At 35.9% G+C, this 72089-nt stretch overlaps 1 protein-coding gene and 1 non-coding gene across 2 annotated transcripts; one reads left to right on the top strand and one right to left on the bottom strand.

Moving 5' to 3' along the window:
* Positions 1 to 9226: 9226 nt before the first annotated feature.
* LOC135209369 (uncharacterized) lies at positions 9227 to 11323 on the bottom strand. Its single transcript, XM_064242066.1, has one exon. It carries the CDS (start codon positions 11321 to 11323, stop codon positions 9227 to 9229), a length of 2097 nt encoding a protein of 698 aa, XP_064098136.1.
* Positions 11324 to 50062: 38739 nt separating this feature from the next.
* On the top strand, positions 50063 to 50135 carry Trnav-cac (transfer RNA valine (anticodon CAC)). Its single transcript has one exon. It is a non-coding gene; the product is annotated as a tRNA-Val (tRNA).
* Positions 50136 to 72089: the final 21954 nt, after the last annotated feature.

Raw genomic sequence — 72089 nt, 5'->3', positions numbered from 1 at the left:
ATGGCTCCTGTGCAAGGTCCCAATGGCAGTTTTAGCCTCGAGTTTTTTTTGTTATATGAGTCAAAAATCGAATCTCTATGACTCGACTTAACTTAAAAAAAAATACGGCTGGATTGCAAGGAATAACATGTCTGTAAAAAATTTCATTAGGTTAACATACTTAACATTCATATAAACAAATTAACAAAAATATGTCTCAATGCGCTGACCTGGATCCCTCACTATTTCAAATTTTAGCAAAGAATGAAAGTAAACCACAGCAAGTACATATAGTTAATAATAACGCAGTAGGGATAACTTGTTTTAATAGTAATCGCTCAATTCATAATAGTTCCAGTCATTCTTACGTTCGTTGCTTTATACGTAACCAACAGCAACATAATGCTAAAACACACAAAACGTTGTCGATGATAATAGAGAAGAATCCTCATTATTATAAAAAGAAACAGGTAAACAGTAAATCTGCTAAAAATCAGAAACAAACAAATCGTGCTTCAGCAAACTTGGTTACTGTGTCATCTAGTAAAACGGTCAGGGTCATTCAAAATCTGCCGAGTGTTGAAAGCAAAGCACATTCCACATAAGCGACTCTAGTGGAGGGGGGAGAGTGATGTCGGATCATTCATGCCAAACACCTTTTTGAATTAAAAAGGAATTTTCCTATGAGTCACACGACCGTATCAAGTAATCAGAGCAGGTTGCTGTAGTTTTAATATAAAAAAAGTTATTATAAGTAGTGGTGGATTAAGCCCAACTGTATGTGCCGTAAAATTAGAATATCATCCATTTACATTGTTTTTATTCCATTAGTCCACATAATATCCTGTATCTACGGACTCACGGTTGTTGTTCGAACTTCCCTATTGAGAAGTTCAGAGTATGGTTCAGTAATTGGCAATAAAGAGTTAATTGTCGTAGTGTAACGCAGATTCAGTACAGGGCGGATAAGGTGTATGCTTACAGATACTTTTACAGTTATAAAAACCATTTATCTGTATCTAGTGTAATTGTAGGATATCCATCTATGGGTATACAAAACATTATCTTACCTCCTGCCAAATAAGGCGTGTTTATCAAAGGGAAATTCTATAAATCTTCTAACACATTAACATCCGTTTTGGACAAAAAGAGACAGTTAATCAAATAATAACTTATATAGAGGAACCAATCACTTGTCTCATAAATCGTGACAGAATTCTCTCACAACCGCAGTCGCAGTTTGCACGCAAAATCTTGAGACGCATGCACCCTCGAATGTCTTAGTGCGTGTAAAAAGACTTTGCTGGCATCTGAAAATTTTAATCCCTTCCCGACACTCTGAAATATAACGGGTTCCGCGAACAAAGCACTATACACTGTTGACCCACAGCAACAAGTTAATATTGAAGTCTGCAACCATCCGAACACCAATCTAGTGATCAAAAAAACCTATATATATCGTGGATATGGAAGTTATAAATATCGCATTTTTTACTGTTGCTAAATTTAATCATGCCCAACCAGTTATACTCTATCTAAAGTAAAATCAGTTAAGTCATTCAAGCAGAGGGGATTCAGCAGAAATTTTTTTATCTTTTATCTGAATACCAGGATGTTTCTCCACTAGCGAGTGATCTCTGAGGAAAACGGATGTCATTGAACAAAAAATACAGTCGAAGGACAAACATAAAGCTATATACGTACTTTCGTATAGACTCCCAATTAAATTTCAAAATGAGATAAATGGCGAAGTTGAAAAAATGTTAGTCATAGGAGTCATTAGGAAATCAAATACCCATATAATTTTTCCCTTAACACATCATGCCTAAAAAAGATCGGTCTTGGCGTATTGGCGTAGATTTCTGTCGCTTAAACGAGGAAACGATTCCCGATCATTTTCCAGTGCCATGTACCAACGATATCTTATCTTTGTTAGGTCAGAATAAATTTTTCACCAGCTTAGACTTACTTAAAAGCTTTCATCAGATACCATTAGCTATGTGAGTGTACCTCATACACCGCTTTCAGCTCACTCAGGGGACATTATCAATTTTTACGTGTGCCTTTCGGTTATGTTGCGCCCCAATTACATCACCAGAATGATTAATATAGTGTTTGGAGATCTTTTAGGGGATACCCTACATGCCGATATGGTTGGTCTTGTAATCTTTTTTAATACCTTAGAAGTACATCCGCATAAGCTAGAGCTAGTGCTACAGAGACTAAGACAAAATAATCTCAGAGTAAAATATCTAAATGTGAGTTTTAAAAACCGAACATGTTTATTTAGGTTTTATGTGTCTAGTCAAGGTCTTAAAGTGGTCCATGGTAAGGTGTTGGCTATTCGTAACTTGCCGGTACCTATTAACGTAAAGGGGGATAAAGCACTTTTGCGCTGTAGTGGGTATTACTATTGTAAGTAAATATGTAACTCTTCAATCATAGCAGCTCCTTTAACAGATCTTACGAAAAAGGGCGTAGATTTATTATGGTCTGAAAAGCATGAACAGGCGTTCAATATCTTAAAAGTGGAATTATGCAATTCACCTATCTTAAAATTCCCTGATTTAAATAAGGAATTTTTTTTATTGCAACAGATGCCTCAGACCAAGGGGTAAAAGGGGTACTACTTCAGCAATATGACAAACAGTTCTTTCCTATAGCTTTTTATTCACGTAAACTAAAGCCCTCTGACACTAAATATGCAGTAACAGACAAGGAAGGGCTATGGAATCGTTAACTCACTAGTACATTTTAAGTTCATAATCTACGGCTATCCTGTTAAAGTCCTTACTGACCATAAGTCCCTTACCGAGTTTTTCAAGGCTTTAATCACAGTCCCAAAGGAACTCGGTGGCATATGATCATTCAGGTCTTTGGAGCCCAGATAGGATATCTACCCGGGAAAGCAAATATCATAGCTGACGCATTATCCCACAATCCCGCACCATACTGCAAAGAACCATTAGTTGGCCTAAAAGATATAGAAACATCCGTGCCTATTGTTAGAACCATATCTGAACAAGAAATTCATTAACCCAAGAGATCGAGAACATTGAAGACCTGGGTTGAAGCGCTGAACTGTTACAAACTGAACAAAACAAGGGTCAGCAGCTAAGTAAAACAATAAATGCTTCGAACGGAAATCCTAAAGCAAAAGTATATTTAAAGTATGTGTAGCAGAATTATGTAATCAAAGGTAATATTATATGTAGGTCCGTGATGAGGAAAACCCGAGGAACACAGCAGGAGACTAACGACCAGGTAGTAGTAATAATATCTTTCATACCAATCGTCCTAAACTGGTTGCATTCCAATTCATTACACGGTCATCCAGGGTTCTCTATTATGTCACAGAAAGCCAAATCACTATTTTACTGGCCTACAATGCTTACAGATATAAAAAGCACATAACTAATTGTCACATGTGTCATGAAAACAGGGGACACACTAAGACACCTGTCACTTTAGGGGCCTATCCCGTGTCAAATCAATCCTTTGAAAGAGTACACGTAGACTTATTAACAGGGTTTTACGAGTCTGACAGAGGAAATAAACATCTCTTAGTGTTAATAGTTGCCTTGACACGTTATATAGAATTAATAGCACTAAAAGACAAACACTGCAATTGAGTGCGCTAGGAATATTTATGAGTGCTACATCAGTAAACACGGAATTCAACATATGGTAATCTCTGACTCGGGTGGTGTAAATCAATAATAATTTCCCTTAACTCATGTGAATTCCTCTGCATTAAGAAAATCAATACCATATTTTATCACCCAGAGTCAATCGGTTGGGTAGAACGGATAAATAAGAAAGTTTCAATGTCCTACGAGTTACACCCTGGGCATTGGATCTGGACTGGATTATAGCGGTTCTCGCGGTTTTAAATACTTTTATCATTCATATCATGTATCTATAGAAATGATACCGCAAGTAGCCTTATACGGTACGCCCGCTAGAACGCTTTTCCACATATTCAGGCCAACCATTAATTTATCAAATATAAAGAAGTATCGATAAAAGTACGAGTCAATATGATATACTCCGTAAGAAGTTGGAAGGGTTACAATTATAATGAAAAGGAATCGCGATAAAATCAATGAATAAAACGTAACCATATGCAGTAGGTGTTTATAAAATATCCAAATATATATGCGTAAAGGTTTGAACTCTAACTTAACGCCTAAGTTTAGTAGCCCATTCAGTATTCTAGGGTATTAACGACAAATAAGCTAAAAGTTCAAACACATATCAAACCTACTGGCATACTGTCTGTTCTGATGGTTTATATTCGTAGTCAATTAAAAAAAAAAAAAAAAAAAAAAACTTAAAGTAAGAAAGTCTAGAAGTGAAAATGTATACCTATGTGAATAATCCTGTATGGATCTTACAGGGTAAATAATATATATAAAATTTGTATGGAAACCTTTTCCATTAGTTTTGAATAAGGAATATCTAATTTAACATAAGCAATTACATATATTTTACAATCTTGCAGGTTTCCAACATGAAACTATTATTATATTGTTCAATTTTGGTATTGTTTTTTCAGACATTCTTCTCGTGTGGGTGGAGTATTCAAACAAAAAATATCCAATTCATACATGGCTTTCATTTGAAAGTACTAAAGTCGTATTTATATAAGTGAGTAACGTAACTCTTAAAGCTGGCTTGCTGCCAGATGATGAGGTGCCTAACGCGTTTTGCTGAATCCTCATTGTTCCTTTTAACCCCGATAATCCGCTTGCACAGGCTTCATCTGTAGTTGTGTGTTGCCTTGTGCTTGCAAAACAAGCCAACTGGAGTGGAATGCTTAGCACCAACTTCTTATGGGCAACGCAGGTCGTTAGGTACAAGTGTCTTATCCGCGGTGATCAATGCAAGTTTAGTTAAAGAATTGCAATAGTTTTAAAATTAATTAACAAAATAAGCGAATAGAATTTCTATAACATCAAAATGAATTAATTTTTTTTCTGAACTTCATAGACAATTAGTCAATAAATTACCCTATGGCATTGGTAAACGGGCATTTTAGAAGTATCAGATCATGGATATGAAATATTTACTTGCAACACTAGCATATTACACTTCAAGTAGATCACATTCGTGGGAAAATGTCACATTTTCTTGAAAAACTCAGTTTATATAGTTACATAGTGGGTTCTTTCGTAGCATCACCTGCCTATTAAATTCTTTACATTAACCTGAGAGGATGCACACAAGAAACTTGGACATGAACCTTTTGTTAGGGGCACATAGGATCAGATTTGATCACAGTTTAATTTAACTAAAAAGTAGCACTGACCTTAATTGACATCTTTGGTCAATACTGAACGTAGCATCAACCTTGAATGACAGTTTGCAACATTATCCTTTTAATTGACAGCTTGAATTAATACCAAAAGTAGCATTGACTGATTGCCAGCTTGAGTTAATTGAATCGACACTTATTTTGAATACTGGTTTCATAGTTCATGTAGTAGTGAACCTCTAGACAGCAGACATCTTCTCTCTGCATCCTTGACCAGCACAATGAAAATGGGGTTAATGGTGACCATTGGTATAATCCAGCATCAACTGACAATTAAGTTAAAGTTTTCCCTATCATCATCATCAACAGTTGCGCTAAAATTCACGTCTGACTGAGGCTAATGGTTTCATTGTCTGCCCAAAAGTAGACCCTAAGAAGATTAGACGTATAAAAGATATTAGTGACTAGTCACATGGACAAGTTAATTTATTGTAGTAATACTTACAGTGTAACACCCCTTTATCAAATATCGTCAAAGGTAAAGGAAGCAGATTATTATGTAAAATAAAAAACAATAACAAAATTTTCTAATAAATTATTGTTTTTTAATAACGTTTATCCTTATTTGTTTTTTGTTCAATTTCTATTTATTTCATTTGTACTTTCTTGCTGTGAATACAGATTTTGTTTAGGAGGTTCAACAGTCACGCAATTCCAGCACTGACAGCCAACACATCCTGAGATTTCACGCCTTTTGTATTCACGTAAATCTGTTTTCATGGAGGGAAGTTTCGCATAAACCGGATCTTAACTGCTCCTGCAATCACTATAATAGAATTCATATCTGTCAACTCATCCATAAGTAATAAATAAATGCTCAGAAACGTAGATGGCAGCATGTCGAGAATCTTCCTCTCCTTGGTCAAGTCGTTAGTTTAGTTCCACGGTCTCTCCCTCTCTCGATCAGGAATATTGGGAATATTCTTAAAAATAAATAAATAGTATATATATATATATATATTAAAGGAATAAAGGAAATTATTCCAAAAGGCATTAACTTAAAAAGAACTTAAGAGAAGGCACAGGAAAAGAACGGATAATGATTTTTTAAGAAGGATCACGTTACTCGACCCAAACGACCAGGTCTTTAGCTGTCAGGCATGTGGTTTACATCTCCCCCCAAAAAAAACCTCTGTCCATACCAGAGATTAGTGACCGACGAGGAGATTAATGGCCACCGAGCGATATCTCCCAGGCATCTTTGAGAAATTGGAACTGAACTCATTAATGCCTACACCAGCCTACTTCCCGTGATTAATCGGCATTCCCTTCGTGTGACAGGTCAGAGAGAGCCATCTGGCATATGTTAGAAAGGAATTCTATGATCCCTTGTTTAAAAGAGGGAAAGTGTTAAACTCGAGAGCTCCTCCCATTCCCAAAGGTAGACCTATGGATTTCGACGAATCAAGAAGCAGACCAGATAGTGGGACACCCCAGAAAATGTGTCTCAGCGAATGACCTACGAGATTGACCCAGGGATACACCCCCAAGAAGCCAAGGCATCAAGCAGGAGGCGTTTCCTAATTTAGTCTCTACGAATCACTATAGAAAATTTGACAGGAAGGCGGTTTTGTATAAAGTCTGTAGCCACTCAGACACAAGAAGTCTTTCAGAAGTTGCCACACCCAATCAAAATCCAAAAATCCTAAGGCGGTGCTAAGAAGATATCATCCTAATAAAAAGGCCAGACAGAGAGAGAGAAGACAGAAGGAGAAGGAGAAGAGAAAAGAAAAGGACAAAGGGGAATAGAGGGGAGAACTGCAGAGTGGCGCGGCAGTAAAACCAAGACCAAGAAAAGAACAGAAGTGAGGGAAGGTTCTGAAGTGTGGTGTGTGAAATAGAGTGACCATGACAATCAATACTCGGTAAATTTCCCTCGTGCCTAAAGACTCGTAATTGCAACAAGTGCCTTTCAAAGAAAAAAGTTTTATTAGTCCAAGAGCCCAGAAACTCATTGGTGGAAAATTTATAAGAACCCCTAGCAAAGAATGAACATATATAAGGACTCATCAATTTAATTTCTCCCAAAATTATAACCTTTAAATAATTCCAGAGTGAAAACATTCAGCAAAGGTAAGAAAATTTATATACTCCTATTTCCCCAATTTACAGCCTTCAAGTTGGTGCACGCTACCTTAGAGCTGTGTGTAGAGTAAGTACCGTCACACACACACACACACACACACACACACACACATTGTGGGAAATTTGTTTTGCTCAGTGGGAAGATCGAAGGAATATACTCTACAAAATTACAAGGGTAATTCCTTCCACTGAGTGTTCTCTAGTAGTATTTATAAATGGTATAAAACGGCTGTTAAGCACACAATTCTTCCGTGCGCCTAACGTGTTTTCAGACTTGTGCCAGAAAATCCAAAGGATTAATAATTGCTTGGTAAGCTTAAGTAGGTTAGTTAAATTCCGGTAAAAGTAATTCAGGTAAATGCAATTAATCTAAATAGGACTATGAATAAATCAAACCAAGGCCATAAAATTCCCAGGGTAGTTCAGTTTGGTCCCAGAATTCTATTAAGTTCCGACCCGGTTAAAGTAAAATTAAAGTAAACTAATCCCGATTAGTAATGCTAAGTAAACAGACAGACCTAATTTCGACTAAATTTATTACTACGCCCATATATTATAAGCCTTTGTAAAATTATTCAATCTGAGTCTATGCCTAATTAATTCTCACAAACTCCAATATTACAATAGCCTAACTATGTAAAAGGGCTTAAAATTTAGTCAAGGTAAAGAAAACAGTGTATTACGTCTTGAATAAGTAAGTTAAGTTAAATACGTAAGTTAAACGTTAAAAGACGAAACCGCTTCCTAACGAAAAGACCGTTGGCTCAAATCAGCCGTCCAATAATGGCGGTCTAGTCTTTGTGGAAAATTAGTATTTTGACCTACCTTCAAGTTAACCCAGTTTGGACACACACCTCTTAATTCACGTGTAAACTAAAAACAAATCCTATATATTTAATCAGCAAACCCAGCGACCTCTAATCGCATTCGTGGAAATAAATTGGTACGTTGATAAGAAATGTTATTCCACTTACCGAATTTTCCGTCGACGATCAGTGACGAAGGCTGTTAAAAGTTTTGGTTGCAGATAAGGATTTCGGATAGGATGAGGTTTTAGGATAGGTACAAAACAGGAAAGGAGATCCATACAAACCAATTATTTAAAAAGGGTTATGAATTTCTAAAACCCTACACTACGTAAATTAAACTTAAAGGGCGAAGTCGCCGACCTAGTTGTCGCCTTCTTCGCTCGCCGTCCGTTTGAACAAGGCCCAAAAAACCCGCGCCCGACCTAAGCCTACCCCTTGAAAAGGCCTATGTCAGGTCAATGGTTCTTATCACTCCCCAAATCAATTAAATAATTTCTTAAATAATTGAAGGGACAGTTAGTTAAAATCTATTTATTAAATCTATCTATCAAATATTTTAAATGCTAAGTAAAGTTAATCAAGTTATTCAAAATATAATATTAATTTTTCTGCAGAGCTTATACTAAAGACAATGGGGTATAGTTACTTTGTAGCTCTTAGCAGTGACTTCGTTAAAGGTTAGAAAATGTATATGTACAAATAAATTTACAACATCCTCCCAGGGGAGATAACACAAAACACACAGTTTTGTGTTAGGTTAAACAGCTTCATCATTAATCAACTGCTGTAAGAATCGCCTCGAGTTGGTGGCGGCTCTTCTCTTCGGTCTCTCTTCTGCTGGATAGCCTTCAGAATTTTGACTGTCTCCTAAATTTTTCTCCGCAGCTTCTACAGTATACATATCCTCTGGCTTAGAGACCTCCAGCGGGTAAAGTTTGTCAACTGACCTAGTTGTCTCTCCATTGCTGGTCTGTAGCTTCACAACTCTGACCAGTCCATCAGAGCTGGGCATCAGCTGAATGACCCTTGCCAATTTCTACATGCAACGAGGGGTGTCATTATGTACTAACACCACATCTCCTACTTTAATCTTGGTTTGGAACGGTTGAGTTGGATCTCCGTTGAAATAGTGTCTATCTCTCAGGGACTGCAAGTATTCCTTCTCCCACTGTTCTTGGAATGCATGTATTACCTGAGATACAAACTTGAATCTCTCATTACATTGTTTGTGGTCAAGCTCAAAATCTGGGTCATTCAGGTAGTCCCGGTCTATGGTAGTGGGTAACGAGTTTAACCGGTAGCCATACAACAGGTGAGAAGGGGTAAGGGCATCGACGGTATCTGGAGATGTAGCATCCACATATGTAAGAGGTCTATTGTTAATACGACGCTCTATCTCAGTGACAATGGTATTCAGTTCGTCAGAATTAATCCTCTTCTTGAATATAGCTTTCTTTAGTGCTGATTTCACACTGCCAACCATCCTCTCATAGAAGCCTCCTTGATGGGGTGCCCTAGGTGTGATGAATGTCCATTTACAATTTTCCTTAGTCAGTGTGGACTGTACGTCAGTGTCATCATACAAGGACTGAATCAAGGAAGAACCAGTTTTGAAGTTAGTGGCGTTGTCAGAAATCATTCGACGAGGGCAAGATCTTCGTGCAGTGAATTGCCTGAAGGAATTGAGAAAAGCAGTGCTGGTTAAGTCTTTTACCACTTCCAGGTGACAAGCTCGTGTTGAGGTACAAGTGAATACGACTATGTAAACCTTGTCTAGTTCTTTAGTGGCTGGATTGCAGATAAGAATTTGTCCAGTCAAATCTACTCCGGTCACCTCAAATGGCCGGAGACTATTCACTCTGCAAGCCAGTAGAGGTGGCGGAGGAGGCCTGCGCAATGCAGGTCCTTCCAGACGGTTACATAGGTGACACTTCGTTTTCATCTTCTTGACACACTGTCTCAGTCTTGGTATCCAGTATTCTTCTCTCACCTTGCAAATTGTGTCTTGAACGCCTGCATGAAGAACATTTTCATGTGCTTGAATGACTATAAGTCCAGTCAAGGGAGAATTTGGAGGTAAAAGCAGAGGAAATTTACTGCTATATGGAAGGTGGTCCGCATTTTGTAGTCTCCCAGTGCATCGCAAAAGTCCATTCCTATCCAGGAACAAGCCTAGGCTTTTAATTCTGGCTGGAATTTTGTGGGAATTCTTGTTAAGGTATGACAACTCCTCTGGGAAATACTGACTCTGTGTGAAGCCAATAAGAATTCGTAATGCTTCTGAGTTCTGTACTTCGACATTTTCAGAGTTTACGGGTCCAGAGTTCTTAGTTTTACGATTCCCAATGGTACGTTTAAGGAGCCTAGTGAACTTAATTACTAGCTTAGTGACATTTATAATTTTAGGAAGGGAAGCGAACCTACGGATCTCTATGGGACAAGTAGCTTCTTCACTGACAACTGTAGTTAAAACTTCTTCAGGTGTTTCAGGTGGGTAGCATGTAGATACATCTGCCTGCTCTGGCCACATCTCTGGGTTCGGGAGCCAACTTGGGCCATGGAACCAAATTTGACTTTTCTTAAACTGCCTCAGGGAAATTCCTCTAGAGACAAGGTCTGCTGGGTTTTCTTCACCAGGTACATAGAGGTACCTCACTTCAGTGACCTGACTTACCTCATTCACCCTGTTGCGGACATAGATGGTTTTAGATTTGTTGTTCTGAATCCAGTGTAGGGCAACTTCACTGTCAGACCATATGACAGTGTCAGTAATCTTGACACCATCGGTAGTGGAAACGGTTCTGAGGTAGTCAGCTATTTTGACTGCACTATAGTTGGCAGTCAGCTCAAGTTGTGGTATGCTTTTCTTTTTGAGAGGGGCGACTCTTGCTTTAGAGAAAACTAGGTTCGCACCTGCGTGTTGGTCCATCAAATAGGCTGCAGCCCCATAGGCCTTTTCACTAGCATCACAGAATACGTGAAGAGAGTAGTTGGTCCCTCTGTTGGCTGTGAAGCGTGGGAATTCCTGGTATGCTATGTTCTCGAGGTCTTTCTTGATCTTCGACCACTCTTCTTGAAGTTCTGGTGGCAAAACATCATCCCACCTTTTAGATAGTTTCCAGATCTTTTGCATAAGAACTTTGGCTCGTACAATTATGGGAGCAAACAATCCTAGAGGGTCAAATACTTTGAAAGGTTGCTCAAAAGTAGCCCGTTTGGTAAGCGGAGCTTCCTCAAAGGTAGGGGGTTTTATGCTTAAGTTGTGTCAGTCTTGTAGTTCCAATGAAGTCCTAGAACTTTGACAAGATCTGAGCCTTCTGTTGTTCCATCACCTTCTTGTTTTACCATTTCGTTGAAGGTTGGGTCATTACTGATCCATTCTCTTAAAGGCATTCCGGCATCTGACAGGACTTCCTTTGCAACCTTGTAAAGGCTGTAGAGGCTGACTGTTGTTGGTAAGGAACCAATTAAGTTGTCCACATAAAATTTGGTCATGAGGAAACTAACTTCAGGTGAAGGGGTAGGTTTCAAAGTGATGTTGCAAGGTTGACTGGAGTAAAAAAGGCGAGCAGGTGGCTCCAAAGAGAACTGATCTAAACCTATAGGCTTGAAGGTCCTTTTCATTGTTAAGATCTTTTAGCCAAATGAAACGTGTATAATCACGATCCCTAGGTTGGAGACCTACCCGTAAGAAGGCTTTGCTGATGTCTGCCGATACCCCAAATGGGTCGAGACGGAATTTCAACAACAAGTCGGTTAAATGACTAGTCAAGGATGGGCCAGAGTATAAGCAATCATTCAGGCTAGGGGCCTGCTTGTCCATCCGGGCACTTGCATCAAATACAATACGAATGGGCGTTGTAGTTGAATCCTTAATCACAGGTAAATGGGATAAATAATGGACATTTGTCCGGTTTTGGTCTTCTTCTGGCACTGTTTCAATGAAGCCGAGGAGACAGTTGTTCTTGATGATCTGGTCATAAATTCCAGATACTTATTAGTTTGTTTCAGCTTGTGAATAGTACTGTTCAGTCTTTTCCTCGAGAGTGCTAAGTTGGTAGGGAGTTGTTTCTTATCGACTTTCCAGGGGAGAGATACCTCATATCGTCCTTCAACCATATTGATGGAATTCTTGAATTCTTCCAGTACAAATTTATCCTCAGGTGACATATCTTGATCAACGATTCCGACTGATTCTAGGGTCCAAAGCTGTTGGATGGGGTCTTCAGCAAATTTGCTATCAGACATCTCAAGTGGTATCTCTAGAGCAGCTTTGGAAGGTTCATCAACTGCTAGTCTCATTACAGTTACAGAATGAGCACTGATAGGGGTGTCATTACTAGGCAGTTTACCAGCGACCAGATATCCTAAGGAGGACTCAATCAGGTTCACTCCGTTTGCTTGTGGAGAATGGATAAAGTCAAAGTAGTGATCTATGCCAACAAGCAGTTTCACCTGGTCAATCTGACTACTTGACAAGTTAGGACCAGCTAGGGTGACATTCTGGCTCTTCAGTTCAGACACTATCTTACAGAGTCCACGAGGCCTAGCGCTCTGAGGTAGTTTAGGTACGACAATAGCCTTTAAAGTTACAAGGCTGTCATCGTTTACCCTGACAGGTACAGTGACCGTACTATATTCTCTAGGTTCTTTGGTATCCCAGAACCCACTGATGCTCAGTTGGACAGGATTGTCTCGTACAAGTTTACACTCTTCCACTGCCTCTTGTGTGATGAAGGTGCGTTGCGCCCCAGAATCAAACAGTGATCTAAGTTCCTTGGTGTTGCCTGAGGGCGGACACACCACTTTCATTAAGGCGGTAGGGAGAATTCCACTTGTTTGTGACTTTAAGTCTTTGTCACTGTCATTGTCTCCACAATAGTTCACAGCAGAGACCTCAGTTGAGGAGTCAGGGCACAATGCTGAGTGGTGTAGTCCAGTTTTACATGACAGACATTTGTGGAACTTCACAAGACAGTCGGTTGTCTTATGGTTAGGTGAAGTGCATTTCACGCAACGATTTTGTGCGGTAAGTCTTGAAATGCGCTCTTGCGTGGTCTTGTAAATGTCACACTGGTAGGCTTTGTGTTCTTTTTGGTCTATCACAGAATACACAACTTTGAGTTCTAGCGGTCTTATTAGGCTGTCCTGGAGTGACAGAAATACTCAGATTCGTAACTTCGTTTTTCTTAGGGGTGTAAGAACTAACCTGAGTTTTGGTCTGATTACCTGGTCTATTGGAACTTTGGTTAGGCTTGGGTTTTCTATGGGAGTATTCCTTGCTCTTATCCCTGGGTTCAAAATCCAAGGAAGACAAGGTCAGGATTATCTTTCCTAGCCCCTCTCTAATATCTAGGAGTGAGGGGTAGTCCTGTCCACACTTGTTTTGGATTTGTTCTTTCACCTTGCCAGGTAGTTTTTGAAAAACTAGAGGTCCAAGCGTCCAGGTACAGTGATCCGAATTAGGTTTGTTTCTTTCTATGCCTCTAACATATTGTTCAAGTTTAGTCCAGAAGCCACGTAGTGAATCCAGGTCTGCAGAAGGTTTAGGCAGGCCTGCTAGTTGACAAATTAGAGATGAGATTATTTTCTCTGGATTAGCATAAGTTTTCTTCAACAGGTCAATGGCGTCTAAATAGTTTTCATTCGTGACAAGAATATTTCTAATCAGAGTTAGAGCTTCACCCTTCAAACATCCCTTCAGGTAATTAAATTTGTCAACAGCTCTCAAGTCTGGACGAGAGTGAACGTTAGACTCGAAAACATCCCAAAAAGGGGGCCATTCTCCATCGGTCCCTTCAAAGTCCGTAGTGATAAAGACGGCAACTTAACCTTATGCCATGGCCTAAACTCTGTTGCAATACTCCTCTGGGGTTTGGCTTCCATGCAAATGATTCTTAGTTTCTCCAAAACTTCAGTGCTCTCTGTGATGACTTGGTTGGCATGACGCCGCTTTGTAATGAGCTGTGTTCTATCAGGGTCTTGCTCAGAGAACCCTTCTTCTCCAAGTTGAACTAAGTACTTAAAGTTGAGTTCTTCATACTTCTTTATTTGAGACTCTAGCCTAAGACGATATGTCTCCAAGGTCGAGGACTCAACATCACTTGCCCTTTGAATCAAGTCCACAGCAGTTGTGCATAGATCCTTGCAGTTTTCCTCATAAAGTCGGAGGGAATATGCTAATTGTGTCGCAGACATTTTATGAGTTTAAAAGGTAACAAGACAAAAAAATCCTTGGACAACAACACAGGCCTTAAAACATCCCGCTGGGGATGCCAATCTTCCTTTGTGGGAAATTTGTTTCGCTCAGTGGGAAGATCGAAGGAATATACAAAATTACAAGGATAATTCCTTCCACTGAGTGTTCTCTAGTAGTAATTTAGTAAATGGTATAAAACGGGCTGTTAAGCACACAATTCTTCCGTGCGCCTAACGTGTTTTCAGACTTGTACCAGAAAATCCAAAGGATTAATAATTGCTTGGTAAGCTTAAGTAGGTTAGTTAAATTCCGGTAAAAGTAATTCAGGTAAATGCAATTAATCTAAATAGGACTATGAATAAATCAAACCAAGGCCATAAAATTCCCAGGGTAGTTCAGTTTGGTCCCAGAATTCTATTAAGTTCCGACCCGGTTAAAGTAAAATTAAAGTAAACTAATCCCGAATAGTAATGCTAAGTAAAACAGACAGACCTAATTTCGACTAAATTTATTACTACGCCCATAATTATATAAGCCTTTGTAAAATTATTCAATCTGAGTCTATGCCTAATTAATTCTCACAAACTCCAATATTACAATAGCCTAACTATGTAAAAGGGCTTAAAATTTAGTCAAGGTAAAGAAAACAGTGTATTATGTCTTGAATAAGTAAGTTAAGTTAAATACGTAAGTTAAACGTTAAAAGACGAAACCGCTTCCTAACGAAAAGACCGTTGGCTCAAATCAGCCGTCCAATAATGGCGGTCTAGTCTTTGTGGAAAATTAGTATTTTGACCTACCTTCAAGTTAACCCAGTTTGGACACACACCTCTTAATTCACGTGTAAACTAAAAACAAATCCTATATATTTAATCAGCAAACCCAGCGACCTCTAATCGCATTCGTGGAAATAAATTGGTACGTTGATAAGAAATGTTATTCCACTTACCGAATTTTCCTGTCGACCGATCAGTGACGAAGGCTGTTAAAAAGTTTTGGTTGCAGATAAGGATTTCGGATAGGATGAGGTTTTAGGATAGGTACAAAACAGGAAAGGAGATCACACAAACCAATTATTTAAAGGGTTATGAATTTCCTAAAACCCTACACTACGTAAATTAAACTTAAAGGGCGAAGTCGCCGACCTAGTTGTCGCCTTCTTCGCTCGCCGTCCGTTTGAACAAGGCCCAAAAAACCCGCGCCCGACCTAAGCCTACCCTTGAAAAGGCCTATGTCAGGTCAATGGTTCTTATCACTCCCCAAATCAATTAAATAATTTCTTAAATAATTTGAAGGGACAGTTAAATCTATTTATTAAATCTATCTATCAAATATTTTAAATGCTAAGTAAAGTTAATCAAGTTATTCAAAAATATAATATTAATTTTTCTGCAGAGCTTATACTAAAGAAAACGGGGTATAGTTACTTTGTAGCTCTTAGCAGTGACTTCGTTAAAGGTTAGAAAAGTATATGTACAAATAAATTTACAACACACACACACACACACACACACACATATATATCTAATAGTTATAATATATATAATCTTATATATAATTATATATAGCTATATTATATATCATATATATTCTATATATATATAATCATGAGATATATAATTAATATATATATATATCATATTATATATATATTATTATATGTATCCTATATATATCATATATATATATGTAAAATATATATATATATATAAATATCTATATATATATATATATATATATATATATATATATATATTACATATCCTATATATCTATATATAGTATATCTATACTATATATATCTATATATCTAGATATATATATATTCTATATAATATTATATATATATATATATATAATTATAATATAATATATATATAAATAAAGATATATATATTTATTATATATTCTATATATACTAGATTCAATATATATATATATATATATATGTATACAAAGATATATAATAATATATATATATATATTAATATATATTAAAAAAAAATAATATATATATATTAATCTTTACAGGCTGGGCTAAAATATACCGACTCAACCAAGAAGAGTTAGATTTTCGAGATACGGCCATTTCCGTTTCCAAGTATTTATTTATTAGTTATAAACGAGTTGACAGATAAGAATTCTATTATAGTGATTACAGGAGCAGTGAAGATCCGGTTTACACAGAACTTCCCTCCATGAAAAAAGATTTAGGTGAATACAAAAGATGTGAAATCTCAGGAAGTGTTGAGCATCAAGTACTGGAGTTGCTTAGCTGTTGAACCTCAACAAAATCTGTATTCACAGCAATAAATCACAACTATGTCCTAAGTGCGGTTAGGTTGGTTTCTTTGGTTACCATACTGTTCGCCCCCGGCTAGATAAGGCCACTCTCCCTAAGTCAGGTTAGGTTGGTTCTATTGGTTATGTCACAACGTTTGTTACCATACTGGGGGGTCCAGGGGGGCGAAGCCCACTGGCTAGGCAAGGCTACACTCCCAAAGTCAGGTTTAGGTCGGTTCTATTTGTTAGGTCACAACCTTTACCATACAGGGGGGTTCAGGTTAGAGTATGTGCCCTAACTCTGGTTTGGGGGGTTCGTTTGTAGGCTAACATGTTAAATGTAAATGTAGGTACGTAGTAGGATAGCCGAGTCCGTTTCCCGTTTGTAGAGTAGGGATTCAACATATTTAAAATAGGTAAGAAGTCCCAAATTTGGGTAAGTAGTAGGCTAGCGTAGCCCGCATCGCGATTGTAGAGGAAGGGGTCAACCTACTGCTAAATTGTTTTTTATTTTGCTCCCACAGACACCTATCAGTTTCCCACCCAAAAACCCCGGTTCCCAAGAGGGTCCCCCTTTACCGTTTCTATAAAGTTTTTTGGGCGTCACGTACTGGAGTTGCTTAGCTGTTGAACCTCCTAAACAAAATCTGTATTCACAACAAAAAAGCACAACTGAAACAGTAGAAATTAAAAACAACATAAATAAGGATAATCGTTGTTATAAAAGCAAATATTTAAAATATAATTTCGTATTGTTGTTTATTTAACATAACAATCTGCGTCCTTTACCTTTGACGATGTTCTGATGATCAGACTTAGAAAAGGAAACGACCAAATGTGAATTGATACATGAGTATTGAATATTCTTTTGATGTCTATTTTGTCTAGGGTTCATTACTAGACAAACAATGACAATATGTACCTAGGATATAGTCAAGAAGTAGTACTAGATGTTATTGTCAATGAATTCTAATTCATAATATTTATAGATATATGTCAAATGGAGTGTAGCAGCATGCTGCTATACCCACCTATAAAATTCAAAAGATTTCAGACAAAAATAACAATAAATACGTAAATAAAAAAATGAAAAGCAAATATTTTACATGAGAAGAATTTTGATCTAATTTATACAAGAGCAAATGCCAAGCTATAATAATTTATTACATTCCATTACGTAATGTTGTAAAGTATGTTTCCATAACCCACCGCATAATTTACACTTAGTCTTCATCATCAATGTATTCCCAAGAATATTTATATCCCAAACGTAACCTCATCATTAAAGTATCTAGTTTAGACAATGCCCTACCATATACAATATTGCTGTGTTCAGACACAAACAAATAGTGTCTCATGCTGACGTTACCATTGTTTAAAATTTTTCGAATTTCAGCCGCTTACCACAAAGACCTCTTGATTTTAACCCTTTCTTTTTTCTGCTTAGAGTTATTGTGGTTTCTATAGCAATATTATTTTTGTTTGTAGCATCCTTTGCCAAACTATCAGCCACCTCATTCAAATGAATACCAACGTGAGATGGTACCCAGAAAAACTTTTTCAAAATACCCTTGATCTTCTATTGCATATACAAGTTCTTTACACTTACTAATTCCCTGTCAACTGGATATCTAGAGTTAAGCGCAAGAAGGGCACTCTGGCAATCAACGAAAACAAACACGTCTTTCATCTTGTTTACTACTAAGGTTAACCCTTCATGAATGGCATGTAATTCAGCTGTAGTAGTAGAAGTTTTATCTTCTATTCTTTTTGACAGCGTCTCGTCATAACTCACATCATTTTCATAATATTCCCTTACAACCACCCCGCATCCAACCTTGATACCATTCACTGAACCATCACAGTACATATGTATACTATTAGCTTTAGGTAATGTGTTGATTTTAGACAAAATTAATTGTTTCAATTCGTATGTGTTGCACTCACTTTTTTTACAGTCAAGTTTACTAATGCTTACATTAATTCTGTAACACAACCACGGCTTCATTGAAACTACCTCTTGTAATTTTTGTGGTGAAATTATATCCTCCGATTGCTCAAAATGGTCCACAGCACATGATTTTCTTTAAAAAGGCAACAACGGTAGGAATTTTAGGCAGTGGAATTTTATTACAAACCAGAAATCAACTTGTGTTTACCTTAAATCTCGTTGGTAGTCGCCAAACGCAAACACGAGAACTAACCTAGCATTCTTATATAACTCCTATACACATTTGGCCAAACATGCAAATTAACTTATATATAAACAGTTTAATATATTTCAAATTTTTTTTTATTTTTTTTTTCAAAGTAGGGAAACATTGAATAGGCCTACGAATTTCATTAAGTAATATTTTCATTATAATGAAGTGTTAGTTGATGATTAATAGAAAAAGAACAATTGACAAATAGAGTTTTTTACTGACCTTTCTTTTATGTATGAAATGTTTAATATTGCCAAAGCCATCCAACTTTTATTATGATATTGGTTTTCTTAATAAAGAGCCATTTGGGAGCCGAAAGAGCCATTTAGGAGCCGGATCTCAAAACTGAAAGAGCCAAAAGATCCGGTTCCCTGAAAGGAGCCGAAAATCCCATCACTAGATCAAACACTTATAACTTTATGAGTATAACTTGGTAAAATTAAGATATTTTTACGGGTATCTTGGCAAAGATACAAGGTGGAAATAATAAACTTCAACTTTCCGTTGAAGGTAGAGAAATTTTTTTCCTCGCCATATTATATATATATATATATATATATATATATATATATATATATATATATATATATATATATATATATATATATATATATATATTTGGGAGATGTTTCCTTCAGTTACCCAAGAGAATGATCAACGTTTTCTCACTTTTTTTAGCAGTCATTTTCTGTGACGGTACTACCAAAATGGTTGTTAGTAAACAAAGCCTCATCTGACGAACGTTTGATTGATTTGTGGTTAGTAAAACTGACGTTACAACATCTAAGTTATTGAAGGCGTGTCATCTGAAGTCTAGCAATATAACACTTTGTCTTTTTGAACGGGAAGCTTCTCCTAAAGCACTGAAATCTATTGAAATGGAAATGTGAGTCAAGTTCAAAGTGGGCCAGATTCCGCGGATGAACTACCTATTTTTATCGGTCTTAAGACTTTCCTCTCGGGTTTGACAATGTCTGGTCCATCAAGAGATATTGCTGTACTTATCTATAGTTTAACTCTACTCGGTAGTAGTACTGATACTTGTGGTAGCTCAGACTCTGTCAAACCGGTAAGGAAAGAGTTGGAAAAATCTAGTTCATCTGCAGAGTCTAACCCTTGTTTTGAAGGTTATGATAATGCGGATACATGCGATCTATTATAATGTCATATTCTTCAGTAAATGAGGGACACTTTACGAACAGCTTTCGTTGGTCCGTCATAGAAAACGAATATGGCAAAGATGTTTCGAGAGAACTAGCTTAATTAAAAAATCTTATATGGGTAACTACAGAAAAATATTAACAGTGATTGTTATAAAGTGTACTAATGCAGGATGAAATTTTTGTTAAATTCTGGTAAAATTAAGTTAAATTTTATCAAATTCTGCATTTAATACTATAAAAGATGTAAATTTTGTATATTTTCTCTAATAAAGGTAAAAAAAAAATAAGTTTCTTGGGTGACTAAAGAAAAGTCTCACTCATTTTCGCATGATCGTGATAAAGGTGCATTTTCATAACCTTAAATTCACCTTTCACCTGAAAAGGAAATAAGTCACCCTGGAGTTTCGATAAATGAAAACAGACAGGGAGAATAGCGATTGATTTTTGTAACGAAGAAAAAAAGCTACACTCATATGGCTTACAAATATTTTTAACATCGATTTTATCATGTACTAGCTATACATTCAAAGCTATACATATTTAAGGATTTAAAATTGTCAGTATATATATATATATATATATATATATATATCCATATATATATATATATTATATATATATATATCATATCTGTACTAGCTATACTTCAAAGCTATACTATTTTAGGATTTAAATTGCTCAGCATATACTATATATTATATATATATAGATATATATATGTATATATATATTATATAATAGATCCTTTATATATAGATATATATATAAATGTATATTATATATAATATATATATAATCCTATATATATATATAAGGAACGTTGCCCCAGTAAAGTTTATTATTATTATTGTTATCATTATTATTGACCGCCTCACTTTGTCAAAACATTTTTTTAAGTACCGCAAACAATAAAAAAAAATAATTACAATACATAATTTTCATAACCAATCGGATAGTTATTTAGTAAGTATCTTTTTTAAATGGTTCTCTCTCTCTCTCTCTCTCTCTCTCTCTCTCTCTCTCTCTCTCTCTCTCTCTCTCTCTCTCTCTCAAGAAGGTGGCGCTCACCCTTTTGGTTTTAAATCGATAATAAAAAACCATCGAAAACGAACGTACCAAAAAAAAAAAAAAGCAGACTATTATCGTCACTTTTACGCTCCTTCAGAGAGAGAGAGATAACGTCCCCCGTTCGTTACGGCAGAAGTGGCCCGTGTAAGGACGTCATTGACAAAAGGTACTCACGCACCTATACTCAAGGTCCGTTTCCGAGTACCGAAATGATAATAATTCGACGTTACCAGGAACTCACCGAGACTTATTCAAGAAAGTTGCCTCCCTCCCCCTCCCCTCCTCACTCGGTGCCATGTGCAGAGGAAGGTCCCGGAGTGACTGGAACCACAAGAGGCTTTGTGCCAGATGCAATAACAGGAGTGTCAAGGCCGGTATCAATAGCAGGAATTAGTTATAGCTTTGTATCAGCAACAATAAGCTCGGCGATAAGGCCTTGAACGGCTGATTAAAGCTGTGGTAACAGCAGAAAAAAAAATGAGAAACGCGACAGACAACTAGAGAGAGAGGAAAAAATACGTTACCGAAGTAACAACATCAATAAAACCAATAAAACACCTGAGAAAAACGGCGGCAGACAGGAGCAGCAACAGAAGTAGATGGCACACCAACCCGTGCATCGGTTGATCATAGCAACACCGGCTATAGCCACGGCAACAGCAGCAGAAAAGAAGAGAAGCCCGTGAGGTCCCCATCATCTGTCAAAGACGCAAAAAAACCCAGAAAATCCGAAAAGTGGCGATGAAGGTGGCCCTAGCATTCTTGGTCCTCCTCCAGGCGGCTGCTTCTCTCTGGCCCTCAACTGGAGCCAACATCATCCAGCTGGGAGCTCTAGATTGGGACGACGTGGACTTGTCCACCCTGGCGTGCCCCGTGGAGAAGATCGAGGACACCCCACAGGGTCTGGCGCAGTTCAAGTGCATCGAGTGCCCCAGGTCTTGCACAGACGGTGCAGGGGACCTGGTGGGTACCTGCGTTCAGCTCGTCGATGAGGTCAGTGGGAGCCGGTGGCTCCGGGGCTGTGTGTGCAGTTTGGAGCGCAGTGGCCACCAGGACGTCGAGATGGATTCCTTTCTACAGTATTGAAGTGGGAGAAGCATTAAAGTAGATAAGACAGGTGTTTTGCATGTAAGTGGAGTAATTTCGTGGACTGAACATCTGTAGCATGATGCGATAGGTCTAATTTCTTCGTTCAAACGTCTGCTATGTAAAAAGAGACATACTGTAGGCCTATATACTTTCTCCTAGATGGAACGTCTGTTATGTAAAAGACATACTTTAGCCCTATATATTCTCCATGGAACGTTTATGTAAAAAGAGATACTTTAGGCCTATATATTCCCCCATGGTGGAACGTCTGTTATGTAAAAGACACATACTTTAGGCCTATATAACACTTACTTATATTCTCCATGGTGGAACGTCTGCTATGTAAACGACACATACTGTAGACCTATATACTCTGCTTGGTGAACATGTTGTAGACGCATCATTTGATTAATACACTTTCCATAAGTGCAACTCCTTCGGTAAAACGACATAAAGCAGATTACGCGGATGTAATTGAGCTGATACTCTAAGTGGTCGGCCACAGTTGCTGCTGCGTACGAAAACAACCGAAGTTACCGAACTGAATCCGTGAATGATAAGGCGAACTATAGCACCAGTTATGCATCATATCTGTGGGTGACTTATCTGCGTCAGTAGTAGTACGTTATCAGTGGTACTACTACCTTAGCGTTTATTTACACATTTTATTTATGCATTTATGCTTGTGTGTTTCTTTGGCCACAGTTAAATTATCGCTTTTTTATTTATTCAACTGCATTACCTTAGCGTTTGTTTATACACTTTATGCATTTAATGTGTGTATGTACATGTGTAGTGTGCGTTTTTGGCTACTAAAAGTTTTTTTAATCATTTATATGTGTGTGTACATATAAATAACTATGTACGTAATGCCCGTACTCAAGTATATATACACGTGTACGTGTGTCGTGCCATTCATCATATTTTTTATATAATAAAATGTAACGTGCCCAACAATTTTATATTTTGATAATAATATGGAAAAAAGAAACCTCTACATATCGTTTTCTTTGCCTTTTAAAGACGCTGGAGAGGGAGAGAGAGAGAGAGAGAGAGAGAGAGAGAGAGAGAGAGAGAGAGAGAGAGAGAGAGAGAGAGAGTATACGAACTTTAGCGTAATCTTAATTAGTATAATATATCTGCATTCTCTTATTTGGGTTACGAGAAAATGTAGAAAAAGTATGAATGATAATTTTGGTGTGCTGTCATTACGTATTGTTTCAGAAAGAGAGAGAGAGAGAGAGAGAGAGAGGACAATGGTCGTCTCTCCATATTTAAACAAGAAAATTCCTTTTAATATTCAAACAGAGAGAATCTTAGTTTATCGACAAAATGAAAGAGAGAGAGAGAGCCAAGTAGGTACCCGGCAAACTCTTGTTTTCATTACACCTGTTTGTTAAAGAAAGTATATTTTGTTTGTTTGTTTGTATGGTGTGTTTATGTTGCATGGAACCAGTGGTTATCAAGCAACGGGACCAACGGCTTTACGTGACTTCCGAAGCACGTCGAGAGAGTGAACTTCTATCACCAGAAATACACATCTCTGACACCTCAATGGAATGCCCGAGAATCAAGAAAGTATATTTTACTGCAGATCGTACTTTGCATTCGTCTTGCAGCGTGCAACGAAGCATTAATGCCCCTTGTGCCTAACCCCCAATGTCTGTTTCAAGGTATATGCAGTAGTTAAAGGTGAAATTTACATGCAGGCACTAGTTTCACTTTATTGTCAAAAATGTATAAAAAGCAGAGTAATTGAATAATTATATATATATATATATATATATATATATATATATATATATATAATATATATATATATTACAGTAAGAATTACTGATAAAAGAAGCAAACATCCACAACCCTCCTAATGCATAAATAAAACAAACAATAAACGACAAACACAAAGTAAAAAACAAAATAAGGGAAAAATAAGCAAATAAATTAATTAAATAAATGCAGAAAAAAAACAAAGTAAAAAAAATGAGTGGTGATTCGTCTTGGAATTTTGGTGATTTAATGTCTTTTTTTTATGTAACCAGTACTTCCAATGACGACATTACACCTGCGACAGCTGTTTTAGCAAACTAATTCCACCCGTTACACACATGTCCAAATGTTTGGCAGGTAAATTATCTACGGCAGGTGTTTTAACAATGGAATTGTGTCTGTTACATCTATGACAAATGCTTGGGAGAGAAATCATATCTGAAGCAGTGTTAACATAGATCATATCTGTAACAAGCCTTTTGACTATGACATTAGTCTGTTACAGATGCTTTAGCGTAAAAATTATATCTATCGTATCTAACTTCTACGATAAGTGCTCAAGAGAAAACCTGCATCTGTGGCATAACAAAGTTTTTATCCGAAGAAGAGCTGGCAGAGGAATCATCACATCTGTGTTCTGACTATGAGATGAGTTTTATAACATGATCTGGAAGATGAATTTTATCTATTACATTTCAGATTTGTCAGCAAAGTAATTATATTTGAGACAGATGTTCCATCAGAGAAATGTCATCCCAAAACACCTATCTATTCTTCTTCTTCTTCCACTTCCTTAACCACAGCAGAAAGGACTCCACCTCTATAACAGAAGTTTCACCAAGTAGAATATAGACCTGCAGTATGTGTCTTTTACAGAACAGATGTCTGCCCAAAGAAAGTAGGTCTATCGCTTTATACAATAGATGTTCCCGCTTCCTTCAATACTGCAGAAAGGAATCCACCTCGACGTCCTGGTGGCTTCTGAACGCCAAATTGAACACGCACCCCCGGAGCCACCGGGTTCCACTGACCTCGTCGACGAGCTGGACGCAGGTACCCACCAGGTCCCCTGCGCCATTTGTGCAAGACCCGGAGGACTCGACGCACTTGAACTGCGCCAGACCCTGTGGGGTGTCCTCGATCTTCTCCACGGGGCACGCCAGGGTGCACAGGTTCACGTCGTCCCAATCCAGAGCTCCCAGCTGGATGATGTTGGCTCCAGTTGAGGGCCAGAGAGAAGCAGCCGCCTGGAACACGACCAAGAATGCTAGGGCCACCTTCATAGCCACTTTTCGGATTTTCTGGGGTTTTTTTGCGTCTTTGACAGATGATGGGGACCTCACGGGCTTCTCTTCTGTTACTGTGGCTATAGCTGGCGTTGCTATGATTGATGTACGCGTTGCTATGCTGTTCCTGTCTTCCACTTGCTGCTGCTTCCGCTACTGTGTCTGCTACTGGTGCTTTTGATGTGGCTGCTGCTGCTGCTGCTGCTTTCAGAGTTATTTTCGCATTTTTCTTTACCTTGATCTATTTGCTTTCGTTTATGTCTGCTTTTTTTTCCCGTCGTCGCTGAAGCTTGCTGCTTTTCCTTATATTGCTGTCTGGTTCTTGCTGTTCTGGCTGCTAGACGAACGTCTTTTTTTTTCTTCTTCTTCTTCTTCCCCGAATGCTGTGTCCTGCTGCTCTTCCTGAACTTAACACAGCTGCTACTTTTCCTAATTTGGTTTTTATTCTACTTGTCGATACTGAAGAGGGCCTAAGATATGCGATTCATGGATACTCCCCCCTTTAGTCTGCTAGTCTATTGCTGGTTACAGATTCTTCTCATTTCATGGATCAGTCCAACGTTAGGTCCCAAACTGTTCCGAGTTTCTCAGGTCCGTCCAACGTTAGGTCCCAAATTCTCAAATTTCTCAGGTTCGTCCAACGTTAGGTCGCAAGAGTTTCTGGGATCCGTGAGGTCACACTCAGCTACTCCAGTCACAGGGACCAACAACCTTCTTGGTCTGTGTCGCAGAGTGTCCAGCCCACACTGATCTCCGATTGCAAATCCCTCAGGTTAATATATGATGTGTAAACATACTTTCGCACCAGGAAACGTTCTATGAGAACGTGGGCCGTTATCTCTCTCTCTGAAGATTACGCCCGGGCGATAATAATATTATTATTATTCGGCTCTCGCTTGTTTGTTTACAGAAGGGATTTCGTCGTAGCAAAGCAAAGCAAAGCAAGAGACTGCGTGCACGAACTTTCCTCCCGTTATGGAGGGGGAGGGGGAGGGGGCAGGGACGGTGCTGGGGGAGGAGGGAATCAGGCTGCCCTGGATGAGATCGAATTCTATACGTCTGGACGAAGTGATCGAATCCTTTGTCACACGAGTTGTATAATTAAGCGATCGAATCAGCCTGATAGAATCTACGTTGATTCTCTCTCTCTCTCTCTCTCTCTCTCTCTCTCTCTCTCTCTCTCTCTCTCTCTCTCTATGGAGGATCTGGTTTGAATGTGACGGTCTTCTAAGTCATTGTCCTTCTTTATATATGTGTGTGGATGAAATAGGGAATTCCCGGAGGTTGCCGAAATGCCATCACAAAGCCTTAGTCTGCTCCGGATGTCACAGAGAGAGAGAGAGAGAGAGAGAGAGAGAGAGCTATTAGCAGTGTCAAAAACTCTCAATGAATAGCCACACAATCTGTGGTCGAATGATTGTTGTTATAACCTGTTTTGGTTGTGCCTTTTTATTCTGATAAATTTCAGGTCTACTTTAAGCAAAATAATAATAATAATATTATTATTAATAATAATAATAATAACAACTAAGTCATCAATCTTTCCACCACTTACAGATAACAGCGCCCACTCGAGGGAATGTATCACTTTAACCTTCTAATACCCTTAATTATTATTATTATTATTATTATTATTATTATTATTATTATTATTATTATTATTATTCGCCTTCAGGATGATACCCGAACGCATATTTGTTGCCCGGACATGTGTTGACGAGGAAAGAGAGAATTCTGGTGCCCGGCAGGTCAGTTTTTTTTTTTTTTTTTTTTTTTTTTTTTTTTTTTTTTTTTTTTGGGGGGGGGGCGGTGGGAGAAAACCCTTAAAAGTGAAAAACACCGACAGTGTTGTGTAAGGATAGTTTTTTTTTTTTTTAGTCAACCCGGGTGAGTGTGTTTTTCGGGGGGGTGGGGGGGGGGGGACACGGGCGCCAGCAATAAAACTATCTAACTATTTTCGATTTTAATAGAATTACGGTTAATATACTATACTGCAAGTTTATACAGATAAGTTGGCTCTTTGTTGCGTCAATATGGCATACTTGTGTCACAATTTACATGGGCAAAAGACGAAGGGAATATCGGTCTACTTAAGCGTATCGGAAAACGGTCAGCTATCTTATGAGGCTATTGTGTTAATGGTGAAAGGTGAACTGGTGACCTTGGTATACAAGGGGAGTTGATGACCTGTTATGGGGTCACAGAAGAGGTGGAGGAATTATATGGCCTTGAGGACAAATTGGACCAAGGTCTAGATTCCAGACCTTGCACTGGACTGTGGAGTTGAGGCTTTCAGAGCAGTAAGGAATAATACGTAGAGAGAGAGAGAGAGAGAGAGAGCAAACACTTACTTACAATGGGTCCATGAGACCTGTAGTACTAATCTGCTCAGTAAAAACAAGGTAGAAATGAGAGATTTTGAAATAGTGTGACCATAGAACGTCACGATTCGCGGCTGGGAAAAATAAAAGAAACCCGAGATCTCTGAAGAATGAAATGGTTTAGCCATGTAGAGAGAACAGACGAGGGAGAATTGGTTAGAAACTTCTAGCCACTGAAGTAACGAGAACTGAATCAAAAAGTAATTATGGATCTTTTCCTCCCTTAAAAAACACTAATAAGTTAATAATAAAAAACTCTTTATTATCACTAGAGAATTAATATAATCCATGGGTGAAAGATACACTAAAATTCGTTAAATATAAATATTCCACGTTCACTGTTTCAAGCATGTCACTAATTCATCAAAATATAGCTCTATTGTGTCTCTCAAGTACTAAGGATGTCGCAAAGAGTCACGAAACAATTTCCTACGTGAGAGAGAGAGAGAGAGACTTAACCATTCACGTTGTTCTTAAAAGTTTTAAAACGTTTCGTGGGATCTCTCTGAAACACACCATGGGAACTCTATTTTCTTAGCTTCCCAGAGCAAGGAAGACAAAAGACGCACAAACACACTCTCTCTCTCTCTCTCTCTCTCTCTCTCTCTCTCTCTCTCTCTCTAGGGACCATACCTTCTCCAAGGTATAGCAAAAGGGTATATGTGTGTGTGACCTCCATCTTTGATCTTTCAAAAGTCAAATTTGAGTATTTTTGTTGTTTTAGATTTAGCTGGCCTATACCAGCACGGGCTCTTGCTCCTAGAGCAGCCCGCAAACAAATTTGAGTCAAGTTAAATGTTAAAGGACTCTCCCACTGGAATCTGGCAATTTGAATGGGTGTCCCAATTTCATGTAAACAGCTACAAAAACATTCAAGTGCCCAAAGACAAGTGACCTTGACATTTGAGGGTCAAGCTGTGAAAAACTTAATAATTGGGACATTGTCGGTGTAGTTCATCAGTGGTGTTAAGGTTGCCACAAATATTGAGCTACCCAGAAAATATTGTCGTGATCTTGACATTGAACTTCAAAGGCATTTCTGGCACAATCCATCAACACGAAAATGATGCCACTAATAGGCAGCCACCTCGAGTCTCTGACAGACAGACAGACAGACAGACGAACAAGGGAACACATAAGCAGCAAACTTCTCTCTCGCTCATTCCCGACTTGTTTGTTCTTTGACGAATAATAAAATGAATGATGTAACTATGTAGTACGTCTTTCATTAGTGTATGTATACGTTTCGTTCCCGCCGCCCACGAAATTGCGTTGCTTTTTCACACTTTGTTTGTCTGTACGTGTGTGTTAAGCAAGATAACTCACGAACGTGTGAACAGATTTTGATCAAACTTATTCGTAACATGAGAAGGTGATCAACTTTTCAAGGTAATTAGGAACAGAAATAGCAATTTTTTTTTTTTTTTTTTTTTTTTTTGGCAGAGGAAACCTTAACTCCTCCCAATAAATATATCAATTAAGACGTCCACAGACTTTGTCAACGACAGACAGATAAAATGTAAGACTCTCCTTCGTAGACAAACTTCTGCTTATCTTTAAAAAAGTAAAAAGCGAAAAAAAAAGGAATATACTATGTTTGACTACGTATGGCAAAGATAAAATTAATCAGCGCACGCACATTCCACCAGTGATAAGATTTGATTAATAAATGTCAGGTAGCGCAACGAGAGTTTCATTGTCAGTTTACTTTGCTATCCTATTTTCGAAGTCAATGATGACGTCACTGAGAAGAGCGAAGGTCCCACAATACTACCCAGGAGAACGCCACACCAGGCTTGCGATCTTATTGCCGATCATATATTATATGAAGTGTGCGAATTTTTGTCACTTTTACACGCTTGACATTTTCCATATTCACGAATATTGAGCTACAAATATCGTTTAAGCGCCTCGGTGATGTGATCGGCATGGTCTTGACCTGCCACCTCTGTGGCCTCAAGTTCGATTCTCGGGCATTCTATTGAGGGATTAGAGATGTTTATTTCTGGTGTATTTCTGGTAATAGAAGTTCACTCTCGACGTAGTTCGAAGGTCACGTAAAGCCGTTGGTCCCGTTGCTGAATAACCACCACTGGTTCCATGCAACGTAAAAACGCCATACAAACAAACAAATATCGTTCAATATCGAATTCACTACACCTTTGGAATAAACCTACACCTAAGGGGAATTAGAATAGGCAAGTGCTTCGTCCCTGGCTGGATTTGCACCAATGCCTATACTCTGTTTTTTTTTCATCTGTCCATCCGCCTGTGGTGTTTGCGCATGGTAACACTGCGTCCCGGGGTTTAAATAATATCCTATTTCGCATATTAACGGTGTAATTTGCATACAGTAAATTATTAAAACACTTTTCAGTTGCAAATATACACCCAGATATCCTTTTATTTACCTAAAACTTACACATAGCTTAACTATTTAAAGCCCGGGACGCAGTGTTACCATGCGAAACACCACAGGCGGGTGGACAGATGGAAAAAAAACAGAGTATAGTTATCCACAGCGATAGACAGAGACTAAGACCACTCTGGATCGCTGGGTGGTTCAAGTCACTGTCTGTTGTAGTTTCTGAACAAGGCGCGTGGTTCGAATCCCACCTGGGACGTAGCCCCCATCACTAAGGTGTCAGTTATTCCTAAGGGATTGTGAATTGTATTTCAAACGGTATTTGTGGCTTAATATTTATAATTAAGAATTTTTTTTATGTCCAAGAGACAATGGAAAGGGTTAATCAAATCAGTGACAGAAGTGTGATGACACCAATTTTGGTCCACAACCGAGAAGGACACGGGTTCGATCCCAATGACGGGGAGAGTACGGGAACAGTATGGGCGTTTTTGCCAAAAATTAGGTCATGCCTCTCTTAACATCAGCAGCAAATCATGTACATGGTCGTCAGTCGACTGTTGCGGGTTTTAGTTGAGAGAGAGAGAGAGAGCACACGGGATTAGTACTTCGTCAGACTGTAGAACATATTCTAATTAAAAACTGGACGGCCTCGATGAGGTAATAGAGAAAACAAAAGACTAGTCGGCGTAAACAATTACCTTCAAAACGGGAAGACCTTGACGAGGTATATACTCTTAAAAAAAAAAAAAAAAAAAAAAAAAAAAAAAAAACGAAAGCGATGAGAACCTCGTCAAATATAAATATTATAAATGCTGAAAGGAGGCCCTCGACGAAGTATCATCACGCCATACTATCTTTAAAAACGAGCACACCTCGACGAGGTAATCGAGAAAAACACGCAAGCGAGGAGTATACCTCGTCAAATATAAATATTATATATGTATAAAGGAGGCCTTCGACGACGTAAATTATCACCTCACGCCCTCTTCCATCACTAGACCTCTCAACACCAAAGCTAAAATTTAGCTGGTTAAGTTTAAAAAAATTAATAAAAAAAGTTAAAACTAAATTTTAGCTGGTCAAATTAAAAAAATTAAAGCTAAATTTTAGCTGGTCAAGTTAAAAAAATTAAATGACAAAAATTAAAGCTGAAATTTAACTAGTTATGTTAAAACATTAAACAAAAAAATTAAAGCTGAAATTTAGCTGGTCAAGTTAAAAAAATGAAATAAATAAAAACATTAAAGCTAAATTTTAGATGGTCAAGTGACAAAAATATAAATAAAAAATTAAAGCTAAAATTTGGCTGGTCAAGTTAAAAAAATTAAATAAATAAACAAAATTAAAGCTAAAATTTGGCTGGATAAAAAATTAAAGCTAAAATTTGGCTGGTCAAGTTAAAAAAATTAAATAAATAAACAAAATTAAAGCTAAAATTTGGCTGGTCAAGTTAAAAAAATTACATAAATAACAAAATTAAAGCTAAAATTTAGCTGGTCAAGTTAAAAAAAAATAAAATAAATAAAAAAGTTAAAGCTAAAATTTAGCTGGTCAGATTTGAAAATTGAATAAATAAATAAAAAGTTAAAGCTAAATTTTAGATGGTCAAGTGACAAAAATATAAATAAAAATTAAAGCTAAAATTTGGCTGGTCAAGTTAAAAAAAATTATATAAATAAATAAAATTCAAGCTAAAATTTGGCTGGTCAAGTAAAAAAAAATACATAAATAACAAAATTAAAGCTAAAATTTAGCTGGTCAAGTTAAAAAAAATGAATAAAAAAGTTAAAGATAAAATTTAGCTGGTCAGGTTTGAAAATTAAATAAATAAAAAAAGTTAAAGCTAAAATTCAGCAGAGTTAGAAAAATTAAATAAATAAAAAATTAAAGCAAAAAAAAATCCAATGAAAAAAATTAAAGCTAAAATTTAGCTGGTCAGGTTAAAAAAATTAAATAAATAAAAAAGTTAAAGCTAAAATTTAGGTGAGTTAAAAAAAATTAAAGAAATAAAAAAATAAAAAATAAAATTTGGCTGGTCAGGTTAAAAAAAATTAAATAAATAAAAAAGTTAAAGCTAAAATTTAGCAGTTAAAAAATTAAATGAAAAAATTTACGCTAAAATTTAGCTGGTCAGGTTAAAAAATTAAATAAATAAATAAAATTAAAGCTAAAATTTAGCTGGTCAGGTTAAAAAATTAAATAAATAAAAAAGTTAAAACTAAAATTTCGCAGTTAAAAAATTAAATAAATAAAAAAATCAATGCTAAAATTTAGCCGAGTTAAAAAAATTAAATGAATAAAAAAATTAAAGCTAAAATTTAGCAGTTAAAAAATTAAATAAATAAAAAATTAAAGCTAAAATTTAGCTGGTCAGGCTAAAAAAAATTAAATAAATAAAAAAGTTAAAGCTAAAATTTAGCAGTTAAAAAATTAAATAAAATAAAAAAGTTAAAGCTAAAATTTAGCTGAGTTAAAAATTAAAGAAATAAAAAAATAAAAGCTAAAATTTAGCTGAGTTAAAAAAATCAAAGAAATAAAAAATAAAAGCTAAAGTTTAGCTGGTCAGGTTAATAAAAAAACAAAAGCTAAAATTTAGCAGAGTTAAAAAATCAAATAAATAAAAAAATTAAAGCTAAAATTTAGCTGGCCAAGTTAAAAGAATAAATAAATAAAAAAGTTTTAAATAATTTTTGTCATTAACTTTCTCACGCCTCGAGAGTATTTCCTGTGTCCAATGTGAGTAATATTTTATTTTGCACTATTTTTTTTCGAATAGCTTCTTGGGGCGATTATATTTTTAGCTAGTTCGGGAACTTTGTAAGAACTCCGGAAGTTCTCTAGGGATTTAAGGAATGGTTAAATCTCTTGTTTCTTTTCTTACTTTTATATAAAATAAATACTTGTATAATATATACTGTATATATATATATATATATATATATATATATATATATATATATAATATATATATATATATATATATATATATATATATATATATGATATATATATATATATATATGAATAATCGAGAAAATGAAGTCGGAAGGATATCAAGGACAAAAAAAAAAAAAAAAAAAATCAAAAAAGGCAATAAATAAATTAACAAAATAAACAAATCAGGTTTAAACTACTATTTCTGCATTGTTTAAATCCATTGCAAGCAAATGGGCAGTACAGTTTGTGTAAATTGCATTGAAAAAACATTCGCCCGAGAGTCGGATTTCTTCTCTCTCTCTCTCTCTCTCGTCTATACTTAAGGGAATCAACCTGACTCTCTCACTCTTTTTACTGTCTGTACTTAAGTGAATTAAACCTCTCTCTCTCTCTCTCTCTCTCTCTCTCCTCTCTCTCTTTTGTCACCCTAAAGATCTGATCTTAAATGAGAAATGAAAACTAAATGCAGAGTTGAAGAGGTTGAACATCTTAATATGAAATCGAGTAGGGAGAAAAAAAACTTAGGTAATGCCTCCACACTTATTAGATATCTTTCCTACTTATGCAAACTCGATCTTGAAATGTCCTAAATGGAACATCTTGGACCTTGGCGGTTCTTGAGAAGTCTTATCTCAGTCACGTCACAGTTACGAACCGGTTACGATGCGGTTACGATGCTCTCACGAATCGCGCACGATTCCTGACTTTCGTGGAAGTATACAGTAGCATTACTTCTTCTGGTTTCCGATGTATACTTGATGTCTGTTAGGCTGGAGAGGGTATAATCATATTCCGATCTGAAAGTTAAACACACACACACACACACAATTAAGATATAAAAAAAAAGTTATATGTGGATTTTGACAAAAATTTAACCCTAGTTGGAACTTCTAAGTGGACAAATAATTGCATTTTGGAAATATAGGGTATGGAAGGGATGGAGAAGGGGGAGGGGGAGGGGGAGCGGGTTGGATTGCTAATCCCTGGGTGGAAGTTTGTATCGGACGAGAATAAAAGTTTTTCGACTAATATTTATTAAGGGCCTTACGATTTTTAAATTCAGTGCACAAGGAGAAAATATTCTCCTTGATAAGATTATTAATAAACAGTCTTTTGGAAGCTTGTATAATAATAATAAAATAATAATAATAATAATAATAATAATAATAATAATAATAATAATAAATTTCAACATTCTTAGGTTTTCATGCCCACTTCTGGCAATCAAAAAGAAAAACCTAAATTAACAAAAAACTTTTTTTTTTAAATTTTCCCAAGACCAGCTGATAAAAAAAAAAAAGTCCCCCAGAATAACATGAGCGACCGTAGAAAAAGGTTGAGTTATAAGCGGTAATAGCTTAATGCCAGCACTTTCATTAAGACCAATTCTTCGACTCGGCGGCCACTCCAAAGCGGAGTGCGCCTACGTTGAAGAAAGTAGCCACGGCGCATGCGCAGGACGACGACCCGACTGACCGTGGGAAAAGGGGATCTTGCTAAATCTTGCTAATGCTATGATTGCTTGAAATTGCTCATTGCTTCGCAGTGGTCATTGCTTTAAATTGCTCGTAGCAATTACCTAGCTATTTGCGAAGCAGTTGTTTTATTCTTTTTATATTTGCGAAAGGCTGAGATGACGAGGACAAGAATTCGTGAGAAATGAAATGAGAATTGAGGTAAGATGAGAATTACGTTTGTTTTTTTTTTTCGTTAAGTTTCCTTTCATTTAATACACAATTAAGCTTCGATAGATGCAACACGATTAAAGAATATTTCGTCTTTTTTTTTAAATTAAAATCATGAATTCGTTTCAGCAACATTATTACATGAAGCGTGTGTATATGATTATTATCATTATTATCATTATCATCATTATTATTAAAATGATTATTTTTATTATTACACCTAAGTACAATTTTCATATTTAATAATATTTTATCCACCGACATTAATTTCCTCTAATAGCAACATTTACAGTTTAATATTATCATCATTATCATATATCACCTAATACCAATTTCCTTAAAAGCGAGCAGTTCTCTCTCTCTCTCTCTCTCTCCTCTCTCTCTCTCTCTCTCTCTCTCTCTCTCTCTCTTTCCGGATCCGTCAATGCTTCGTTTCGTGTCCGGAAAGAGAGAGAGAGAGAGAGAGAGAGAATCAAGATTCACCAGTTAAATGATCTAGAAGACTGAGTCTCGGCTTGTCGTTAATGTGTCATATGAGAGAGAGAGAGAGAGAGAGAGAGAGAGAGAGAGAGAGAGAGAGAGAGAGATACAACAATAAAAGCTGTTAAATGAAAAAAAAACTATGAAGATTATGTCTCCATTATCACCATCACGACCACCTCCTCCCTCCCCCCTCCCGAATCATAACGCTATTGACAATTCGACTTGAAAATCCTCGCTTGGTGGGTGGGTAGTGATATACATGTGTGTGGTGGGGGGAGGGGGTTACTACTGAGAACCCCCTTACTTTTTCTGGAGGAGGGGGTTACTACTGAGGACCCCCTCCCCCCTTATGAAAATCTCAAAATCGCTCCATTTACTTCCTTTCCTCATATTTACTGCCTCTGTGACAGACGAGAAATCTATCTCAATTTAACCTTCGGTCGAGACGATTCTCGGTGTCGTCTTCTGTCAATTCGAGTTTTTTTTTTTTTTTTTTTTTTTTTTTTTTTTTTTTTTCTTTTTTTACCGGCGACGTCTCAAAATGGCGAGGAATAATTGCGTTGCGAGATGTCGGTTATTATTATTATTATTATTATTATTATTATTATTATTGCTGCTTCAGCAGTAACTTTCAATAAGACTTGTTTAAAAGAGGGTCTACTACCAAAGTGATTATTATTATTATTATTATTATTATTATTATTATTATTATTATTATTATTATATTAAGACTCAAGCGAATAACTAACATTTATTGGGATATCCAAGACGCGTATTGATATATTCGTTAAAGTATGAATATATATGCACACGTATATATATATACATATATATATATATATATATATATATATATATATATATATATACATAAGTATACATGTGTGTATGCATATGTATGATTTGTACCTGGTAATTAGTCGACTAATGTGTGTTGCTGCAGCAAATAAGGCATGTGGAGCGAGTTAAGTGATTTGTAATCTCAACTGCCAAATGATTGATGGTTTTATGTATATGATATAATATATATATATATATATATATATATATATATATATATATATATATATATATATATATATATATATATATATATATATATATATATATATATATATATATATATATATATATATATATATATATATATATATATATATATATATATATATATATATATATATATATAAATAACAAAACACCTGACTCACTCCATATGCAGAATGCTACCGAACATTTCAACCTGTGGCAACATACAGCTTCATAACACAGTCTCTCTCTCTCTCTCTCTCTCTCTCTATCTCTCTCTCTCCCTCTTGCTCTCTCTCTCTCTCTCTCCGGTCCCAAAATTTCGTAGAAGCTTCTATATTTCCTCCCATTTCTGTCAGCCTTCATTTGCATGCGCCTGTATGCTAAACAAGTTACTTGAAACCCTTATGGTGGAAATGCAAGTCTCCAGCAATTCTGAATTTGAGAGAGAGAGAGAGAGAGAGAGAGAGAGAGGAGAGAGAGAGAGAGACGAGAGAGAGAGAGAGAAGAGAGAGAAGAGAGAGAGGGAGAGAGGAGGTATTTAATGCAAACATTTCTGGTTTTTATTTTTTTTTTTTTTTTGGCTTTTTTTTTGGGTCATTTTCTCTGATGTCGGGATTGTTAGACTCTTAAAACTGTTACATTTTAATTAGGTATATTTGATGCAATATATTATATATATATATATATATATATATTATATATATATATATATATAGGTAGAACTATATATATATATATATATATATATATATATATATATATATATATATATATATATATATAGTTCTAAACTCTGTTGTACCTGATATATATATATACATTTATATTCATATAATATATATATATATACTATATATATATATATACATATATATATATATATATATATATATATTATATATATATATATATATATATATATTATACATATATATATATATATATATATTTCAAAAACTCTGTTATAACCTGATAGAAATATATATTGTATATTCATATGAAAGCAATATCACTCTCGAATACCTAACCTCTGGCGTATTATCCGGATCTCTCTCTCTCTTCTCTCTCTATCTCTCTCTCTATCTATCTCTCTCTCTCCTCTCTCTCTCTCTCTCTCCTTCAAATTCAGAATTGGTGGAGACTTGCATTTCTGAATTGTGCCTGGGACACTACAATCACCAGCGAGTATGCCCGGGTTCGACTCCCGAGCGGGGCAATACGATTTAAGACTCGGCCAGTTTAAAAACCCATTGCATATCTGTTGACCCAAATAACCAGTTAGCAACCTGGCGAGCTTGTCAGCTTTGATTAATTGAACTGAATACAAAATTTAGGCCAAAGGCCAAGTACTGGAACTTATGAAATCATTCAGCCATGAATAGGAAACTGACAGTAATAAGGTTTGAAAGGTGTTACAGGAGGAAAACCTCAAAGCAGTTGCACTACGAATCAATTGTTAGCAGGGGTTAAAAATAAGATGGAAGCGAGAGAATCTGAACGAAGGTACAGTAAAAAAGGACGCAAGGGGTTGCACCTAGGTGCCTCACGAAGGGACGCTGCAAAGAACCTTAAGTAATACCTACAGTGCACTGCATGAGGCACACTGACGGCATTATCCCTCAACGGAGAACAGTGAGGAAAGAACGTGGGACCCGTGACATCACCTTGCTGGATGCCAGAATGTTGAACAACGGTTCACGAAGCCAAGGTCTCGCGGGGAAGAAGACTTACGGGGGAACCACAACATTCACTGATTAAAAATCCCCCCCCCACCCCACACACTCCCCACCTTCTCTCTCTCTCTCTCTCTCTCTCTCTCTCTCTCTCTCTCTCTCTCTCTCGCCTTAATGAAAGTTGATATTCCCGTCCAGGAAGTGTAGCACAATTTCACCTCGCATCCTGAATCTTCCTGGAGGAGGAGGAGGAGGAGGAGGAGGTCCGTTAATATCTGCTCATTCTATTCGGTCATCTCCGAATCTCGTTTCCGCTTTGGCGACAGAGAGAGAGAGAGAGAGAGAGAGAGAGAGAGAGAGAGAGAGAGAGAGGAGAGAGAGAGAGAGGTCCCTCTTCAAGTTTCCGTTCAATATGTCTCTATTTTTTTTCCCCTTGATACTGAAACTCTTAAAGCCTCCAAGTGGGTTAAATGTGTGTTCATTGACTCGCTGACAATGAAAGTTGAATCTTTGATTTTTAATACTTGTATTTGACCTATGTTTAACCTCTGTCATTACCCGACTATAACTTGCGTCATCACTTTATATATAACCAAGTTATTACTGTCTGTTTCTATTGTAACTATATTTAATACACTTCTCTTACGGCACCGTAAAACGATTGTATTTTCCGTTCGCTGTATTACGTCAATCATAATTTTACAAATACCTTTCATAAACGAATAACGTAGCGTACTAATGTTTATATATATATATATATATATATATATATATATATATATATATATATATATATATAAATATATATATATATATATACTATATATATATATATATATATATATACATATATATATATATATATATATATATATATATATATATATATACTATATATATATATATATACTATATATATATATATAATATATATATATATATATATATATATATATATATATATACACTGCAAACTCGAGATCTCCGTTGCCCTGTTCTGCTCGACGGCACGAAAACGATACACGGTTTATTCTCAGCTTCATCCTGCCCCTCTATCCCCCTCACCCTGAAGAATACACACACACACACACACAGGGAATGCCCCAGCATATCATTTCGAAAGTCCATTCCTCTGTGTGTGGGGATTACCACCACAACTCCCCCTCCCCTACCCCCCCACCCCCCCTCCCCCTCACCACTCCCGCCGGATGACCGGAGAGGAAAGTTGTCGCTCTCCTCCGACGGGGAGGAAATCAACTTTGTTCACAGGGACTTCAGTGTTCTATTTCCGACGGGAGCCCTGCCTCTGCAGAAGGACGGATTGCCGGATGTTATTTGGATGTTGGAGACGTTCTCAGGAGAGGTTTTTGGATGTTGGAGACATCTCCAGAGATTTTTGGATGTTGGAAACATCTCAAGAGAGATGTATATACATGCTGAGAACATATCACAAACATGATGGAAACCACATCACAAACAATGCGGAAAACATCCCCCAAACATGTGGAAAATATTTCCCAAAAATGTGGACAACACATCACAAACATATGGACAACGCTAAACAGCATGTGGAAACCACCTTATAAACATGTGGAAATCATACCACAAACAAGCAGAAAACACAGACAAAAATCAGGAAAACACATCAAAAGTCAAACAAACCACGTTGGAAAACCACTATCAGGAAAACACATCACAAACACGTTGGAAAACCACATCACAAACACGTTGGAAAACCACATCAAAACATGTTGAAAACATCTCCCAAATATGTGGAAAACATCTCCAAATCATGTGGAAAACATCTTCCAAACATGTGGAAAACATCTCCCAAACAAGTGGAAAACATCTCCCAAACATGTGGAAAACATCTCCCAAACATGTGGAAAACATCTCCCAAACATGTGAAAAACATCTCCCAAACAAGTGGGAAAACATCTCCCAAACAAGTGGGAAAACATCTCCCAAACAAGTGGAAAACATCTCCCAAACAAGTGGGAAAACATCTCCCAAACAAGTGGAAAACATCTCCCAAACAAGTGGAAAACATCTCCCAAACAAGTGGGAAAACATCTCCAAACAAGTGGAAAACATCTCCCAAACAAGTGGGAAAACATCTCCCAAACAAGTGGGAAAACATCTCCCAAACAAGTGGGAAAACATCTCCCAAACAAGTGAAAAACATCTCCCAAACAAGTGGGAAAACATCTCCCAAACAAGTGGAAAACATCTCCCAAACAAGTGGAAAACATCTCCCAAACAAGTGGAAAACATCTCCCAAACAAGTGGAAAACATCTCCCAAACAAGTGGAATGCATCTCCCAAACAACTCTTATGAGATGAACAGGATATGAGCTCATATCCGCACTCACGAAGTATGTGATCGTCATGATTATTCAAAAGATGACAGAATATCTGTCTTCTCTAACTTCATCATCATTGGAATGCCTTTCATCTTTTAATAAATTCTGAGGCACAGATCTGAATGTAAGAGGGGAGGGGGTCGGTGGGAATTTGGACAAGAATAAAAATGTCGATTTGGAATTAAAATGGTCCAGGAACACTGAGGGTTACCAGACTACGGATTCCATTAACAGTGTTTATTTCGGCCGCGAGGGTATCTGTAATTCCCTGTAATTCCATTACGCCCGGCTGGTAATTAATGACGCGGGAGAATTAACAATACCGCAGAATTAAAATACAAAAAAAAATTATCGAGAACATTACAAAGAACGGTGGTCCAATTTTCACTCCATTACAAAAAATAAATAAAAAATAAAATAAAAATATAAAAATGTTAAAAAAATTCCCACAAAGGTTAATGTCTATCAAGAAAGTGATGTTAATACGAGAAATCAAATTTGAAAAAATCATCGTCATTAAATTTTCAAATTGTAATCATAGATTGATAATAAGTCTTATTTAACGGAATAACAATGAATACTTGTCAATATTTAAGAACGGTATAAACCAGAGGAATAAATACAGGAATGGGAATTGTACCAAATAATGACGGAATTGGAGAGAATAGCCTACTTTATTTCATATGCAAATTATAATCTTGTCACTTAATTTTACTAAGCGAAGGACGATGAAGGAGAACGAACCTCTTTAGGTACAATGTAAGACAAAACTTTGATCTCAAAGACAATGTAAAACAAAAATTTCGCCTAAAGACAATGTAACGAAAAAATTTAATCTAAAGATAGTCTAAGAAAAAACATTAACCTAAAAACGATGTAAGACAAAACTTCAATCTAAAGGCAAAGTAAGACATATTTTAACCTAAAGACAACCTAACACAAAACTTTTTACCTAAATACGATGCAACACAAAACTTTAACCTAAAGATAACGTAAGACAAAAATTTAGTGTAAAGACTGTAACAAAAAAACTTTACTCTAAAGATATTGTAAGTCAAACTTTAACCTAAAGACAATGAAAAGAAAAACTTTAACCTAAAGATAGTCTAAGAAAAAGCATTAACCTAAAATCAATGTAAGACAAAACTTCAATCTAAAGAAAATCTGACACAAAACTTTTAACCTAAAGACGATGTAAGACAAAACTTTAACCTAAAGATAATAAAATGTAAAGCTTTAACCTAAAGACAATGTAAGACAAAACTTAACTTTAACCTAAAGACAATATAAGACAAAAGTTTAACACCCTAAAGAAAATGTAACACAAAACTTTATCCTACAGACAATGTAAGACTAACCTTAACCTAAAGACGATGTTAAGACAAAAACTTTAACCTAAAGACAAACGTGAGTTATTAACAATGAGCCCATTTTTGAATCTCACGAACCCAATTTCACTAGAATTCAAAAATCGCGATGGATTATAAGTAATAAATTTCTATCGAACCACTGAAATTAAGAGAAAAATGTCTATGAACGATCTATTTACTACTCCTGCGCTATCTTCTAATATATCGATTATGCAGATTATATCGCAGGTGGAAAAATTACCGGTATAATCACCCATCTTTATCACTACAAATTTACCTGTTTTCTCAAGAACATAAAACTCTTCCTTTTTTATATTTATTCAATGACAAAACATAAGGAGAAAAAAAAAGAACATGCCACAGACAGTTCGAAGACAAGTCAACGACTTCATGATAGTTATAACCGGTATTTCATTCGGTTATCCAGCATTTGCCAAGATTCGTTCTCCACTTACAGTCGCTGACTTGTTTTCAACATGTTTGCCATATGTATGTAACAAGTTACCGACATGTTTATGACATGTGGAAGCACCTTTAAACGTAAAGAAAATAAAGTGGAAAAGAGTGAAAATCCAATAAGGAAAGACTCTCGCTGCAACTTGTAAACCTTTGTTTGATTGTGGGAATAGAACAAAGTCTCTACTTCCAGTCGGTGACTTGTATTCACATTTTTGTGATATGTATGCGACATGTTACCGACATGTTTATGACATACAGAAGCCCCTTCAGATGTAGAGAAAATAAAATGACAAAGAGTGAAAATCCAACTTGTAAACTTTTGTTTGCTTGTGGAAATGAAAGAAAAAACGTCTTCACTTACAGTTGGTGACTTGTATTTAACATGTTTGTGATATGTATGCGACAAGTCACCGACATGTTTAGGACAACTTCACGACATAGAGAAGAAAATTATCGAAGAGAGAAACTGGAAACGAATGAAAATCCACTCGAGGAAGAGTTGTCTGTCATTCTCTCCAACTTTTCAACTTTTGTATAGTTTTGGAATGGAAGAAAAAGACCTAGGTTAAAAAAAAGCGAGACCGAAGTTCAAAAAAAAAAAAAAGAGAGACCGAAGTAAAAAAAAAAAAAAAAAAGATAGAGACCGAAGTAAAAAAAAAAAAAAAGATAGAGACCGATGTTCAAAAAATAAGATAGAGACCGAAGTAAAAAAAAAATAAAAACCGAAGTTCAGAAAAAGAGATAGAGACCGAAGATCAAAAAAAAGATAGAGACCGAAGTTCAAAAAAAAAAAAGATAGAGACCGAAGTTAAAAAAAAAAAAAAAAAAAAAAGTAAAAAAAAAGATAAGAGACCTAAGCCCAAAAAATAGATAGAGACCGAAGTTAAAAAATAAAAAGATAGAAACCGAAGTTCAAAAAAAAAAAAAAAAGATAGACCGAAGTTCAAAAATAAAAAGATAGAGACCGAAGTTAAACAAAAAAAAAAAGATAGAGACCGAAGTTAAAAAAAAATAGAGACCGAAGTTCAAAAAAAAAAAAGATAGAGACCGAAGTTCAAAAAAGAAAAAAAAGATAGAGACCGAAGTTCAAAAATAAAAAGATAGAGACCGAAGTTCAAAAAAGAAAAAAAAGATAGAGACCGAAGTTCAAAAAAAAGAAAAAAAAGATAGAGACCAAAGTTCAAAAAAGAAAAAAAAGATAGAGACCGAAATAAAAAAAAAGATAAGAGACCGAAGTTTAAAAAAAAAAAAAATTTTAAAAAAAAAAAAAAGAGACCAAGTTCAGAAAAGAAAAAAAAAAAAAAAAAAAAAAAAAAAAAAAAAAAAAAAAAAAAGAGACCGAAGTAAAAAAAAAAAGAAGAAAAGTTGCTCCGAAGAATCATTTTAAAACCGGGGGTTGGGGTTGGGGGGAGGTTGGCAATTAACAACCCCGAGTTTCGGAAAACAATCGTGATGTACAACTGGCCGCCATTTCCTCTTACAAGAGAGAGTATATATTTAGTGGTTCCTTCCTAAACACAACGGAAGCATTTTGGGTCGAAATACTGAGATTGCACATCCATATGTGTGTGTGTACACACAACATGGTTTGTAGGGATGTAGAGATTTGTATATATACATACATACATACATAATACATACACAAAATATGTATGTGTGTATATATAGACATGTACACATATATAATATATATACATGTAAAATAATGCATATATTATATATATATATATATATATATATATATATACACATACATATATATACATACATATACAGATACATGCATACACAACACACACAATAATAATATTAATATATTTATATATATAGATATATATATATATATATATATATATATATACATTTATATTATATATATATATATATATATATAATATAGAATATATATATATTATATAGATATATACATTGCAGGCACACCAGAACATTCTTGAATAATGTTAGTACCCAAAGATACAAGTACCACATGATCCCACGCAGAACGGGACTTAGCGGAGGGTTGTGGACCCCTTGGAAAGTGAAAATATCCCTTGAAATACAGGAATAGTCCTGATTCCTGAAAGCCTGGTGACAAATGCACGATAATCCAGCATCTTTTGTGAAACAAAAAAGCAGGTGCAGAAGAGAGAGGAGCAGTGACAGGTATCGCATTATATATCTCATGGATAGGGAAAGTAGTTTGATTTAAAAGAAATTCTTGGGACTATAAATCCACTCTAGGCTGTGTGTGTGTGTGTTTGTGCGTGTTTGTGTACTGTACTGTGAAATAATAATGCTTCTTAAATTTGATGCATACAGACAGACACTCCTTTCAGTAAATACATCCAATTCCAGCCTCTTAAGAAATTCAGTTAAGACTTTGAATAATAATAATAATAATAATAATAATAATAATAATAATAATAATAATAATAATATTTTGGTAGAAGACCCTCCTTTAGGCAAATGCTGTTAAAAAGAATAAGTATAATTCAATAATAATAATCATAAAGTATTATTATCATGATTATTATTATTACACTTAATATTAAGAAAAATAATAATTATTATTTTTTACAACAATACCAATAATAATACAATATATAACTATTAATATTAAGAATGAAAAATTCGCATTATATGTTTGTTGCCATACATAACTCTGGGATTTTTTCTCCAATAATAATAATAATAATAATAACTAATAAGATAATAACAATAATAATAATAATAATAATAATAATAACAAATTTAAAAGAATATAAAAAATTCCCGGTGTTATTTTTCACGTCTCCCTCAGCCCCAATGTCCGTTAATTTTTTCCCGGTCAAGATAAATAAAACGGTATATTTTCCTCCTCAAATCTTATCAACCTCTTTATTAACATGTTAATAATTCCCGCTCACGTTCGTCACGCGCATGCGTCATTGCCCACCGGGATACGGGCACAGATAAGGCCAGGCGATCGATCGGTAGATTTCCTGGGTAGTTTCACAAAACTTCGTATTCAGTTTATTATCTATTTATCGATGATAATAAATTTGTTTATTTATATTTCTATATTTATTTATTCATTTATTTGTATGTTTTATTTATTCATTATTTACGTTTATTTTGTATATATTTGATATATATATATATATATTAGATAATATAATATATATTTTTATTATTAATTTTATATTTTAATATTTATTTTTATTTATTTTCAATTTACTTATATTTAATTTTTATCTTTATCTATTTATTTATGTTTATTCGATTTTCTCCTTTTTTCATTTATTTATTTACTTCATTTATATACAGTATATATATTCATTTATTTACCTATTTTATTTATTTAATTAATTAGCTTTATTTTATCCATTTAGGTTTCATTTATCTATTTTTTTATTTATGTATTTATTTTTATTTTGTCTTTATTTCATTTACTCTACTCATTTATCGATTTTATTTACTCTTTTTTTATTTTTATTGATTGAGTTACCTGTATTAATTTACTGGTTCCTCATTAGCAAAACAAAATGAATAATGACCTTTTTCTACGAATATAGCTTCATTTTGAATATCGAAATATATTTTAAGTCTAATTCACCTTCAGTGTTTAAAACAAGAAAAAGTTTTAAATATATCTGAATATATCTTAGTACAATATACCTTCATCCCTAATGAAGTAACTAAGGCCTCAGCAGTTCGTTATTAAAATAATTGATTCATCACAAGTTCTATTAAAACAACTCGTTATTCTCTGTTAAAATAAGTGATTCAACACAAAACTCTATTAAAATAACTAGTTATTTTCTATTAAAATAACTGATTCATCGCAAACTCTCTAATATAATAACTGATGCATAAGAAACTATTGAAACAACTGAGGCATCACAAATTCTATATTAAAATAACTAATTAATCACATTCTCTATCAAAATAACTAATTAATCACATTCTCTATCAAAATAACTAATTCATCACATTTCCTATTAAATTAACTTGCTTCATCACATTTTCTTTAAAATAACTGATGCATCACATTCTCTATTAAAACAACTAATTCATCACATTTTCTATTAAAATAACTGATGCATCATATTCTCTATTAAAATAACCGATTCATCACATTTTCTATTGAAATAACCGATTCACCACAAACTCTCAAAATAACTGATATACCACATTCTCTATTAAAATAACTGATTCATCACAGAATATGAAATAACTGATTATTCTCTATTATAATAACTGTTTAATGACAAATTATTAAAATAACTGATTCCTAACTAATTATCTATTCAAACAACAAATTCCTAATGAATACTCCATTAAAATAACTGATTTCTCATTCTCTACTCAAATAACTGAAATAACAGATTCCTAACTAATTCTCTATTCAAATAACAAATTTCAAACTAATACTCCATTAAAATAACCGATTCCAAATTCTCTATTCAAATAACTAAAGTAACTGATTCCTAACCGATTGTCTATTCAAATAGCAAATTCCTAAGTAATACGACATTAAAATAACCGATTCCCAATTCTCTATTCAAATAACTAAAGTAACTGATTCCTAACCAATTGTCTATTCAAATAACAAATTCCTAACTAATACGACATTAAAATAACCAATTCCCAATTCTCTATTCAAATAACTAATTCTTAACTAATTTCGCTATTCAATTGGTTGCTTTATCTTCACCACTAATTATCAAAACAAATCATCACTACCTCCTCACTTAAAAAGGGTTATGTCAATTTCCATTTATTTATTCAAAAAACAAAAAACAAAAATTATTCTTCATTTTTTCAGGGAAGAAACGACGGCCTCTGACCCGGCTCGAATCCTTATCATGTCTAAGAGGTCGGCGTAGGGTCACGACAAGCCCCTTCCAGCCATCTTTAATGGCCCTCTTTTTGGCCATATACAAGACAATAAAATGCCAGATTGGACATTAAACTGCCAATTGGGTTGCTAAGTAGTTTGGGGGTTGTAAAATGACTGTGTAGGTAGTTTGTATGGGAGTGTAGGAGATTTGTCTACCTTTATGAGCGTGGAAGGTAATTATGTATGTATGGGTATATATGTATGTATGTATGTATATAATCATAGTAGGTTACAGTATTGTCTCTTACTTTAATTATATTTGTATATAAAGTAAACACACGTGTGAGTAAAATGGATGGAACTATTCATGAAGTTTAATATTAAAAATTTTGTGATTTATATTTTATATTAGTCTTATATTAAAAATTTTGTGTAGATAATAATATTTTAGGAATTAATATATATATATATATATATATATATATATATATAATATATATATGTATATGTATGTATATATCGAATAAGCTCATCAAGAATTTTCCTTTTAAGAAAAAAATGTACAATAATTTCACCCCAGGTCTTATGGTGATCTTGTTACATTCTCTCTCTCTCTCTCTCTCTCTCTCTCTCTCTCTCTCTCTCAGAACGCGCGGTATCCCTTTAACGAATGTGTATTCCTTTCCATTACGTGTGTCATCGCTACTTATGGCACGCTGATCCCACAACTAAGGATGTAGAGTATGTGTTGACAGATATTATGGTTCGGGGAGAGAGAGAGAGAGAGAAGAGAGAGAGAGAGAGAGAGAGAGAGAGAGAGAATGTAACAAGATCACCATAAGGCCTGGGGTAAAACTATTGTTGAATTTTTTTTTCAAGGAAAATTCTTGATAAGCTCATTCGATATATATATATATATATATATATATATATATATATATATATATATATATATATATATATATACATATACTACATACACACACATTATATATATATATATATATATATATATATATATATATATATATCCAAAATATTATGATCTACACAATTTTTTAATATAAGACTAAAAATAGTATTACACAATATTATATATAAAACTGATAATTAGAGAGATAATTTCCGTCTACTTCATATATAATTACAACTAGTAATTACTCCAGCCATCTGTAGATGCAAAATTACTCATTCTTTACTATATATATATATATATATATATATATAGATATATATATATATATATATATATATATATATATATATGTTGATACTGTAGTAAAACACATTGTTACCACTAATTCTAATCCTGTCCCAAACATTATGTAATGTTATATGTGGCATGAACGGTAGTATTTATTTATAAAAGAAAACAAGGCGTGATGCGTGATCCGACCTCCAGCTTACTCAGGGCACCCGCTAAAATCTACGGTCACATAAGAGCGCTGTTTCACCAACGAAAACTAAAATAAATACGCTATATTCTATGAGAAATAATTGTTCTGCAGTGTTTAACATACACATTATTTATTTTTGACATTTTCATTCGAATAACTAAATCATAAATATCATATCCTAAAATTTCTGTATCATTAACTCAACGTCCAACACCTTTTTCAGACATTTTTTGGGGCTTTCCATAGATCTTTCCTTACTCCCCAAAACAACAGCAACATCAGCAAAGTAGTTTGTAAGGCTTACTCCCCGAGTAAGCGAAAATCAATCTTTTTCGAGTAAAAAGTCACACAGAACTGATAAAAGCAATAAAATTACTGAACGACTGAGGTAAAGAGGGCTTAACAAAGGGGAGGGGAGGGGAGGGGAGGTAAAGGGAGTGGGAGGAGAGGGGAGGGGGTTAAGGGACATAGTTGGCATTTTCCTCTAGATTAAACAAGAAAGGATTACAACCACTTGGACGTATCTTCCTGTCTTGGTGAGAAGAAGGTGAGGGGAGGGGGAGGGGAGGGGGGGAGGGAGGATAGGGGGAGGGGAAGGGGGAGAGGATAGGGGGAGGGGAAGGGGGAGGGAGGATAGGGGGAGGGGAAGGGGGAGAGGGACTCCCACCAGAGGAAGCGACAGGGCGAGAAGGGCCACATGTTGAGGTCGTTGTGTGGGGTCCCTTATCTCAGTTAGTGGCATCCTAACCAAACTCCCCCCCCCCTTTCCCCCTCCCCACCCCCCATCCCCCTCCACCACCACTAGGCCTGATGCCATGCCAGCAACGTCAGGACACAACCCCCTCCCTCCCTTTCCCCCACCCCCAAAACCCGTCCGTGTCAAGACGCTCTCTCTCTCTCTCTCTCTCTAATTCGTAGTGTCTCTGATTCTGTTGTTTCTCCTGATCTGTTCAGACCCCCCACAGAGACTCTCTCTCTCTCTCTCCTCTCTCTCTCTCTCTCTCTCTGTGAGCTAAAGGAGTAGAGTAGACCTTTTCCTCTTCTCTATTAATCTTATTTTTTCGTCGTGGTGTCTGTAACAGGACGCGCCGTCGGACTGGGTCGCCGATGAGGTCCATAGATTCGGTGAAGGGTTATATCGAAGTCCTTGGGTTATATGGTATATACTTCACACGACTCCTGGGGCCTTTTAAATCTCGCCCTAGGTGTCGAAATGGGTATGGGTATGGGCATATGTTTGTATGGATGTATGTAGGTATGCAGGTGTGTGTATAAGGATAAGAGTGCCCTGCATATAAAGGCAAAACAGTTTTGCTTGATATATTATATATATATATATATATATATATATATATATATAATATATATATATAATGTAAATAAATTCTGTTAAAACAGTATACCTCTCAAGTATACAAGCCCCATTAAATCCAGTGTGTTTTAATGGGCCTTTTATACTTTATACATACATATATACATAAAGTGTGTTTAATATAATAGTATACATAAGTAATCAATAACTTATTACTTTAATATCACTGAGGACAAACTCACTGTACACACTTCTTGATTACTTGCAATCACTATAAGACACCTGACGATAATCGGAAACAAATTTAATTTTCTCGGTTAAAAACAAATATGAAGTTTATGATATCTCACGAAATTGAGTTAAAAACATTTAATTAAGCAAACAAACATAACACAAACACAAAAGACATCTCTCCTTCAGAGATGAATTCAATGCAAAAAAAAAAATAGTAAAATAAATAAAAAATGACTACCGCAGAGATGTCTTCGAATACTGACCGGAGAGTCTCTCATTCTCCACCTATCAGGAGTTTCCGTAGTGTAGTGGTTATCACGTGCGCTTCACACGCGCAAGGTCCCCGGTTCGATCCCGGGCGGAAACAAGTGGTTTTTTGGGGGTTCGAGATTTGGGGAAATGCTAGGGGTGTTTTGGGGCAGTGTTTTTGCGGAAATAAATGTTTTTTGGGTTCGAGATTTTGTGGGAAAAAAAGTTTTTGGGGGTTCGAATTACGTACAATTTTTAGGTTCGAACTTTAGCGAAAACTGTTTTTTGGGGTTCGAGCTTTAGCGGAAAATGTTTTTGGTGTTCGAACTTTGGTGGAAAATGTTTTTGGGGTTCGAACATTAGTGGAAAATGTTTTTGAGGGTTCGAACTTTAGTGGAAAATGTTTTTGCGGTTCGAACTTTAGTGGAAAATGTTTTTGGTGTTCGAACTGTAGTGGAAAATGATTTTTGGGGTTCGAACTTCAGTGGAAAGTTTTTTGGGGTTCGAACTTTAGTGGAAAATGTTTTTTGGGTTCGAACTTTAGTGGAAAATGTTTTTAGGGGTTCGAACTCTTGCGGAAACACTTTTGGGGTTCGGACTTTAGCGGAAACCGTGTTTTTTTTTCTATCTTCTTTTTGGGGGTGGTGTTCGAACTTTAGCGGAAACTGATTTTGGGTTCGAAATTTTACGAAAACTGTTTATGGGTTCGAACTTCAACGGAAACAGTTTTTTGGGGGTTCGAAATTTAGCGAAAACTATTTATTGTGTTCGAACATCTGCCAATTTATTTCAGAGGACTGTTTCTATTTTGCTAGTTCATCTCAGGTGATTTTGAGAAAATGGTCATATTTTAACAGGGTCGTATCATGCGTTTCACACAACTGTCAATCTTTAAATAGTACAATTCACCCTTTGGCTAATTTTTTTCTCTTTTATTTAAAAAAATACACTTTAAAGGTCATTTTACAATAAATACTTATATAATATATGCAAGTTAACCACAGAATCAATAAAATTATCTATATTTTTTATAGCTCAACACACTTGAATTTACAACGCATATAGTACATACATAAACCCATACGGCAACTCCGTTTCTTCGTAGATTTTGTCTACTATACACATGAGCAGCAGAACCCTACAAAGTGTGACAAGTCATTGGTTTGGAACAGGGACTATAACACTATTATGTCATATGAAGGCAACAATGTTAAGCAGTTATATGCTTGATGTTAGCACGAACTTGGGATGTACCGATAATAATGTGCAAAAATACATTTTAGGACGAACACACCAAAACGTATTTTCGAACCGGCGTCAACTTTCTTGAGTCGAATTTTAATGGATTTACGTTAAACTTTGTAGTACTAATTCAACGGCGTTTACGAAAAGTACATCATAAAGCGAATGCAGCTATCATTTACAAGTCTAATTCCTTTACAACCAATACGAAAAACGTTTTATAACATTCCACAAACACTCTAGGTCTAAGACTAGTCCCTCACGAAGCGAATACAACTGAAGTTTTTGAACACCCATTAGAACAAACGTTTAGTAGTAACCACTACACAATACTAAACGCATGAGAATGAATAAACACTTAACTGTCCAGCACAACAACAAACTTTTAAGAACCGATACAAGAGGCGCCATAGGCCTACAAAACGGACGCATGTGTGTTAACGCCCAGGCTTCTCTACAGTCACGTTCTAGTCCTATAGAAGTTCTTTTTCCCTCATGACGATAGTTTTATGTCGATGAAAATATGGGGCTTTTGTTATAAATGGTATTTTGTTAGGTCTCTCTCTCTCTCTCTCTCTCTCTCTCGTGATGAGTGAACCATCTGAAAGTGGTTTTCTTACAGACGCTGACAAATGGCTGCAGAATATTAACGACATTTAAAATTGAATAAAAAACTGGGAAAGGAGAAGACAGACAGACAGAGAGAGAGAGAGAGAGAGAGAGAGAGCAGATTCGGTGGTATGAGACAACTAACTGAATATTTCAAACGATGCAAAGACCAATGAAACTAGCTCATTTTAAGTTACCCAAGTCATCAAGTCTTCATTAATATACCTCACTGCCTTCGAGAAATCGTCTCGAGGTAATCCTAATCCAGAATGGAGTGTGGATTACCTCGACGATGCCCTCCGCTTTCAAAATGACACATCAGACAAGGACGGTCTACCTTGACCGCGCAGACAAGATGGTTTAGACTAAAAGGTTCTTACGTAATTAAAAGATTCAAATATGCCAGTACTTCCATGTAGGTACAACTCAGGCGTCCATACGCATGTGCACCTAAGTTGTGCGTACACATACGCGCGCATTACACAGAGTAAATACGCATTTCTGCCAACTACATTCGCAACCGGAGAGATAATTCCCGGTGATGGGAGCCATCTCACCGTTGATTAACCGTCGTTCGGTTCGTTTCACCTCCTCCCTCCCGTCGGGATAGTTCCCAGAAGACCCCACCGATTTATCTCTCCCCGGCTGGGAAAGCCTTTGACAGATGCCCTTCGCTTTATTTCGGCCTGGTCTGGTATCGGTCTTGCTCACACGCCGACGAAAAGTCGAAAAAATAAGAGAGTAAAAATGATGCAGAGGACGTGTTTCGTCAACCGATACTCGGCTCGGACTCCGAGCTCGAAGAGCCTGTTTGTGTTTCATAAAATTACTACGGTTTCCAACTCGTAACTGAGGCTGCAGACATTATTTTGGCATTTAAATCCTCGAAAGTATACAGAAAAATATTATTAAAAACCGACCTTGTGTTAAAATAAAATTCGTGAGCTGTAAAAGCAAACTGATATGATTTTCAGACACTGGTTCCAAGTTCAAAAGATTGAACTGAAACGGCATTCACTTTCATTCCCCGGCAAGTTTCATTTGAGCGCTATTTACTGCTTCAGCCAGCGGATTTTCGCTGCCTGTTTACTGCTTAGGATTTTGCATATGTCATTTACTACCTACCTACTCCTACTGACAGCTATTTAATGCTTCAAATAAACGCTATCCACTGCATCGGTCTACGAGTTTTGAACCGAGTGACACCAGGCAATATGTCACTTGAGTATACGACGTCCTGCCTTGTTGGCCTCCAACTTTATCATATGACAGAGAGTCGTTTCTGTCATTATCGAGTTCATTTTCCTTATTATCTGCTTTTATCTTCGTCAGTGCTCTTTATATTTTTTTATGGTGTAACGATAAAGCTCTTCCTTGAGCTGACGTTACGTTAACTGCAACGAAAAATGATTGCCCAGATGTTACAGGTTACGCTGGTATTTCCTCTAGCATATGTTGCCAGACATTTAATGGCTCTGATCTCTCTCTCTCTCTTTCTTCACATGTGTTTCGAGTTGGAAAAGAATCAAGAGGCAATTAACGTTGTATGAAAGTTAGAAATTCATTAATATACACTTGGCCACTGCCTCCTACCCCTGGCCACCTGCCCTAATTTAAACCAAGGGCCAATAAATGGCAATGTCTTGTGGGTTTCAATCCTAGGCCTACTGATAAGTATACTCTGTTATGAAGTTCTTGGCGAATCTGTTTTTAATGCTTAAAGGACTATCATAACTGCGAGGCTGAAGCTACTACGAAATAGAAAAAGATAAAAGATTCTATTAACTCGTGAACTTTAAAACTGGAGTTGTTTTAATCTATTTGTATAAAAAATATTCAAAGTTTCCTATGAATAGTGTTTTTAGTACCAGTATTTTTCCTCTTAAACATGATTCAAAATATTAAACTATGATATAAGTTACTTTTATGAGTGATATCTGGTAGATACCTCATCCCTAGATACCTCATCCTTTAACCTTAGCTCAAGTCATATTCATATGTCAAACTTAACCAACGTTTTGTAGGCCTAGATAAAAAAAAATATTAAAATAAACTATCAAACTATATGATAATTTTATGAGTAATTCCCGACCGATACCTCACCCTTTCAACTCAGTTCGAGTCATATTCATACGTCAGACCTACTAAACATTTTGGGTCTAGCAAAGACCCTTTCTGTAGGACCAGATCTTCAGGAAGATACTTCGAAATTATTTGGTAATTCACGATAACCCCTTCCCCACCCCTGCTGTCATACAACTTCCTCGTCCCAACTCAATACTGCTCAGTCCAAAAGAAAAAAGAAGAGAGAGCTAAGAACAAAAGAAAAAAGAAAAGAGAGAGAGAGAGAGAGAGAGAGAGAGAGAGAGAGAGAGAGAGAGAGAGAGAGAGAGAGATCCTTACTAATTTGACACCAACGATACCTTCACATGAGATCCTTGGTGGCAAATACTTTCTAGAAAACAGAGCACAGAAGATCGACATTGAAATCGGAATCTGTTAACAGTGATTAACGAAGCATTGCCGTTAGTGAATTCTCATTACCATAAATCCATTCGGCGTACTTATGATTACCAGGGACAGAATAGAGCCAGTAACCTTAGAATTATGGATAAAGACACAAACTGACGGATATTGGACAAAGACCAGAGGTGAACCATTTGCTACCCACTGCCACTTATGTGGCCTATATAGTAGGTCTAGGGCTATCGCCATTATTATACAGTCAAATTAAAATGTCGTGGCGGGTGACGGAAGGTTTTTCTCGGACTATATCGTTCACAGTCATTATTACAAGATCTGTGATTATTATTTCCGTAAAACACACAAAGAAAGGAGAATCATGAAGATCAACCAAAATTTTCTTTCTTTAGAAAACGAAGTATTCAGTAAATGACAGATCTCAGGTAAAGTCAAAAACAAGGGACTAACCTCGAGGCTGAGATTTAAAAGGATAAATAGATCTGGCAGAACTGTAGTATATTCTTTTCCTGGCCCCACCCTATCCATCTTAGAATCTTGAAAAGACTTATTCTATACTTTGACATTTAAAACGATAGTCTATCAAAAGCAAGGCATGGCTGACCCTTTGGAGCATAAAGATGTAGAGTTTTGAGAAGGGATAACCTTTTATAATTTTTTAATTGCACTACCTATCCCAGAATAAGACTGCCTCCAAACTCCATATAAGCCACCTTGATCTTACTGAAAGATTTTATCGGGTACTTTGGTGACTACGTCTTTAAGGGATTGAAACTTCAGCTTGCATGATTAGGATTTAACTCGTCATTATACAACCAAAAAATTCGCTTGGTCTCTCATCTTCTTCTATATATAACAGTGTTTTGTTTGTGTACATTGTCACTCACTCGACTCACCCTGCAAAGAAGTACTTGCATGAGTGTTCTTCCTGCTTCAGAATGATAAGAGCGGAAGAAACTGCTCTGTTTACAGCCAGCATACGACGTTCACAATTACTTTCCGGGAGAAGATAAACAATGGGCCCTTGACTGATGTTAACGATATTCCGGAAGTGAACTATTTTATAATAATTTATAAAAAGGAAAAAGAAAAAAATAAACGAAAGTTGGGTGGAGGGATTGGTCTGGCACCATCCAGACAAATCAATTCAAGATAGCGTTGATCCAGTACAGAACTTAATCTGGCTTTACTAATAAACCGATGAGATTTTCCCCTTTGTCTACAAAGAAAAGTCCTAAACTTTTAGATTCAAATACGAAGCATTCTGATGACACCTTCTATCATCCGCCGCGACATTTTGGTTTGACTATAACATAGCTGAGTGCAGATACAAATCATAATCGTACTACTACACAACTACATATAAAGGAGTTATGAAATGTTCTGGACGTAACTGAAAATCCGAAATGTAACAACAATAAACTCTATAAAAGGAGCCATTAGCTTCTAAGAAAATAGATTCTGCTGGCAGAAACTGTCATTATGAAAACTTGTCAATGTATAGAAACCTGGTAACAATGTTTTGAGATCTTCCATTGTACATGGAACCTGGTAACATTATTAAATTGGGCCCCAAAAACCATAATTAAGACCAAGATAGTGTTGCTTGGTAACAAAATCATGACATTATGGAATTAGCCTAGCTATTCCCTAGTTATTGGCGAGGATAATTAACGCTATTGCCTCTATAACTGAACCGGGATATACAAAGTTACTCATTTTTAATTTCTCCTGGCGACGTTAATTTCATTACCAAATGTACTTGCAGGGAGGAGAAAATTATCACAGAAATATGTAGTATATCTATAAGCACACTTAATACAAGTAACAACAATCTTTAACAATAACGGGGATATGATGACGGTTTTTAAAAGGAAATTTGAATTGCTGAGAATTTTTATAAAATATTACACACTATCATTTTGTAACAAAGGTATATTGAACATTATACTTTAATTTTTTTAATTTTATTCTTCTGTATTTATGATAAGATAAGTACTATGTAAATAATGTAGAGAATTTTGTTATATTTTCATAATAAAAGATAAAAAAAATCATCCTAATCAATTCATCATTTGCCCAAATCGACTGGCCAGGCTTTGACAAGGAATACCATACCTCCTCTTACTACTACTACGACCCGGCCCCCCCTCCCCCCTCACCACCATACGGTCGCAGATGAAAGGAAAACAAACCCAAATATTTATGGGTTGTAAATCAACAACCAAACAACCGTAAGGGGACCTCTACACCAATATTTTCTCGTGTTCTAATAAGCTACCGCGCAGGCGCAGACCTATATAATAGTATACCGACCCTCTGTAGTACCAACTGGCTCGTTAGAGGGAGGGAGGTGTCGGAGTTACATCCACGTAATGTGTCGTCAAGGGGAGGGATGAAAGGGGAAGGGAGAGAAAGGATAGAGGGAGGGAAGAAGTAAGGAAACCACTAAACAGGTTGTTTAGGAGACGCCCGTGTAGGAATATGGCGCCGAAGGCTATACGTCGTCACTCAGGGAACGATTGTAGTACTAGTACTAATCCCAATCGCGATTCGCAAAGTGACTGTGATAAAATTAGGAAAAAAAGGGGATTCGGTTGTCCTAATCTTGTTTCGTCAAGTCCTTTCTAGGGGAATTGTTGACAAGATTGGTCGAGGTTAGGGTTCGATCATACGAGCAGTGGTGATTCGGTTGTTCATCTGAATGATTCGGAAACCGAATTCGGTTACAAAGAATAAAATGTATGAAATACTAAATAATAATTTCATAAAATCCTGTTTAATTAAGGCCAAGTGAATCATGGCTCGCAAATGTGGGCGTGAGGTTCAGTTACTTCAGGGGAGAGAGAGAGAGAGAGAGTGAGTGAGTCCCAAACCCGAACGACTGGCACTTTGGAGGGAAACAGAAGTTGGCTAGCCGCCGGCTCTCTGGAGGGAAACAACAAGTGACTTTAGTTCATATTTCAAAAATTACGACAAAACTAAAACTAAAATGAAAATTTAAATTTCCTCCTGGGTATCGAGGTCATGATTAGGCAAGAATATTAATTAAAAGAACAACCCTTATATTAACATTCTTGATGTGAGCTACGGCCCTAGACGTATGTCCACTCACTTAGATATGCTGGGGGAGGATTCGATTCATGTTGATAAATATCCATTTGGTAAGTGAAATCAATAAGAAATTACGGTCCAGTAGAGATACAGTAGAGACTGTTCAGGTTGAATGTAAACTTTACAGAAAATCCCGTCAAATGCAGATTCAAAAGTACAGTCAAGGTATCTCCAGGCCTTTACTACAAGTCATGTCATGGTACTGTCATATTAGACCCAGTTTCTGAAGGCGGATATGACATTCTGACCAATGCTCATTATCTATTCAAGAAGAGATGCGCCGTAGTTTCTTCGGCGCGATCAATTTTCTGCACGAACCGTTGCCCATGCAACTTTCAGCCACGGCCCGGTGGTGGACTGTCCTATGGGCGTTGATGTTCCGTTAGCCTTTGAGAAAACAATTAGGGGCAACTTTAAAATGTACCTTTAAAGTTCCTTTCGCCTTAAAGAAATCAAGTAGGCCTATAGTTCCGGCAACGTCAAAACGTACCTACGGTAGGCCTATAGTAAAAGGTCAACGGCAAAACGTACCTGTCACGGTAGGCCTATAGTAAAATGACAACGTCAAAATGCACCTGTAACGGTAGGCCTATCGTAAAAGGACAACGTCAAAACATACTTCTAACAGTAGGCCTACAGAAAAAGGACAACGTCAAAACGTACCCCTAAAGTAAAAGGCTAACGTCAAAACGTATACCTGTAACGGTAGGCCTATCGTAAAAGGAAACGTCAAAAAAACGTAACTGCAACGGTAGACCTATGGTATAAGAACAACGTCAAAACGTACCTCCAACGTACCTTCCGTCTCAAAACGTTTCTAATCTACGAATTCGACTGAACATCGATTTCGTCACTAATACCAAGAGATCCGTTTCATCTGCTTCGTACTTCCTCGAAACCCTTTGACATTTGCTGGTTTTAATCTCGCCCGTTATCTCGTCCTCTCGACGAATTCGTAGAAATGAACTGGTGTCCTTATAGAGCATTTTGCGACTTTATATGAAACCAAGGTTAAAACAAACTCATGATACGTAATAGCGAGAGGTTGGAGTTAATTCTAGTAATTCCGGGGTAAATAACCATAGGCCTAGTACTACCACCAGAATCTAAAATTAACCAAAAAAGCTATGAACAATATCAGTCTTAATGACTAGCCTTCAATGATTTGAAATACAGGCTATATACTCATTCATTTAAAATATAAAAGTAAATTTTACTCAATAACATATCACACACAAGAGCGTTCAAACCAAGATGATAATATATGAGCGCTCTCTCTCTCTCTGTATTTTAATAGAGAGAACGTAGAATTAAAAGCATATAACTAGAAGTAAAAAAAACAAAATATACCAAGAAAATGTATACATACGCAACAAAATGCAACAGATAACATTTGTGTGTATACACACACACACACACACATATATATATAGTATGTATATATATATATATATATATATATATATATATATATATATATACTACTATCTCTCTCTCTCTCTCTCTCTCTCTCTCTCTCTAAAGGAGTAAACCAACAAACCAACTTATTTATATATGAAAAATAATCCATTATCTTTAGGTCCATAGACGCAATCTGTATCTTCATAAGAGTAGACCCATACCATGCCTTTCATCGCCTTGTATATAATAATAATAATAATAATAATAATAATAATAATAATAATAATAATACGTTCCGATTAACCAACGCATGGCGGTTATACTCTTTATCAGATAAACACTGACGCGTTTATCTTTTTATCACCTGAAGCCCTTTCTAAATTTAGACTTACGTTAACCACGAATCAAGTCAGCGTATATATATATTATATATATATATATATATAATTATATATAATGTGTATATATATATATATATATATATATATATATATATATATATATATATATAATATATATATATATCTATATATATATATATATATATATATATATCTATATATTAAGATATAATATATATATATAGATATATATATATATCTATATATATATATAGATAATATATATATATAGATATATATATATAATATATATATATATATATATATATATATAGATATAATATATATATATATATAATCATATATATATATATATATATATATATATATATAGGAGCTTCACTTAACATTTTTTATATAAACAAACTCCCTTCCTCTCTGATTATTAAACAACACCAAATACAACAGCTATCACAAAAATATCACAAAAAATAACGACAAAAACGCAATAACTGATTGTGAATTAACAGTGTCTTACTTGATGGCCTGACTACCTGGTATATAGAAGACTGCCCAGGCCTACATAGGCCTAATAGGATTCACCTACTCGGTTATGAATCGAACTTGGGATATCTAATTAATTTATTCAGTTCCTCAAAGGAAAACAGGGTAGGCTGAGAATAATATATTAACGCAAATTGCAGTAATTTTTCGCCTTATATCGTTTTAATTAAAGTTTATGCAACTCTAGAATGAAGGAAATATCGTCACCAGTACCAGAATTCCTTGTGGGGAATTTTGATTGGTCAATATATCCCCTGGAGAATTGGGAAATGGGGACAATGACCAGTGGCACCGGGACCTCTGGTGGGTGAGACTTAGTATCCTCCTGCTTAGACTAATAAATAAATATTATACTATAAACATGATTAAAATAACCATATTCAAATACAGACTAAAAATAAACTTACCACTTCAAACAAGTTCTCCAAGTTGAAGGCTATTGTACTATCATTACCAAACAACCTGTAAACGTATATACTATATAAACGCGAGCATGTATACAACGAACCTACGGAAATACTATAATACGCGAAGAGAAAACGTGAAAAATATTATATATGGCAAACTGACCTTCCTCTCCCCCGACGCCACCACCACCACCATCATCATCATCATCGTGATTCTACGAAAACGATTTTCTTAGGCCTACGGAATTTCAGTTTCGAAATCCACTGCAAGATAAGGGAGGTCCAGTTCCTAAAATCAAAATACTACTCGAGCCCTAACCACAGGAGCATTTTAAAAAACGCACTCATTCAAAGAACACTACGCAACGACTAACACGTTTTGGACATCACTACTACGAGGGATATTGAATCGCTTTAAAACCAGCCATTAAACAAGCCTTTTGTACTGATCTAAACTGTCCTTATAGGTAGTTTAAAAGGGGCATATTTCCTCTTTCTAAGACGTACGTACTGATAAATTCTTCCTTTTCGAATTGTTAAATCACAAATGTCATTTTTTGTTATCGATACTATCTCGTATTTACCGGCATTCCAATGTTTCTGTGCTTGAAGACGAGACACTTTAACCCCCATGTCTGTGAACGCCTCCGTCAACTCATTGTCGCCTCTCTCCTTCCACTTAATTTTTTCTTTTCTTTTGACAGTCACGTAACCGCTACATCGAGCTACGTTCTGGAAATGTCAGTCTTTTTAATGTGCATTTCCGTAAACGCAATGAATTAATTCGTTTTCCAACGTTATTCAGGCAGTGGAAATAAATGTGACCTCCGGTGTGATAGGGTGGGGAAGCGGTACGTCTGCCACGCCAAGTATGGAGAAAATGTCCACACTTTTTAGTGGCTTATTGTGGTCAGGTATGTTATTTTTTCTTATGATTCATTTATTTCATATTCTTAGTCATTTGTATATGTATATGCATTAAGTTCCTATAATAATGACTGATTACAGAGCCATCAAAGACTGGTTATTTACGCTGAATTATGAAGCAACAGAAGTCGATCTAGCGATGTCTGGAGCAGTGTTGCCAAGTAGTATGTGTTTACCCTCCAAACTGGGTATAAGATTTACACAAAACCGTGGAAATGAATGAAAATAGCGTATCCATTTGTAGTATATATGCATATTAGAGCAATTTTATCATTATTTTATTACTATGACAACTAGAATTCGTGGAAACAGTTTGTAAATGCATCGACGTATGTGTGAAGCTCCACTAAATTGGCAACGATGGTTTGGAGTGACCCTGTCGAATGCAGCGTATGACAACAGAGTTGACAACTTTAGGTTTCCATCTAATTAAGGCAACTTAAACCTATTCAAAATTGTTTTAATAAATGTTCTAATTGAATGTGATTGACATAATTTTGGTGTAATTGTTAAGACAACCATTCTCCTCCAAAGCTGCACTAGGCCGATGTAGCTGTTCGTTGTTGGTAGTGAAAAAAAAAACCATCTTGGTTTCAGTATTGCTAACAATATTACTTGATTTATTAGCTTGTCTAACTGGCGGAGCAAATTCAAGGTCAACCAGTGCTACTATGCCCAAATTCTGCCAGCAAGATTTGAAAAGCCAACGGAAAATATGGCCGCCTGACAAAACCTTTTATCCACTCTTAGCCTTAATTTCGTAAATATGATTAAATAACTCGACCATTAAACTAATTATACGTACATTTGGCTACAGCGTGTTATTCTTAGGGGCTACTCCCAGAACAAGAAACCTGGCTGGCATAAGGCCAACTTAACCTGAAACTAAGATGAAGATGGTCGCTTACGTTAAAATAGGCCTAGTCTAATTCTGCGACGGGAAGTAACTTTATATATATATATATATATATATATATATATATATATATATATATAACATTTCTAAAAATGTAATTTAGCAGTCCTGAAAAAAATGTCACTAGTCTAAAATTAAGCTTACTTGTATTTATTTATTTTGCATTGCTGTCGATTAAAACTGTAATGCACAGACTTATTACAGCACTAGGCCTAATCTCCTTTTTCCCGTGTAAACAAAGGTGCCAAATTTGGACAGTTTTGTTTTACTAGTTGTGTCAATATTACGTATTTAATATTGTTTATTTTGTAAGCTGCACGTGCAAGTTGCAATGATGCCGTAGGCCTACCCGAAGACAGAAATGTAAACATATACGAACTGTCTTACCACCAGAGACAGTCGCAGTCACTAGTGTGACTAGCGTCGTCCAGAGGATTGTATTTCAGTACTTAATAAAATAACCGCATTATAGTGATTTGTTTACGCAACCTGGCGTTGCAACGGTTATGGACATTGGCGCTAAAATGTGCTATGAAGGTCTGCAAGTTGTTTTTATTTACGTTAAATGTTTTGTACATAATTTTTTAGAATGTAGACTATAATTTTGATAAATACTTTTCATAAGTTGGTTGGTCTAAGGTTAAAAGACTGTGATGGTGAATATATTCAAATAATGTTTTTACAATATATTCAGATATATTTAATATATTTTACAATGTATTTGAATATATATATATATATATATATATATATATATATATATATATATATATATATATATATATATATATATATATATATATATATATATATTTGCAATAATGTCCCGTCGTACATACATGAATTCATGCTTATTTAAATAAGCATAACAATCGGTAACTGTAGTGATATCCACTGTTAACTATTCTCTCTCTCTCTCTCTCTCTCTCTCTCTCTCTCTCTCTCTCTCTCTCTTATACCTTTGCGAAAATTCTACTTTTCGCACCAAAATCTCCCTTTAACGTATCACGACCGCAAGTAAGAAAATGAAAAAAATTTTGGAACATACGAAATCGTCATGAAAACTGAAAAATCAACCGTTGTTGAGGTGGCGAGGGGAGTTGGTGGCAGTTACTCCCCTGGGTTAGGGGAAAGGGGGGGAGGAGGGATTATTGCTGAGGGCAGGGGGAAGGGGAAGGGGGTTGGCCAAATGACTCGGTCTCCCAATTTTAATAAACTTCTCGATGACTCTCCATGACGGTCGAAGAACCCAGCGCACCTCCATGTTTGCTGGGAGTGAGGGAGGTGGGAGAGGGAGATACCTCTTCACTACCCTCCCCTCGCTCGCTCGCTCTCTCTCTCTCGAGAGAGAGATAGATAGAGGGAGAGGGAGGGTAATTGTTGGTTCAGGACCCAAATAGGAAACAATGGAAAAATAATAACGGCATATCTGGTGCGCGGTTTCAGGAGAGGGAAGGTTTTTCCTTTTTTTTTCTTTTTCTGGCGGGAAAGGTGGGATATTGCCCATATATAGCAGCGTGGAATTTACATCGTAAGGTTAGATAAGGCTGGCTCTCTCTCTCTCTCTCTCTCCTCTCTCTCTCTCTCTCTCTCTCTACATATATATATATATATATATATATATATAATACATATACATATACCCCTTTGGTGAAATATTGATATTAAAAGCTTTCCTCCACCAACAACAACCACGAGATCGATCCCGGAATGGGGAAGAGAATCACGACTGCTTTAAGCAAAACCTGTTGTAGTTCTGCTGACCTACACAGAATTAACACCTGGTGGTGAGTCGACTGGGGTTGGTCGCAGCCAGAATTGACTTACTTCAAGTATGATGCGACTAGGAATTGACTTAGATATAGCACTCAACTCTTGCTCCACATGCTTTTGGTTGCTATTGTAAAACAGCTTGCACCAGACAACTAAGGCTTGTTGCAAGGTTAGTTACCCTTGCAATGTTGATAGCCATATACTGGCAGTATTACGTGAGGCTCTAGTTCTTTCTAGGACAGGTAAATCAATAGGTAACAAAATTTAATGGTTACTGTAAGCACTGGATAATAATTGGGGCCTCCAATATCTTGATCAATACCAAGGTAATGTTTGCAAATCATAGAGAGCGCCTAGGCTAACGACATACTACCTCCGATGTGTTTACTCTGGACGCATGTTGTAAACTGTGTGATAACTACCGCCATCCATCATTATTTGTAATTACTTTTCCCCAATGCCCCGATGCGCAAATTCATGTCAGTTACCAGTGATGCTCTAGGCGATAGGCTCGTTAGGAACTGTCACCTCTTATATTTGGATTCCAGAATGCTTATACAGTGCAAGGGTATCTAAGAAAAAGATTCGGGTACAGAAGTGAAGGACTCGTCAGAACCCTTCGGCTAGAATGAGGTAATACTAAAGTCGTCTTGTTATGCTTTCAATGATGGTCCTTAGCATTAGCTGGTGACAACAGCAAATACGGCTTTATGAGATATGGCCATCTTATATCATATAATATTCATAGTCTCTCAATTTATCCGAGGGAAGTCTACTGCGTAACAGCCATCGGAAAAATGGCTGCGCAGTAGCCATCTGTGAGGTCAATAAACAGTGGACGCTGACTGATAATAAGAGTGGCTGAAAGCGACTAGTGGAGATTACACCGTCTCCAGGCATGAGAAACTGCTTGTGGTAAGAGGGTGGCCCCTTGAAAATACTGCAGAAAATGGTGACAGAAAGGGTTAAATTTGCCGAAATATTCCTTGTTGTGGCTGTGGGGAGCATATTCTTGTACCAAGTAGTGATGAACTACCAAACCTACTCCACTAGGGACACATCATTTTCTATCTACAGCAAGGATATACCTAGGACACCTCCACTCATTCTTTGCCCGAGACCTCCACTTGACGTTCTAAAGCTGCTAAAATTTGGACTTGCTCTGAATACTACTGATGTCCTGGAGGCTAATAGGGACCTGTCTGTTCTCTCGGGCATATCAGAAAACACAACTCTACTTCAGTTGGCAAAGGAAGCCTCATGGAATCTTGGTAAAATTTTGAAAAGTCTACAGTTTGGCAATATAAAGGAAGTATATCAGGAGTCTACTAGAGACTCTATTTTGTGGGATAGAATGTATTTAGGAGGACCTTGTTTTGCTTTGAAATCATTGCTAGACGTCACTTCTGCAACTGTTAGTTTTCAGGTAAATACCCATCGTTCCAAGATGAACTTGAGTGAATATGACTTGACTGATCATCCAGATGGGGAGGCCCTGTTGGACATGGCAGTATACCTTCATGCTGAGCTGTTAAATGTAGAACTCTACATTCCTACCTTGTTAAATGGTTATATAACACGCTCAAGAGTTGTGCCTAGGAGGGAAGTGGCTAGAAGTCTAGAATTTGCATCATACTCTGTACAGCAACTACATTGGCAGAAGTCAGACCATCCTGAAATTTGTGTTGAAAAATGTCTCAGAGGAATTGCTAAGAAATTTCATACCTGTTTTTCTGTGAAGCCATCAAGTACAGAAGTACTCCAAAAACCTTGTACATTAAATCATTTTTTCCAAGATGATAGTGGTTGTGTTCTGCACTGTAAAAGTGGTAGCATCGAAGATAAGTGGCGGAGTGTAGAGAGGAAAAACTTAAATGGTTCATTATACACCATTAAAATGAGGAGGAAACACAAAGTACTTATTGAAAAAGAAATTTATCCTCTCCATAGCCTTCTCTCTGATATTGGAGGAAGCCTCGGATTATTTCTAGGTATCTCGCTGTTGACACTAGGTCAAGTGATCAAAGATTTTGTTTCATCCTCTGTGCAAAACATCAAAGAGACAAAATATAGATCAAGTTTGGATTTTTATGGATTTAACCATCATATAGTTCAGCTTACAAAGCTTTCTATTCACCTGCTTATAATATTTACGGCCACGATACACACACTGACTCTAGTTATTGAGATGAAGAAGCTGCCAGTAAAGACATTTGTTTCTCTGCTCAGTAATAACCACTCTTGGTATCCTTCACATGAAAATGGAGGTAAATCTAACATGGTCAACAGCACTGAAATAACGAGCTTGATTGCCTCAAGGCTGGCCAGCCGAGCATTTGGATGTCGCACACCCAACATGGAAAATGACTTCATAGACTGCCTTTTGGAAAGTGATGATGCCTTCAATATCATAGGCATCGTACCTTTCCTAAACATTGCGGATCTTCCGATGTGTCAGAATGTTACTTCGAAATTTCCAAAAATTAAGTTTGAAGTCCCTTATCAGATAATGGCTGAAATAAGAAATTTAAAGCAGCTCAGTCATTGTTACAAAAACTACAAAAGAAATTCTACTCTGCTGCTCGGTGATGACCATGTGCCAGATGGCTACTGCAAATTATGTGTGTTTCAAGAAGAAATTTCTCCCATTGATTTATTTGTAGAGTTCGGAGGTATTATAAGTCTATATTTTGGCTTGTCATTGCTTGGGACTTTGAACTGCAAACACTGGAAAAATCTATTTCACAAATCATCAGAGTGTATTTTTAAAATTCTTAAAATATTCCTTGGATGCTTAGTGCTTTGTGTTACCATATATGTTTGTTTGATGCAAGTGTCTGATTTCTTGTTCAGGCACCCTATATCAATTGTGCCGTTGTCCACCTCAAGTTATGAGTCAACTTTCTCGGTCACTGTTTGTCCATGGCCCCCTGTCAATACTGCTGCTCTGGTGGAATTAACTTTACAGCAGACATTGCCCAAGGATCTTGATTCCGTGGAACAGGGTGTCATAGTGGAAAAATTGACCGAAGTCTTCAGCCAGAACTTTACACTGTTCACTGATGTCTGGAATCAGGCCCAGTGGGAGGTTCTAGACATCATAGAAAAGTATAGTAAAGAAGATACACACAAATACTCAAACGATACACTCAAAGACTGGAAGCCTATGTATGTGGCAATGCATAAATGCTTCACTTACACTCCACCCAAGAGTAGCCAGAAACTCTACTTGATATTCATGATGCCAAATATTTCCTTCTATCTAACACTTCACTCACCTGACGAAGTACCTTTCATAAGAAAAGTTTTTCTTGTCGCAGGCCATGCACATGTTCGGAAAGTGTCCAGGTACATCAGCTATGACGAGAACAGTGGAAATCATTTTGGAAACTGTATGCAGCAATGCACTGTAGACCATTATAGCAGACATGTGTATGGTTTAGATGGTGATACATCCCAAAATTCATCTAATTTTTGGGCTATCTATAAGTTACTGAACTGGACCTTTCTCACACCGTTGAGGAACGAGACCAGTTACCCAACTTTACCCGACGCTCAGCTTTTCGATGAAAAATGCCAGATTCTCTGCCGGACAAAGATCAAATCCTTCATCAATGTCATGGCTGTGCACCCTTATGAGAAGTACAAGATTTTTGCCAACGAACCAAGTTTTACAGCTTGGGCGACAAAGAGAATTTCGATGAGGCAGTTCATCATCCACAAATCCCTAGACCTGTACACTCAAGAGATCGTCAAGGAACACGATGGGTACAGCCTCTCCCAGCTCATCAGTGATGCAGGCAGTGTGATCGGGATCACCATTGGAATATCAGTGTTGTCTCTGGGGCAGATGGCTCTTGGACTCAGGAAAATTGGTAAAGGACGTTTATCTGAAAAGAAATTCGACTGCTGAGCGATTAAAGCTTTTAATGTCATTTGGGCTCAAAAAGTTGGAAAATTGCTAAAAATGACTGAAATCTGCCACTACATTGTACTATTTTCAGCACGTCAGAACTACACTTTTCATTTTGCACAAGATATACTGATCAGTGTCTCATTGCTTTCATGATCTTAGTGCTTAGTGAAGTGAAATAACTTTACAGATCAAGGCAAAAGTGTACACACACACACACACATGGTGAAAGTTTACTCACACTATAGTATAGTATACTATAGTAGATATTACAACCACGCTAGATGGCATCATTTAAAGCACTAGAATTAGTCTTATAAAGAGGTTTCCTGTGAGATATCAAAGCTTTTTTTCTCATTCCTATATGTAATCAACTTAATTTCCAAAGCTATATTTCTTGACGTTTAGAATTATACAGTCATCAGTAAATAATGTTTGTAATGGTTGCATAATAAAGGGTACTTATTTTTTGGAGTTTGAAATATCATTTCTCTTTTATCTTGCCAGATAAAACAAGGCATGATATGCTCTACAGCACATGCTAAAATCTAAGGTCAAGTAGTGTTGTTTCACCAACGAAAATTAAAATAGATAAGTTATATTTTATTACTAATAATTCTTCTCTACTGTTTAACATGCGCCTTATTTATTTTTTACGCTTTCATTCTAATGAATAAATCATAAATATCCTATTCTATAATTCCTGTATCTTTACCTCAATGCAAAACACCTTTTTCAGACATTTTTAGGCTTTTCCATAGGCCTTTCCTAACCAACCAACCACCCCCCCCCCAACCCCACCACCACCAACAACAAAGTAGTTTGTGGCTTACTCCCCGAGTAAGCAGAAAATTATGTAAAGGTAAATAAGCAGACATTAATTAATAATTACAAAAAAAATGAATTTATTACAGATAAATAGAAATGCTTTGAAGATGCAGATATTACCTTATGCTCTTACTGACATAGCAAATATTTTAAGATATATTTGTGGGAAAGAAATGTAAGTATGGTAATCTTTTGCATATTATGAAAAAAAATAGAATTCTATTAACAAAGATTGTTATATCAGTATAACATATATCAAGTTGATTGAAAATAAACAGTTAATGAAAATGAAACGAGAATCTAGAATAATTATATATCGAATGATTATGGAGATAAAATTTGCTAAAAGTGGAGAAAAAGACTTAAAAATCGAAAGAAATAAATAAACTGAAAAATATCTAAAATATAAATATCTTAAAATATTTTTAAAATACGGAACTTGTGACAAACTCGTCGTCAGGTAAAATATATGATTAAAAAATCCAGAAAAATACTTAAAAACGAAAGAAATGGATAAACGGAAAAATATTTGAAATATGGATATCTGAAAATATTTAAAAACGGAACTTGTGACAAACTCGATGTCAGCTAAAATATATAATTAAAAAAAAGTGTCGCAACTTCTCGACGATCGGAGACTACGATCCGAAACGATCCTGTGCATAATGAGGATGTTTCCCCCCCCCCCACCCCCCGCGTTCAATCTCCCGCCGAAGGACCTGGAAAAAGTCCTTCGCGGCAATTACCCGCTTATTCCTTCGTAGGAGTTTCCGGTATCCTGCCAAGATTCCGCGAATTGGAAATATCTCGAATTTTTTATTTATTTATTTTTTTTATTTTTATATTTTTTATGTTTTTTTGATGTTGGCAAAGTTTAGTATAGGTGATTTATGTGTTGATAGGTAACTATGGTTTTTTTTTCTCTCTCTCTCTCCCCCTATTTATATATATATATATATATATATATATATATATATATATTATATATATTATGATAATAATATATATATATATATATATATAATATATATATATATATATATATATATATATATATATATATATATATATATATATATGATATATATATATATATATATATATATATATATATATCTATATATATATATATACATATATATGCACACATACATACATACACATATATATATTATTTATATATAATAATATATATATATATATATTATAATAATGTATATATTATATATACACTAAATTAATAAAAATTAATTATATATATATATATATTATATATATATGATATATAATCATATATTTATATATATATATATATATATATATATATATATAGGCATCCTTGTCGTTTCTCCGTCTATTTCTACTCTCTCTCTCTCTCTCTCTCTCTCTCTCTCTCTCTCTCTCTCTCTCACTGGGAATCGGAATGAGATAAAAACTTGGCCGTGGAAGTTGAAATCTGATTACACTCGAGTGACGTCACGTGGTGCATTATTGAATTCCAGGTAATTTTCAAAGCTCATAAATTGTCCTTCAAAGTCACTGGAAGGACAATTCAAAGTCGTTTGGATTCAAACACAATAAATTCATTTTACTAATCTAGTAATCAATCAGTTGAATTTGCACTGTGCCATTTAACAGTCAAGGTCAAATTAATGATTTAATGTTGGTCTCTCTCTCTCTCTCTCTCTCTCTCTCTCTCTCTCTCTCTCTTTCTCTGTATATATATATATATATATATATATATATATATATATATATATATATATATATATATATATATATATATATATATATATATATATATATATATATATATATATATATATATATATATATATATATATATATATATATATATATATATATATATATATATATATATATATATATATATATATATATATATGCACTATATATTTGTATACCTATGTTTATTTATATGTACATATACCCATAATAGTAATAGTATACTTAGTAGTAAAGCTAATAGAAAATTAAAGTAGAATAGTTATAGGATCGTCTCCCGTAACGGATCCTAGCACACTTTACGTCATCGCCATTATATATAGGATCGTCGCGGGTCCTCGTCCGTCTAACATGATAGCTAGTATGTATAGGATCGTCGCCTAAGAAAATGATCGTCTCCCGCAACGCGACGTGTCCTCGTCCATCTAACATGATCGCCAATACATATGTAGGATCGTCGCTCAAGAAAATGATCGACTCCTGCAATGCAGCGGGTCCTCGTCCATCGAACATAATCTTCAGTATACATATTTAGGATCGTCGCCCAAGACAAGGATCGTCTCCTTCAACGGGTCCTCGTTCATCTAACATAATCGCCAGTATATATATAGGATCGTCGCCCAAGTCAAGGATCGTCTCCTGCAACGGGTCCTCGTCCATGTAGCATAATCGCCAGTATGTATATAGGATCGTCGCCTGCAACGGGTCCTCGTCCATGTAGCATAATCGCCAGTATGTATATAGGATCGTCGCCTGCAACGGGTCCTCGTCCATGTAGCATAATCGCCAGTATGTATATAGGATCGTCGCCCAAGACTAGGATCGTCTCCTGCAACGGGTCCTCGTCCATGTAACATAATCACCGGTATATATATAGGATCGTCGCCCAAGACAAGGATCGTCTCCTGCAACAGGTCCTCGTCCATGTAACATAATCGCCGTTATATATATAGGATCGTCGCCCAAGACAAGGATCGTCTCCTGCAACGGGTCCTCGTCCACGTAACAAAATCGCCAGTATATATAATATACTACATTATAGGATCGTCGCCCATAAAGCATCGCCGTCCGCACCGGATCGTCGCTCGTTTGGAAAATGAATCGTTCCGCAGAGCCGAGGTTTTATCAAAGGATAATGGAGAGGTATTGTGTTTCTGCATCGTTAGATCTGATTCGGAGAGAGAGACAGAGACAAAGAGAGATATATGATTAAAATTATCATTGTCTTTTGGTTATGTCTTTGTTATTCTTTTTTAGATAGAATTTTAGTGCATTAATGTTCTTGTGTACATCTGTACAATGATGGTTGAAATTGTTGCACGCTGAGTCGTGACAAGAAGACATTTGGCAAGGCATAATTTTCGCGTACTGTCATAATGAAAAAAAATAAACAAAAAACAATGCGATGACAGACTTTGTTTATGGAAGATATCACTAACTAATTAATCATAGATTAATGACTGTTTGTCAATAGAAAAAATATTCATGATGCTTAATAAATAAAAGCTAATATTTCTTCCCGTAAAAAAAAAATTACACGAAACAATCTGTCACCCGAATCTTTTTATGAGTCTGTCAATATGAAACATATTTCCCGTTGTGTTGCAGGTGATGAAAGCTGAGTGATTGATCTAATGGCGTAACCTGGCATCGCACATAAAGCAGAATGAAGGAAAAAATGGATGAAATGGTGTAGGGAAAAAATAAGTGAATGAGGGAAAAATGATATAATAAATTTGTGCAGCATTTTTTGACGGTGGATTGACTGACAGCTTTTGTTTATTTATTTATTTTTTTTTGTATATTGTTG

Source organism: Macrobrachium nipponense, chromosome 37, assembly GCF_015104395.2.
Source record: "Macrobrachium nipponense isolate FS-2020 chromosome 37, ASM1510439v2, whole genome shotgun sequence".
Taxonomy (NCBI): domain Eukaryota; kingdom Metazoa; phylum Arthropoda; class Malacostraca; order Decapoda; family Palaemonidae; genus Macrobrachium; species Macrobrachium nipponense.
The sequence above is the reverse complement of the archived record's forward strand: the minus strand, read 5'-3'. Positions and strand labels throughout refer to the sequence as shown.

Excerpts from the sequence above, each read along its gene's own strand:
- LOC135209369 (XM_064242066.1), bottom strand. The coding sequence starts at position 11,323 with ATGCAAAAGATCTGGAAACTATCTAAAAGGTGGGATGATGTTTTGCCA.